Source organism: Suillus bovinus (genome assembly GCF_016758785.1).
Source record: "Suillus bovinus strain UH-Sbo-P2 chromosome Unknown EDB93scaffold_144, whole genome shotgun sequence".
Classification (NCBI taxonomy): Eukaryota; Fungi; Basidiomycota; class Agaricomycetes; order Boletales; family Suillaceae; genus Suillus; species Suillus bovinus.
Genome location: NW_024542200.1, coordinates 1 through 63,745, shown reverse-complemented (window position 1 = coordinate 63,745; position 63,745 = coordinate 1). Strand labels below are relative to the sequence as shown.

Genomic DNA, 63,745 nt, shown 5'->3' with positions numbered 1-63,745 from the left:
TACCATGCCATACTTCGCGAGTATGTACCTTCACAAGCTTTTGCGCAATTCTACTAACCATGCCTGAAACGCCCATTCATGTATAGTTTCCAGTTCATTATTCTTGCGATTCTCACCACGCGTATGCACCGATATCTCTGGCAGACGAAGCAACAGATGTCTCAATCTGATGCTCCCGTGCAATCTCCTATGCCCGACGTGCCAGTGCCACCTGGAGAATGTGCGCGCGTGACATCTACCTGGTCGCTTACTCGGCGTCGTTTTGTCAGCGAGGTGTGTATTGTACGAGATGAGTGTGGTGCGCTTTGTAAAGCTCGCCAGACGCTTAACGCTTAGGACTGCTTTGGAGCGGGAGACGCCTTTACTTAATAGTTCTGTTTCATATCCTGGGCGTTGGGCTTTTGGTATGAGCAGCGTGGACGAATTATTCATGATCGAACGTGCTAGAGTCAGAAGCACGGCCTGATAGCGATGAGTATTATAGTTTATGTAGAATGACGACAAGAGAGACATAGTAATCTGTAATTTTGTATAACCAAGGGCTCACACGAAACGTTCCATTAGCCAGATCGAAATGCCCCGCGGGCCCGGCTGTATATCCAATATCATATTGCCTGCGACCTAGAGCGGTGGTAACAAGGTGGTTATCGAGCTGTCTAATATACGGAGTGAGGAAAGCATCAGTCAAATAACGCTTCACTGACAGAGCTGTGCAGTGTCGTCGTTTTAGAGCCGAGCGAGACGACCTGTACTATGAGCAATGAAATGTTTGTTCGACTGAGATGGGAGGTTGACTTAACTGTTTCGCTGCAGATATCTTGAGGCATTGAAACTTTGAGGATGGAGGCCAAAATCTGGGACATGAGCACCTCCAAGTGGTTTCTGTGTCCGTCAATGTTTCTCACGCTGTGCTCACTATCAAGCGGGTCCCAAACTTGTTGACATTAACACATCACACTAAGGTGTTTGCCGGAGTTTGGGAAACGTTTTTGATCGCATCACTTGAACGTCTCATATGAGGCTGTGAGTCGTCTATAACCAAAGAAAACTCAGGACTCCGTATCTACTGACTTGAGGCAGCACAACGCTTCGGAATTCGCTCATTGCAATTTATGGGTGGTCATTGAACTCGTGTAACTGTCAGATGGGCCAGTGCTTACTGTCTGCGCCGCATCTTATAACTCGAGTCTACTTGACAGCTCAGCGTCAATCGTTGATGGCTGCCGTCACATGAGATATCCGTTCATTCACGAACGTTGAGCAGAATGATTGGCACTCCCTCAAAAAAAGCTAACGAGAACCCAATAAGTACTAGGGCGACCTACGTGGAGAAGTTTAGTCTCACAGATTAGAGCTTTGAAATCCACCAAATCCCTCCAGCTTCAAGTTGAACGTGGACAAGTACAGCAAGCGCGGTGACATGTGAGTTCCCAAATAAACTCTGTGTTACCTAACTGCATAGCATATATGCGTTCTTATAAGAGTTCCGAGTCAGAAGGGGGCGTAAACCCAAGTTAACAATCACCTCTTGAACGACCCGGAATGTCGACAGACTATTCAGCTGATGATATCGCGGCAGCGATGAGTTTGCTGTTCTTCCAGGTGCGTTTCTTTCTTGTCGATAAGAAGACGAATAATTCATGTGCGCATCAGTACATTTACAGTGCGTACTGTCTGAACTCGATCTTTATCGTCTTAACGCAGCTCAGTTTCTCTAACTACTTTCTGGGTGGGTGTGTCCTGATGAGTTCTCTTCGACTGTTAACCTAGCATATCCAGACCTACGATTATGCTTGTTCGCTTCACGAAGAGGTAATGCACCGGTTCCGTGATATGCCCCGGATCTCATGTTGCTTTGATTTGAAGTGGAGATTCCTGCTTTTGTCGCACTGGACCAAGGCGAAAGGCCTTTATATCGTCACGCGATGTCCCCTTTCTCCTTCTCGCAACAAATTTATATTGTACGTTCAGTTCCAGCGTACATCGCCCGCCAAATGAACTAACTAACATGTCGTCATGCAGTGAGTTTTATCCCAAATGAAACCCCAGGTGTATGTGAACATACAATCGAGACTTTATGTGGGATGATTGTTGCTTACTGCTTGACTTTGCCAGAAATGCCGGGTGTTGGACAATATTTGCTCAGGTACGTGCATGGCATATCCATCTATGCGCTGTCTCGTTGAGGGCAGTCCAATTTCTCTCACAGGGTTCAGCATGCTATTAGCTGTTTGCTCCGAATGTATCCCTCCCTCCTCACTACGATATGTATGTTCCTGATCAGATTCATCCAGGCTTTTTCATTCTAAGAACATGCGCGCTCTGGAGCAACAATAGAATCTTGTTCGCAGCCATTCTTGTAACCGCTTTCGTGAGTCCAAATTTCACTAGCAACACCCAAGCTAGCTATTAATGCATCAAACAAGACTTTTGTCGGGGCATCTATCGGCGTTACCTTCGCTACTACTGCTCCCGCAACATGTACGCGTTCTTACTTATCCCCTGGCATTCCACTACCATTCAACAATTATCTCCACTTTTGCAGATGCAATCAGTGCGATCCCCGGTATCGCAGGGTGCTACCAGAGCTCGACTAGTCTCCAGCTCTTCATACCATTTCTTTTATTGTGCGCATTCGAATTGGGTGGGTGATCACGAGTATACATATAGACAAACACACGCTGACAGATACTCCCCAGGACTCATGACTCTCACACTCATACGTGCCATACAGAGCTGGCAGCAGAACAGAAACCGTAGTACACTGTCCTGGTGAACCATAACATATTTTATTATACATGTGGTCTTTGTGAGTTAATACTTGCACGCGCCGTTATTCCATGCTCATTCTCTTTCCTCGAGTGTTCTCTGTGGCGAACATATTCACGTCACTGCTCCTCCATGTGCGTATATCTCCATAATGCCTTTGATGTTTGAGTCGTTCATGTTTTGCACACCCAGTACTCCTACCACGCTATATTGCATGAGTATGTACCTCCACAACCTCTCATGACATTTTATTGACGATGCCTCAAACGCACATTCACGTACAGTTTCCAGTTCATTGTCCTCGCGATCCTCGCCACGCGTATGCACCGCCATCTCTGGCAGATGAAGCATCAAACACGCGGCTCTGATGCACTCATGCAAATTCCTATGTCTGACATGTCACCTGTAGAGTGTACGGCATGACACATTATTACTCGACATCGTTTGTCGAGCGAGGTGTATATTGTACGAGATGATTGGTGGGCTTGGTAGAGCTCGCCAGACGCTTAACTTATAGGACTATTTTTGCGGCAGGAGAAGCTTTTGGTGTTTTTCAACATCCTGGGCGTTGAGTTTTCAGTGTGAGCTACTTAGCAACTACTATCTTTTTCCTTCATACATCGATGGCCTCGTATCGTACTGGTTGCTTAGTTCACTCTGTCATATTTCTTCGATCAATATCATACTGCCTTTGAACATATCATATAGAATTGTACAGAGAAAACATCGACAAGAGACAGCACGACGAAGAAAAGGTACGAAACAGGTCCGTAATGGAACTTCGGGTGCGCTTGATGCACCTGGCATGGTAAGCCTCTACCGCCTCTTATTACAAGAAATGAGTCAAGTAACGCTCTGCTAACAGGTGCTGTGCAAGTGGCTACTAAGTCAAGATATGATGAAGAACATTCTAGAAAGTCGGAACGAATCACACTAAGAAGGGGAGGACATCTCGGCCATGATCTCCTTCATCTTGTACCTTTTTAAGGCAATATGAAATTTGACATACCCTTCAAAAAAACAGACATAGGCGTCATAAGCCTCACTATAAGGTCTGAGACAGTCGAGGATATTGTGATGCGCTTGCACAGTTTTCTCGATTAAGTCATGCAGAGCATCCTGTTTAGTGCAAGCACGAGAGGCTGCCATGAGCGACAAGTAGTTTGCGGTGTCACCGCCGATCTCCTCCTTGTAGTAAGATAGTATATCACTGAATGACAACAGGTTAGGAAGCCTAACAGGAAGTCATTGATGTGCTTACTTTGTGTGATTCACGACAGTCCTTAGATCCGGCATACATTGAATGTATTCCTGAATTGGGAGCGTGGAAGGGAACATGAATAACACATATCCATCTGTCAAGCCTCCTAGGAGCCTAGAATACTCTGGGTACAAGGGAGTCTTGGCAAGATCTAATAATAGGGGTAAAATTATGATATTCAATATTATTTAGATATACACCATACCTGCATGTCTTTAGTCACATCATCAAGGCAGTTGGCGGACATAAAGTTGATTGTGGACGCAGTGATAAGATCCGACACCAGCGGGGAATGAAAGCGAGTGATCTCACGCAAGATCACATCGAGCGCATTTAGGATAGGATCACCCTGTGGTCTGCAGTTCACAAACCGCTCATTGAAATGGTACATATCCGCCATGTCCTCTCCCCTGACCATCACGTCATCGACGCGGGTGGCGACAGCAGTGAAGAGGCACATCCACATTTTGGCCGCGTTGTCAGGAAGGTGCGCGTAAGCGTTAGATGACATGGCCACACCGATCTCCATGTATTCGCGGATGGAATATTTCCCGTCCATCGGAAAGCCACGGTTGATAGCCTCCTGGCAGCATTCAGAGTGGTATGCTTCGTCGACTGCGACGTCTATATACTGCAAACCGCAACGCCGAAGAAAATTGGCAATGTTCTGACGAATGCTTGCTATAACCTATATTTTAGAGAATATTCAGGGCATAACAACGTGACAGAAGGAATATACGGACACCATCATCGAGAGTGGATTTGGAGAGTGCGTCAGTTGACATGTGAGAAGCTCGCAGACACTGGTAGGAGATGATTTAGTGAGAGAATGATTGAAATGTGTCTCGTATACTTGATACTTATACGTCCTGGTATTTATGACGGATTATTTATGACTCGTTTCTGAAACACGTCAGTTCAGAGTGGGCCACAAATCATTCGTCATAGTATGGCAACACATGATCTCTGATACGAGTTAATGCTTTGCTGACCTGCTGACTATGATCACGGATGATCATGTCAGTTATAATGTTTGATTGTTCCCCCAGGTGTCTTCTGACAGCACATGGCCATCAATCTGTCTGGAAACGGATGAAGCCCGCGCGCCGCAATGGTTCCATAATTCCAGATAGAACGTTCGAGACTTCGAGTTGTTGGTAGTGAAGTTGCCTAGTATCATTTTCAATCTTGTAGATTAGCTTAAGTTATAAAAAATATTGGCACTCTAGCGGCCACCGTGGAAACCCATGACCTCGGTTCAACGTTAACCTCGGTTTGCTGATTTGTAACCCAGAATCAACCATGCACACCACATCCGTCAGTGAGTATCAAAATACACGGTTTGCTCGACTCCAGGAGCATATATATCATGCATAGTAGCACTCCCGAGCGTAGTACCACCAATTTAGTTAGGGTAGCTAATTGAGTCGTGCAAAGTAGACAATCTCAGTGAAGTTCAACTTCAAATCAGGGAAACATAATTTGCTACAGAGTGCTTTGTAGCACTTTGTAGCACCCTGTAACACGCTGTAGCGCAATACGTCCCGCTGATAAGTTTGGTGGTTATTTTTGCACTCTCTCAAGTACGACTGTCCCCTATATGTACATAGGCTATGGCACGCTTTTGATAAATAACAAGTCTTTGAAGGTCCGGCTTCGTCCCTATGGCGCTGAGCATGTTTCTCTTGCAAGCGGGTTGTTTTCAAACCTCAGCGAGAGTTCAAAGCGTTTAGATGGGTGTCTAAGCGAGTTTTAAGATGTTTCAAAAGTTATTGAGTACCACTAATATTAAACAGTCTTCAACTCCCTCAAGAGCGTCGTGGTAACTGTCTCGCTAACTGAGTTCGAGACGTTGCCTGACTTCATGAAGTTTTCGGATAGAAGCAGAGCAAACAGCCATGCTGCCCTTGCTACAGTGGAAAATATGGATGTTAAATAGACCAATGACATCGAAATACTCCCGTCATCCCGTAACCGACTCATCCTATAATTTAAGCATGTAATAAATTCTACCAAGCCTACCCCTACCAATCCCAATCATCTTGTATGGGCCAAGCCTCGCTCCACGAACGTCACCGAATAAGCCACAGAATAGTAGACATCACGCTGCGACATTTAAGAATGACGTGTCTGACATTGGAATATACATGAAGGCGCCAGTAGAGCCATGTGAATGTTGGTTCGTCTGCCAGAGATGGAGGTGCATGCGAGTGGCGAGGATTGCAAGAATAATGAACTGAAAACTATACGTGGGTGTACGTTTCAGGTATCGTCAGTAGGAAGACGCAGCAGGATGTGAAGGTACATACTCATACGAAACGCTATGACAGAAGTACTGGGGTGCAGAACGTCAACGGTTCGGTCAAAAAAGGTATTTAATGGATTCACACACCTGAAGGACCAGCGATGTGATGATATTCGCTACCGAGAACACTTCAGAAAAGATGATGATCGAGGATGAGTAGGGAAAAACGGCGCGTACAAGTGTTAACTCACGAAGACCGCATGCATAATAGAATACGTTATGGTTCACCAGGACAGCATACAGACGGTTTTGGTTTGTCCGCCAGTCGTGTATGGCACGTATGAGTGTGAGCATCAGGAGTCCTGGGGAGAACATCTGTCAGTGCGTGTTTGTACATATATGTGTTACACACCCAGTTCGAACACGAAAAGGAGAATAAATGGTATGAAGAGCCGGTAATTGGACGATTTCCGGTAGCATCCTGTGATGCCCGGGACCGCGCTAGTCGCATCTGTGAAACCGAACGGGATTTTTCAGTGACTGTGGAACATAAGAGGTAAGGTGAGAGTATGTACATGCAGCAGCAGCAGCAGCGGTAGAGGTAATGCCGAAGGATGCTACGAGAGAAATCTGGCTGATGCATTTACCACTAGGTTGGGTATGGTAAATGGTTTAGGAACTCACAAACAAGGTGGAAAGCATGGCTGCGAGCAATATTCTATTTTTTTCCCAGAGCACATATGTTCTGAAGATGAAAAAACCTGAATAAATGGGATCAGAAACACATATAGTATGGAAGAACGAGAGATACATTCGGAGCAAATGACTAATACTACGCCAAGATCTGTAAGATGAAAGTAGTAGCTTTCGGTGAGGACGTGCATGCATGAATGTACCATGCACATACCTAATTCAATATTGTCCAGTACCCGACATTTCTGGTGAAGGCATGCAATAAGTCGTTCGTTTTCATTGACTATTCACCGCATCACGTACACCTGTGTTCTCATTCGGCACAAAGCTCCCTGAAAAACAAGTGTTAACTCATCATTGGGCGATATGTGCTGAAGCGGAACGCACGATATAGACCCGTGACGAGAATGATAAAAGGGAGGTATCGCGTAACGATATACAGAACTTTCATCTTGGTCCAGTGCGATCGAAGCAAGAACGTCAACTGTGCACAGCATATTGTGGATATCAAAACTGAGGTGTATCATGGAACAAGTATATTACCTCTTCATGAAGCGAACATACATAATCGTAGGTCTGGATAAGCGATTTCGACAGCGGAATTAGATGAATGAGAATGAGCCTACCCAGAATGTGGTCATGGACGCTGAAGTTTGAACTGTGTCAGGACAAAGGATACAGGGCTGAGACAGTACGCACCGTATATATACTGGTGTCAATGGTACACAACTTGTCAATTGTGATTAGCCCTCATATCAACAAGGATACAGACCATAGTGAACTGCAAGCTCCTCGCTGCTGCAATATCGTCAGTCGAATACTCCATCTAGAGGTCAAGAATGTGTTTCACACACATACACACACATCGTGCGCCTTCTTAGCTCTTAAGATGAATGAGCTGTGCTGCCTGTGCACACGTCAAGGCGGCAGTGCCAGTGCAAACACCGATCATATTATTCGGGTCTGAACTTAGCTTGCTTGGATCGAGGCTGGCGGCAATTATCTACCAGCCGGGAAGCGACTTGATAAAAGATAGAGTTGCACCTCCGATGCCTGAGACGGTAGTTTCAGTAATGATCATGCTCTATTCCTCGGAGTCCGAATCACGTACATCATTCGGTCTTTACTCAAATCACATAATACTTACACAGGTTTGATCAACTGAAGCACAAGGATTGATTCAGAAACTCACTGCACCCCTGATTTATGAAGCTTTTTGAGCTCAAAGTTTGATACCTTATCGTTACTTGAAACGCAAAGTTACCCTGGAGGGACCCGAAAGAACTTTGAGAGCTCCATCTTATTTAATCAGGACCCTCGGGCCTCGGGTACTGGTACTTACTCGGTCGTCGTTAACGCGTTGGTTTTTCAGTGTTCCATTTTGAGGTATTTTCAACACAGTAATAGCATTTTGGTCGACGCCCATGATGGTCATCGGTGCTAGTGTGCTTTGAGACCAAAAAAGGAGCGCCGAACCGTTGCGGTAAACATCTAAATGTCCCAAGAGTGGGGTTTTCGACGAGGGGGAGAGGGACGATGGGACAGGGTGCAGAGTTGTCAAGTCAACTGTGAAAAAAAAAACAAGATGAAGAAACATACAATGAGGGTATCACCAAATACGATGAAGATGGACTCCTCGTGCAAATGAGAGCGCGGAGTTTGCAGCCGGTTCGGTCCGACAATGGTCCGATTTCGGTTCAGCAAGAGTTCGAACCGAGAACTTTAACATAAGGTAAGTCCTGCCAGGCAGCGAGTTGGGAACTTGAACGGCCTCAGGGAACCACTCATTTCAATGTGTTACCTGCTGATTCATTCTGATTTAAATACAAGATGTCTCCTGCTCATCTGATCATTCGCTCCACATCCGCTGTTCTTGAGTTGCTCTGAGCCATCCTTGGCTAGTAGTAGACCATGTTGACAACCACCAGTGTTACTTGGCTGGACTTACTATGCCTTACCGGTGTTGCTACAGTTGGAATTTATTTGGTAAAGCAGACCTTCGTCCTCAAGAAGAATCTTGCACCATATCCACCTGGTCCCCGGGGGTGGCCTCTCATCGGCAATATTTTAGATATGCCTCGCACCAAACCCTGGCTGACATTTACTGAGTGGGGTCAGAAGTATGGTGAGTGCCTCCCTTCTTCCAAAATCATGCATCTTTAAAAGTCTGTTCTGCAGGTGATATTACCCACATCGAGGTTCAGGGTCGGCACATCATCGTGCTGAACTCTGTTAAGACTGCAATGGAAATGATGGACAGCAAAAGCACTTTATACTCTGACCGTCCTGTTATTCCTATGGCCGGAGAACTTGTTGGCTGGAAGGATTCTTTGCCTTTGCTCCCATATGGCGACCGTTTTCGCCTGTATCGCAGGAACTTTCATCAGGTCATTGGTACCCGTGCCGCAGTGGATGTATACAATGTGATCGAGGAGGTTGAGACTCACCGGTTCCTCAAGCGTGTGCTTGCGAATCCGGACCGACTGCAGGAGCATGTCCAACAGTATGTGCTATCTATCCTCACAGTGTTACTATCTTTGAAATTATACAATAGTACTGCTGGTGCTGTCATTTTTCGCATCTCTCATGGTTACGAAGTGGAAGAGGACAATGATCCCCTCGTTGACCGTGCAGACCGCGTCATAACCCATGGTTCCCAGGCCTTGGCTCCTGGTGCCTTTATGGTCGATATTGTACCATTTTGTGAGCTATGTTATTCTGACGTTTGCATTGGCTCCTGATGACCTGAAAATTTTAGTGGCAAAGGTCCCCGCGTGGTTTCCTGGTGCTGGTTTCAAGCGTACAGCACGTGAATGGCGTGAGGCCCTCGAAGAGATAGTTTCTGCATCTCACAAGTTCGTCAAGGACCAGATGGTAACCAATTTTCAGGTTTGTAGTTTTGCGGTCATGTATTGAAGTTTAAATTTACAGGTTGCTGGCATCGCTCCTGTGTCTTTTACCTCAAGTCTCTTGAAAGGCGGTGATGTATCTGCGGAAGAAGACCACGTCGCGAAATGGTCTGCTTTTTCCCTATACACCGGCGGTGCCGATACGGTTTGTCCCTACATATTCATCTTTCTAATCATCATCTTCTGAAAGTACTACACCTATTTTTTCAGACTCTTTCTTCGATATACTCGCTTTTTCTAGCTATGACACTTTTCCCTGATGTGCAGAAGAAAGCTCAGGCCGAGATAGATGCGGTCATCGGTCCTGACCGTCTTCCCTCCTTGGCCGACCGTGAGTCCCTCCCCTATATCGAGGCACTTGTCAAAGAAGTCCTCCGCTGGCATGTTACCGTTCCTACAGGTATTTAGATCTCGTTTGCGATACTGTTATTTGATGACGGGTATTTCAATGACAGGTGTCCCCCACTGTGTGACTGAAGACGATATCCACGATGGGTACTATATTCCAAAAGGCTCCTTAATAATGCCTAACATTTGGTCGGTGCCCTCCTTCCATTGATGAATAGAATGTAATGCTCTTAGTTTCGACAGGTTCATGCTTAACGATCCGCGGACATATGCTAACCCATCGCAATTCAATCCTGAACGCTTCTTGGCTAAGGATGGAAAGGAACCTGAGACGGAGCCTCAAAAAATATGCTTCGGCTTTGGTAGACGGTAAGCATAAAACTGGTTCTGAATTTATCGGAATGCCAACTTTCTGCCCCATAGTATTTGCCCAGGTATATCTGGATCGCATCAATCAACTAACAGGATTCTGATGTTTGCTTGTTTTTGATGTACAGGTCGCCACCTTGCTGATGCTTCCATTTGGATATCCACTGTGATGTCACTGGCCGTGTTTGATATTTCCAAGGTTGTTGAGAATGGTGTTGAGATCACCCCCGAGGTTGAACCCTTGTCAGGAACGGTGAGGTATGTCGTATATTTTGTCATATCTGGGATGGGCCTGGAATGACGCCCTCCAAAGCCACTCCAAGCCCTTTAAGTGTTCTATCAAGCCTCGCTCTCTAACGGCTCTTGGTCTCATTGAACAAGATGCCAACTACTAAGCTCACGACGGTGGGACCGGACAAACACGTGGGGATAACGCATTTGATATGCGTCGTAATTTGTATGTTACACTCAGGAGTCTTGCAACATGAATTTTGGAGTTTGCATGGCCTGAGGGAATCATTTGCTTCCGCTGATCTTTTGTGGATACATTGAACGAACGAGACTATGTTGTATGTACCCATGGAATTTCCATATCTTTGCATATTCATGAAGCCTGAAATACCCTGCTGGTCCTGATGCCAAGCTTTGAAGTTTCAGTTGATGGCATCTAGTAGCTAGCTGATATTAATGTGAAGTACTGATTTAGTACGGCACATGTGCGGACGTAACACAGTTTATTACTTTGTGGTTGCCCACAGCAGTGACAAGCCACTGAGCTAGAAAGCCAACGCCATCTGATGTCGACACACTCACATTTGTCATCGTCACACACGACATTAAACTCGATTACTACGCACGCGTACTTACTAGTAAGCGTCAAAAACTGTAATTAGCGTCCCTTTCCAAACCTGAAGGACGCACTAATAACAATGCTATGAAAACGCGTGCACTATCCTGCTAAATTTTGTCCGGTGAGACTCTCCAGCTTCGTCTGGAGGATCATAAGTTATGTGAATATAGTTTAATTTGTGAAAACCCGCAACCTCGGCTCGTTGATCTGTAACCAAGAATCGACCATATCCATCAGGACGCAGTGCTCAGCTAGCGCCAAGATACACAGTTTACTCGACTCCGGGAGCATTCGCACATGGCAGCACTGCCGAGCGAAGTATCACCAATAGTGAGAATAGCCAGTCGGGGCTGTACATCGGCACCACATGGTTTCGCCAGCGATTGTAGTATCCCGGGCTATGTTCGCTCGTAATGCCACCAGACATGCGCACAGCATCTCGTATGGGGCTGGCACGGCCACACATCGTCTTAGAGGGCGTAAGCACTAGCATCTCTTGCATCACAGTGGTCATGAAACACATGGTTGACGCTCGTGATCTGTGAAGTGGATGAATGCTCCCCGGGATAATTGAATCCGAACAAGTTATCTGACAATGGCGAAAAATTGAGTGAGTCTACACTTATAGGCAAACTTTTTTTTCGATACACGAGACGAGGCCTCACTCACGTAGAAGCCTGCTACGGGTAGTGGGAGTCCAGGCCCGACTCGAAAAAGGGATTTTGCATTATAGACGTAGGATTTTATGTGTCGGTTCCATTTTCCAGATTGCGCATTGAAGTTTCGAAAAGGTGCGGTGGGGATTGGGTGGGGATTTAGTTCGAGTGGCTATATGCATTAAGGTTCAAAAGCTTATATAATGTTACGATTTTGCACATCAAAGTTCGACTCGGAGGTAGTGTTGTTGGCAGAAGTCTGCCATTCTGCCAATGGCAATTGCCGGCAGTAGGTCGAGGGTGTTGGGCAGAAGTCGGCAGAAGTCAATGTGAATCTTATTTGTACTATCATCAAATAGAATATGTTTGACTTCGAATAAGTGTATCTGAGCCTCCGTGCATGCCAATATGTCCTCGAAAAAGTCTACGGGCCGCCCTACTCGAAAAATCATCACCAACCACTTTATCCAGGATCAAAAAGTCCAAAATTCATCCAACCGTTATTTTTACAAATGCAACTACTGTTCGACGTCTATAGAAGGTCGTGAGGACAAACATCTCAAGCATATTCTTGACCAGAATAGGGTGCCACCACTCGCTGGTGCCTCTCGCAACTCAGATGACAAATTTCTTGCAGGTCCCGAGTCAATTACAGATGAGGAGCTGCTCGAAGAATTTGACAGATTTGAAAACGAGATGCTGGAGTCACGAGGCTTGCAAGAAGGTACTGGCGAAGTCCCAGATATTTTCGGGGGAGATATTATTGATTGGGATGAGCTGGAGAAAGTCGATAAAGGAATTACACCTGCAGGGTTTGTCGAAGAGATTGATGTGGTTGGCCGTGGGTCACAAGGCACGGAGGCAGGCTGGAACATCAATGCGCTGTTGACATCAGAGGATGTAGCATCCATGCAATAGCTTAGATAATTTTTTTGCTGTTATCTTACTAGAACACACAGAAACCCTCAAAACAATTCTGCCGACTTTTGCCATTCTGCCAATTGCCGTTCTGCCGTTTTTTTGGCAGAACTCGCCCCAAAATACTTCTGCCCCCTACACTACTCGGAGGCAACCTCGAGGCTTGAGCTCATTGATGGCATCACTCACGAGAAATGCTAGTTAGACCAAGTCACTCACACATACTCTAACTACCAATGTTGAAGAACGGATCAGTGTCAAGACAGAACAGATAATGGAGGCCAGGTAAATTTTCATTCAAGTGATCTCTAAGGGGATTCTTCTAAATCATGTTCGTTTCACAGGTGTGAAGCGCTCGAGTCCTGGGACTCGCGCTATGCGCATCTTCCTGTGTGCAAGCATCTACCGTGACGGTCGTAACAACCATCCTTAATTCATTCTCCATTCACACCTTGCTTCCCTATCCATGTCCAGACTCGCTGTCTTCGACTCTTAATGTGTGTGCGGGCGGTGCAGCATATCCATATCCGAGTCGTCACCACACGTTGCACCTGGGGCAGCTGATCTAAAGAATTTTCCTAGACTTAGGGTCAACTTAGGGTCCCTACAAAGTGGCTGTGTGTTTCCAGGACCGATGGTATTTCAGTATTCAATCTTCAAGCTTTGGTCTTCACAGGATCAAAATTAACACGAGTCCCTGAACTTTGTGTAATTGATCAAGTGCGTTTTGTGTTTGAACTTATCGTGGAAAATATACAAAATATGTACCTCGCATTAGAGTATGGCGGCGGGACGATTATCAAGCTAACCTGTCAATCCTCAATTGTAGGACATCTTTGCGGAAACCCGAGCCGTCAAGTAAACTGTGAGCTTTTCTTGCAGTCGGACCTACTACATTATTGCACTCTTCAGACGAACTTTCGCTATTCTCGCATTTCAACAGTGCTATGTCGGACAGCTGTTTCTGTAAGCTTGGTAATTGGGCTATTGCCAACAACGTTGACGCTGCACTGTAAGAGCCTAGAGGTGGTATAGTAGCAAGAATCGTCTACCGAACAACATCTGGCGACACATCTTTCACTGCCCATCAAATACATCGAAAGGCAACTTCCAACCCGCGCTCGGGTTGACCACTCTCTGCGGAGTGTGCGAAGTTGCTGCTTTCTCCAACCTCTCAAAGTCTTCCTGTGGGAGTTCGAATACTGGAGGGCATATGTGAGTGAGTACTATGCACTGTCTAACAAAAATTTAAACCTTCTCACCTTCAAGGTTCTCTGCGATGCGAGAAGGTGTTACGCTCTTCGGTAGGACGATCGTCTATCGAGGTTTGGAAAGGTGAGTCACGACACAATGTTACAGAGATATGGACATACACCGCGCTGGACGCTCCACGAGATAATCACCTGAGCCGGGGTGATTCCAAGTTGGGATGCGATGCTCTTTACCTGTAAGTATATTTAGATGACGAAGTCCAGACCCCATGACGTGAAACGATACCTCAGGGACAGAAAGAGACTTTCCGACTTGCTTGTCGCTACCAAGTGGAGAGTACGCCTCGAGAAGAAGCCCGTTCTCCTTTGACCACTATGGATTGCTCATGAACTCGAGCACAAGTGTCTACTTGCCTGAGCTGGAAACATACCTTCAATAGTTCGGGTTGAGGGTTCCAAAAGTTGAGCTCGACTTGATTGACAGCTGGCTGGTACTTCAGATTGTTTGCGGTCAAATTCTGGATCCTGAATTGGATTTGAGCAAGATTGACTTGGAGCAGAGATCATTCGAACCTTCTGATATTGAAGCTATTGGTGAGATGTCAGCACCCGTTTGACTCAACATGAATGAAACTCACTTGCTGATACCGATGTTCCTTATTTTACCCTTGTCAACAAGTTCTTCGAGCTTCTGCCAAGTAGGATATGGATCGGCAGTAAGATCCTCATCCAAAATGGTAGTGCCCGTCTTAAATGCAACAGGCCTTGTTCGGAATAAGCAAGACGCACAAGTGGGTGAATAACTGCCGTACCAATGAATCAAGTACAAGTCGAGATAGTCGGTACCGAGCATGGAAAGCGATTGGTCTAGCGCAGTCTCAATGTCCTCAGGTGCGTGAAAAGTGTTCCAAAGCTGCTACCGGTCAATGTGAGGTCCAGCTGATTGAATTGAAGGTACTACCTTTGACGTGAGCCAAAGTTCTTCACGAGGTACAGAACTTGCTTTAAGAGCTTGACCAACTTCTTCCTCGTTCTGCAACTATCGTCAAAGAGGTTCGTCACGATAAAGGGGTCAAACGCACACGATAAATCCAGGCTCCATCGATGTGTCTATACCCTGCTGTCAAAGCGGTCTAGAAGCATGTGAGCGTAAGTACTCGGGGTAGTGCGGAGTATGTACTTTCACAGCGTTTCCGACTTCCCCCTTGCCAGCCTGCCATACACCTGTACGATTAATGATGAGTTCAACACCGACTTGCTGAGGCATTTACCAGTGCCGTACCCAATGCAACTGAGGGAATATTATCACCCGATGGTAAGGTGTAGTGAGAAGGCAGCTTTGCCAATGTAGAAGAGTTACGCTGCGAGCCATGACAAGCACCCCAGAGCCCCCTGGACCTGATCATATGTACAAAAGGGAGTGAAGTAAACATGATTATGATGACAACGATGACGAGGAGAGATCTCCTTTTGCGAGGGTCCCTGCGTTGCAGAGATTCCTGCTCTCCAGCGTCCTTATCGACTGTTGGGAGTGGATGGTATTTCTGTGAGAATGACATGGTTTGGCGTGGTCTCAGGAGTTCACGCCTGACATATATAAGGACGGAACGGTTGGTCCCGGCGGCCGTACGTCATACAAGTCCCATTTTTGATCATTTGCTACAACGTTTCTTCGGAGCTCCTTTGTAACCGCTTTGGGGGTGCTAATCGACAGTCGTCTCTTCAACCTTTCTATGATGGTCGGTCAACATGGGCCAGAGTGGATATTGCAACCACGTCGACAGAGGGCGTTCTCAAAGGATTTCGTGCGTTACATTGTGTTTTCTGAATCATCCACCAGATAGCTTATCGAGTTCGGGTCAGGCCGCCGCTATGCCAGATTATAAGTGAAGTCTAACCTTTGCAAGCCTGTCGGAACGTATCCTTTCTACTACATCGTAAAAGTCTTCTCCATTTGATATAAGATCTCGCTAAACCGACAAAGGCATGAACTGAAATTTCGGCGACTGCTGAATATTGTTCTATATGTTTTTATATTCGTCACTGTTTATCGCATCTCCCACCCACCCAACCTCGATTTCTCAACTTTCCGCACAGCATTGTGTTTGTGCGGCTCGTAAATCCAGGAAAGTGTATCAATATCCCATGCCACTGGGCACAAGTCCCAGGATAATCAGCACTATATATACACACCTGCGTTTCATGATTTAGCGCTGCTCTCCAACGTTGCCCACAATGTACACCACATCTTCTCTCTTCCTCCACACCCTAGCACAGGTCGGCATCACCCATGCATTCGTCAACTGGGGCTCCGATCACCCTGCACTCCTCGAAGACCTCGAGCGCCAACGTGTCGCTCATGGCGATACTACTGTCGAAATAATAACTTGCCCCAATGAAATGGCTGCATTGAGCGCAGCACAGGCATTCGTACAGGTTACGAACACGCCCGCTGCAGTCATTGTACACGTCGACGTCGGAACTCAGGTCAGTGTCATATACTTGGCTTTCTAGGATATCGCCATCAAACACTACGTCATAGGCCCTGGCTGGTGCTGTCCATAATGCGAGCAGAGGAAAGGTTCCCATCCTTGTGTTTGCTGGTGCATCCCCGTCTACTATGGAAGGAGAGTTGAAGGGGTCAAGGAACGAGTGGATTCATTGGATGCAAGGTAAGATACCCACTCGATTGGTTGAAGAATAAACCTCAGAATCTTCATGTAGATGTACCCGACCAACCTGCCATTGTCAGGCAATACATGCGTTTCACTGCACAGATAAACGGACCCGAAAATGTCCCTCATCTTGTCAGACGTGCCCTCCAAATGTATGCTCATTGGGTTCATTCAAAGTCAAAATTAGCTGAAATGCACAACCCAGTGCTACAAGCGAACCAAAAGGTCCAGTATATCTCTGGGCACGCAGAGAAGTATTAGAGAAAGAGATCGATGAATCACTCTTCAACTCCTCGGCATCTTTATACAGATGGCCTTCGATTGAGCCAAGCGCGCTATCTCCCTCAGGTACATCGTCATGATCACCATGGATTTTACTCATCGTGCTTGTAGCCGTGAATATCATTGGTGACGCCCTAGCTCAAGCAAACAGCCCGCTTATAATCACGTCTTACATTGGGCGAAATCCTGCAGCTGTCGCCGCCTTAGAGATGGTCACCCGTCTGATGGCTATCCCTATATTCGTGACCTGCCCCAGCGCTACCAACGTATCTCTCACGCATCCATTCTTCGTGGGCGTTTCCTTCCTCGCACCTGGCACACACACCCCGTTGCTCAGCACAGCAGACGTAATCCTCGTAATCGACGCAGAGGTACCATGGATCCCAATAAACAAAGACAATCAAGGCAACTTCGAGCGCCCCAGCGATGAGGCTCGCATCTTCGTAATCGATTCTAGCGACCCTCTTAAAGATACCATCGGCATGGATCACGTCGCCGGCGTCGCAGACCTTGTTTGCCGTGCCAGCGCTGAAGTCGCGCTCTACCAAATCCTGAACTCCGGGCGTACCGGCGCGGTGAACGGATTCTACACGCGTTCTAGAAGCATACAGGCAATTCACGATGACTTCATCGCAGACATGCGTAGTGCGGAGACACTCACGTCCGAACCGAATGTGCCGTATATGCCCCAGCGCATCTTTGGGGCGTTGCGTACGGCGGTGGAGAATAAGGTCCCGCACCCCGCGAGCACTCTTTACCTTAATGAGACCATCAGTAACTACCCGCTTTCATGGTCACACCTGCATCCTGACACACCTGCGGGCATGTTGAGCTCCGGCGGCTCGTCACTCGGCTGGGCATTAGGTGCGGGCATCGGTGCGGTTCTAGGGGGGGTACATTCGGGCAAGGGTGCAGGGAAGATGGGGTACGAGCTGGTGGTGAGCGTGGTAGGTGATGGCACGTTCTTGTTTGGGGCGCCTAGCAGTGCGTTCTGGATGGCGAGGCGGTATGAAACTGTGAGTATCACTTGACGATATCTTGAGTGATGGTTCTGAGGCCGCGGTGAACGCTAGCCCTTCCTGACCATCGTTTTGAACAACGGAGGCTGGAAATCACCAAAGCTCTCAATGATGGGCGTGCACCCCGAGGGACACGGCTCCAAGGTTTCTGGCAATCAGCTCACGGTGGGCTTCGGGCCTGCCATGCCTGACTATGTCGGTATCGCAGTAGCTGCGACTGGGGGGTGGGCGTGGGGAAAACGCGTCGCTGCGGGAGATCCCCTTTGGGAGACGATGACAGAAGCTGTGCGCATCGTGGTCGAAGAGCGGCGGTGTGCGATCGTGGAATGTGTATTGGAAAGTATCTGAGTGGTAAGGATGCAGAAGGTGCGCTAGTCGGCATTGGGTCTACGCTGTAAAATTGGCTGGGTTTGCGTTTATACCCCTAGAATTTAATGAATTGTCATGGATACGTTGGGCATATCGATAGATGATGTGCGACCTCCATAGATTGACCGTCAATATGTATATGTATTTACTACATTAAAGCTGTTCGAAACCGCAATAAATGATGGGCGTTGTTAGAACAGCCAACGCTTGTCTCTATCCATTGACGCGTCCCTAAACGTGATTCAGAATGAAAGGAAAGGTTCGCGACGCGACAAAACCAATCATATCGTTCAGTTCGGAGGTGGCAGAGGGAAATTTTGTTGAAGAAGGCTGTAATATATCGGACAGAGCCGCTTCGAAGAATCTATCGTCGATCGTCAGACCAACTCTAGTACTCCGCGATGCTATGTACTCACTACTGAGAGGCTGCGAAGCCGCTACACCATGAGGATCCTCTGCAAATACCAAAGCCATCCCGCTGTGATCATATAAATCAGAAAAACTCCGTTTAGGCTTCGTAAAAGAAACAAATAACTCACGCATACAGATGCCAATCAATATGACTACAACAAGCCCCCAAACCCCAAATGATCAACCATCATCGACGACGAGCTATTAAGAACGATGCTCACCAGTGCAACAACCACGGCCCAGGATTATCAGTGACAAAGCGGATGGTCACGTAGTCATCAAGAAAGCCGGTGTTCACTGTATCGCGCAACACGGGGTTGACGTAGTTGTATTCCCTACTGCCAGCACTTTTGATGACAGCGAATCTGTGCTAAGAGTCATTCAAGTTGATTAGTACAGGATGTGCATAGATGACATGTAGAGATGTACTCCGTGCAAATGAAATGGGTGCTGTTCACGTTTCAGTCGAGGGCGTGCACATACGTGATAATTTGGGACTTACAGGACCGGCTGGGGCTAAATTAGGAAGCCATGAGATCTCGATCACCTTGTTCCTTGGTAGGAAGTATATGGAACCGCTGGGTGCCATTTCAGAAGTCGACACATCACCGTTCAGCAACTGTAGCAGGACAGGGATACTAGGAGAAGTATACTGCACGCCGTTGACGAGAAAGTTGAAACTAGTCTCGTTTTGTCCAAGAACGATGTTGAGCTTGATGTCTGCGTCTTCCCGAAGCAGCGTGGGCGGAGGTGGATATAAGGGGTGTAAGTCAGTCTCCCGTAAAGGGACCAGATTTGGAGTCATCCTGAACTTAGGGTCTGCATTGGGAGAGCCTGCATATCGTAAGATAGCCATGGAGTTGATACCTATGTCAGGGACCGCATGCACCCAATAGTTGTCGATAGGTCGGTTTGCTTCAAGAATGAAGGAGTACCTCTGTCCGGCGTAAATCTGGAGAGACTCAACCACGAGCGGCTCGACGTATTGACCATCAGCTTCGATTATGGTTAGCGTATGGCCATCGATCGAGAACATATAATTGGGCTTGCACGCCATGTTCAGTAAGCGAAATCGATATCGCTTGAATGGCCGAACGTTAACGACGGCGTAAGGTGTATCTGGCCCTCCTAGATAACTCCCGAGACCATTGATAAGCACCGAGTCTGGGATCACCTGTCTCTGTACTTGAGGGGATGGTAAGTGGTACCTGCAAATGGAGCTGAATGCCCGTGAAAGAACTGTTGGCTTTGGCTTACCAGTCCATTAGCGTGATGACGGTAGACTCTTCGGTTAGGTGTCAGAATCGAGAATCCACCTTGTCTGGCTCACTGACCATCATCAATATCATACAAGAAGCGGTATGGGTCTTTTGGGTTGTAGATAATTAGTGCACCTCGTAAACCGTCACAGTATTGGGCCTATATTTCACTCAGTGATCGGTTTCAAGTGAATAAATCGGAACACGAACTCCATAATGAGAGTGGTACCAGTAGGTTCCTACTTGGTCGCCAGCGTTGAACTCGTACAGAAAGGAATGACCAGGAGAGATCGGGCATTGCGTCACAAATGCTGTGCCGTCCATTTGGTTACTGTGGCGTTGGAATAGTCCATGCCAGTGCTGTGCGAGGTAGAATATCATTGGACGCTCCTATGTTTCAATCAATGGGTACTTACGATGCTGGTACTTGTGAGCATTGTTTCGTCGCTTAAATGATTGGTGACGTTGATTTTGAATGTTTCCCCCTTGAAACCACGTAAGATCACCGAGAGTTTGTATACGAAAAGTAATCTCACTTTATGACCGGTTATAATAGGACCTGGGAGAGTGCCCCCTGGCAAGAACTGCTCTGCTATGACCTCAGTAATAAAGCAGCATGAAAATTACACCGGAACTGACGACTTGATGAATCCGTCAGGAGATACTTGGGCATTTGAAATGACCAGGTCAGCAACTGGACCAATAGTAATGGCGTAACTCTGAAGACTCATCAGAGCGCACAGGAATATATAGCGTTGAATCATGACCCAGAGGATGAGCAAAAATGCAGTAGATCCTTTGGCTTAAGTAGTGCACCTTGTAATCGCCTTTTGGATTCGAACCTCGACCTGCTTCTCTTCCGAGCCGTGGATCGAAGTTGTCAAGTCGGCCATCTCCAGCGTAGCGATATCGTCCCAGTAGCTCCTCACCTGTGATTCAGCACTGATCAGCATCAACATATGGTGGAACGAAACAGCGACAATAATTTCCAAGTCATTGACTTCAGACTATGATACTTACCTCGACATAGTAGTACAAGCTCTTAGACCTTACGAGTTTATCGACGCTATTGAAGTGGCGCGTGGATTCCCTGAAGCGTCATAATAAGGTTCCAGCCTCTTCGGAATATGAAAGCACCAATTACATGCTTCTGGAAGTATTTCAAATGTGGAACAAAGACGATAAGTTGTGTGGTAGTTGCTTAATGACTGCTTATGGGCAGCAGAATGTAATCGCCATGTCACCTATCACGAGGATGTCGAATCGTCGATGTACATCCAATGCACATTGCACAAGCAAACTGATAGGTAGGCTAAGTGTTATCATATCCCGGTAGTCTAGGGAACCATACCAAAAGGATTTGACTCGTTGGATGACACCCCTTGTGGCCATCAAGCGCCTATGGCATGAAAGTCGTCCGACCTCCTTACGATCAAAGGTGTGAATGTGATGGTCACCGAAGTCAGGTGAGAGCATCTGCAACTTTTCAAAGACGCGCTATCATTCCGGGTAATCTGCGAAGGGAAGATGCGGACTATGATAGGTCATATCTCTACACAGCTAGGGACTGTGTAAGGACGATCGATGTATACCCCTGAGGATCAATGAAGGAAGATGCAACTGACCACGAGTATCCCCGCGGTGCAGGTACCAGTAAGACTAACGCTATCGCATTTGGTACAAAGGAATGTAAAATTAGCCCAGGACCGGTCTTCGAAAACTGCTGTGATGGTCAGCTAGTCACCAGCAACGCCAGTGGTCACAGTATCGCGCATGCCGGGTTGGCATAACTATAACTGCAACTTCCGGCACTTCTAATGACAGCGAGACTGCTGTAAACTATCTGTTAGTCGACAAGATGTACATACATAAATAAAATATCAAGACGTACCCCATGGTGGTAGAATGGATGCTGTTTGAAGTGCACTGATCACCATTGATGAACGTTGATGACAGCACAAGACACATTTTACCTGTTTTTGGACTTGCAAGAGGTGATGACGCGTGATACCCGCAAAGTCGGAGCTGCGCATCGTATCGTGCACGAACTTTCTGATAGAAGAGTTGGATGAGTAGTTTGATCATTGATCGCTTGCGGGAAACGCCTACTGGGATGATGTCGTTTATGACGGGTAGGAATGCCCCAAAGCCAACGGAGCTCATAAGGCTAGTGAGTTTCTCTAAATTATCGATCAGACGATGCAGTGAAGGGTGTAGTGATACGCACTAAGCATGCGAACGACACCATCGCCACCTTCGAGGAATGCGACATCCATTTTAGGGAGGCGTTTGGGCAAATGTAGTTGACAAATGGATCTGAGACCACAGATGATCTGCATGTCCATGTCAGATTTAGCAGAGTTTGAAAATTGTTGAACCAAACCTTGAAGTCCCGCAGAGCGGATATAATCATTGCATGCAGAATCTTTGGTAGAGACACAATGCACCATTGAATCTATTGATGAACATCAAGATAATGATGACGTCAACAGTGCATCCAGTCGAAGAGCAAGGCGCCATAGTGAATGAATTACTGGGCGGCTCAGGGTTCAAAGCAACTTTGGACGCCCTGGCCATGGTCTGTATGATGCACTGGTTGACTCAGGGTTCAAAGCAACTTTGGACGCCCTGGCACCTCCATGCACAAACCGAATCCAAATACACCTTGCCTCCAAAAGAATGCTCACGATTCAAATGTACAACCGCAAGCGCGAGGAACATGGTTCAAATAAGCGGCGCCTAATAAGGCAAAAAGACTTGACAACTCCGAACCACACGAACTTTAATTCACCAGACCTCCACCAAGTAATTACGAGTAAGTACTGTAACCTTCCAATTGCCCTCTAGTTGGACCTATCAGTCACTCATTGGCATGTTCCGTCCTCAGAATCATTTCAATTGACATTTCGATTGCAGCCAAACGCCTACCATAAGGTTGCTGTGCCGGTTCTCGGCCCTCGGGCGTTCAAAGTTTATGTTGTATCACAGGTGTCTGCAAAGATGTTCCCGGAGGCAAGCATGTGGTCAAAAGCCTTGCCATCTACCTCACTGGCGTGGCACTTTGGCTCATCGACTCGGAGGAACGTGTGCATCAGATGATCTGATTGTCAATGCTGTGGTTGAAATTCTATGCACGAAACCCTGGAAAGTGCAAGCGCTTGCTAGGTATGTCACACATTCCTCTTTCAATATTATACTGGCCGGGAGATATGCTTATTATTTATATGACATTTGTGACCGCTCCTGTACCGCCGTTGTATTTTTCATTTGACTTTTCATTTCGACGTATCACTTGGACCCCGACTTGTTGTTCTATCCTATATCTTTCCCTTCCTTGAGACAATGATACAATGCTGTGATTGCCTCTTAGATGATTTATCTGTACCACGGTCTCTGTATGCGACTTACTCCTGCAGACGGCGTGCTGTCCCGACATAAGTCGTCATACCCGTCCGCCCCAGCATTGATGCACACCAAGCCAGTTCCTGAGTTCTCATTATCGAAGATAAGAATGAATAGCGATTATTTGACGAGCGCAAGCCTGAGTCTAAATAGTACAAAGCAGAACGAGATATGATGAGATGCGACAACTAGGCGTCAAAACTCGATACAGTCTGAATCTGCAGCGTTCAGCAGTTGAAGCTGAAGTGTCGATTATAGTACATAACACGGGGAAGAGCACTGGAAATAAGGAAACATCGCAGTCCACACCGCTCAATAGTTGAAGCTGGCGTGCTTGGTATCGTACACAACGGGAGCGCATAGTATGGGTACACCGCACAAAGAAGTGGTAAACCTGGCTCGAGAATCATCTACTTCTGTGCTGCCAAGTTCTTTGCTGCGGGTAGTCGTTAAATTTTGAATTCTCAATTCACAATGAAGCGAGGGACGTACACATGCGATTTTCAAGGATGAAGTCAAGAATCTTTCTCTCTAGTTCCTCTTTCTCGAAGCCTGAGCGAGAAATATCTTTTGCTCCTTTCTCCACAGCGGCGGCCGTCGGAGATGTCAGGTAATAATCCACGGCAGACTTGACGTCCTCCAGCTTGTCGTAGGCATTGTTCGGCAGAAAGGCAGAGTACTCAAGGACGATTATAGTAGCTGCTTCCTGTTATAAGAAATACAACTGATCATGCGCTGGGAAACTAACCAATGCCGGTATGGATGATTCTGTTTGTAGCAGCAGTAAACAATGATCTGTTCGCAACCTGTTGCACAGTCTTACAGCGCTGAGGATCAATGCAAAGCAAAATTAACCTACCAAAGGCTGAAGAACGTGGATAATGTCACTTGTCTTGGCCTTGGCCTGGCAACAAGTTGAAGGTGTGGGTATCAGAATCAACACCATAAAGAAAAGTACTTGCATGCTGCGGAAAGGGAAGGTCAGAATCATGACATGACAATTGGCATTTGGTTAATAGCAGAGACGCACATTCTATTTGGTGAACCGCGACAGTTGTAAACAATCAACCACCAGATTGTGGACAATGACAGGCGTGCATGGGTAACTTACAAACTGTCGAGAGTTGGAAATAGATGAGCACCACTACGTGACAGTGAAGATGTATCATCCATGGACGTACAAGCTGATTCAATAAGATTGTTTGTCAGTGGAGTGATATAGGATCTAGACAGGACATGGTTTACACACATTCTGCGAACACATCATAAATGCAAGAATTTATATAGCTAGAATCCTTCAGCGATTAAAATAAACTCACATTCTACAGGTGAAAGAATCATTCAATTCATCAACACATTTAACACTTCACGGTATGAGGGTGAAACGACTCACATTCTGCGTGGGGCAAGACAATATGTAAGATATGTGAATATGGAGAATAAGCCATCAGGGAGGGGTACTCAACGAACTATGCATTATATGAGCAATCATGATTCCACTCATCTGATAGAATAAAACATGCTCACATCAGGCTATGAACGTGAGTTAAACTATTCGGTATTATTTCAATAGAAGATATGATCAAGACACATACCACCTGCCGAAAAAAACAGCAGGAAGATGTAAGACTTTTGCACATAGATTACAAGAAGAAAGAAAAGCAAGGCACTTACTCTCTGTCAACAGGCGAGCAGCAGCAAGGAATGGAGATCATGAGCATCGGTAGAGGACTGGAAACTATCAAGGCACGTACTTCCTGTCAACAGACGAGCAGCAGCAAGGGATGGGGATCATGAGCATCGGTCGAAGACTCGAAACAATCAAGCCACTTACTCCCTGTCAACAGGCGAGCAGCAGCAAGGGATGGGGATCATGAGCATCGGCCGAAGACTCGAAACCATCAAGCCACTTACTTCCTATCAACAGGCGAGCAACAGGAAGGGATGGGGATCATAAGCATCGGTCGAGGACTCGAAACAATCAAGCCACTTACTCTCTGTCAACAGGCGAGCAGCAGCAAGGGATGGGGATCATGAGCATCGGTCGAGGACTCGAAACCATCAAGCCACTTACTCTCTGTAAACAAGCGAGCAGCAGCAAGGGATGGGGATCATGAGCATCTGTCGAGGACTCGAAACCATCAAGCCACTTACTTCCTGTCCACAGGCGAGCAGCAGCAAGGGATGGGGATCATGAGCATCTGTCGAGGACTCGAAACCATCAAGCCACTTACTTCCTGTCAACAGGCGAGCAGCAGTAAGGGATGGGGATCATGAGCATCAGCCGAAGACTCGAAATCATCAAGCCACTTACGTACTGTCAACAGGCGAGCAGCAGCAATGGATGGGGATCATGAGCATCAGTCGAGGACTGGAAACAATCAAGCCACTTACTATCTGTTCACAGGCGAGCAGCAGCAAGGGATGGGGATCATGAGCATCGGTCGAGGACTCAAAACCATCAAGCCACTTACCCACTGTCAACAGGCGAGCAGCAGCAAGGGATGGGGATCATGAGCATCGGTAGAAGACTCGAAACCATCAAGCCACTTACATACTGTCAACAGGCGAGCAGCAGCAAGGGATGGGGATCATGAGCATCGGTCGAGGATTCGAAACCATCAAGCGACTTACATACTGTCAACAGGCGAATAGGAGCATCAGTGTTGTTCATACTGTTTGACCTTGGTAAACCACCAGCTCACCAGCTGTTAATGATGGTCAACTACAATCAAGGAATAAATATTAGACTGTTTATAGTTTCAGCACTTTGGTATTTACCATTCATGAGTGTTACCAGGGCATCGTCGGACTGAATCAATCTTCATCTTACTTTTAGATGTGGAAACCACTGAGCGATGTGATACGGATAGAATTCAAAATCTATTTGCCCAGAATTATGATGCGCACGGTTGACGAGTGCTCTAGATGATGCTGGAAGTAAGATAGTTGACTTGCGACTGTGCGACTCACCTAACGGCACATTTGATGCAAAGCTCCAGGTTCGACTGCTGTGTCGATATCAAGCACAATTGCAATTCTTCGTTGTCCAATGCTAGAGTGGTGTGTTCCAGTAGAATGTTGCAGTTCGTATTCGGTTTCTGCATATCTAGGATGGTGAAATTAGTCGACTTTGATGTGGCATGTGTCAGTCTGAATCACTTACTTTCCAAGCGCACATCGTACTTAGGACGAGCACGGTTTTTAGAATCATACAAGCGATCCAAGACACCTGTCTTCATGAATAATTCCTCGACCCGTTGAGGAATTCCTTTTAAGCATTCTCCTACTGGTGCCCCTTTCAGTTCCTTCTTGAGTTCTCCTAATGCGATTGGACGTAAAGCGTCGAATTTGGTGAATATCACAATCACGGGAACTGAAGACGAATCATTTAGTCCCAGCAAAGCATAGGAAAATATACTGAAAACTCGCTGTGCCCGGTGTCGCACTCCGAGAAGAATTTTTCCTCCGCCCGTTGGAACGTTCGACAATGGTCGTCCATTGGAATGCAGAACCTGATGGGAGTCAACAAGCGCTGAATGTCAGGAGGGAGCCACTCACCAAATAGCATGAAGTCGGTCCTCCAATTTTGTCGCCTTTGCCCGTTCTGAGATGAAATTCTTCATGTCCTCGAATTCTTCTTCAGAACCCGCTTCGAACCCGCATGAGTCGTGGAAAACGAAAGCGGGATTGCTTTTGAATACCAGCTCGTTTCTGATGTCGTGATTTCCACGCTGATCGTCTGTCAGCGTATGTATGCCTGCAGGGGAAATGGTGCGGGCACCTTGATCGATGATTCCACGACGGCCGCATTGATCTATCCACGATTGATCAGCAATAAACCCATGCATCGCATAGATGATCGATCGTACCTTGTGTCCTTTGGTATCGTAAATTTCTGGTTTATCCGTGGTATTGCAGACCTTGTGAAGGATAGACGTTTTGCCTGCGTTTGCTCTTCCCATGATTAGAACTCGAAATCGTTTAATCATTCTCATGAGGACCTGAGCGTCGATGGTTGCCATGGGGAGATCTTAGTGTGCGTCCTGAAGTAGAGGTGATCTGGTTTATGATGAAAGCTGTACTGTGGTACAGAACGAGATCGCGGTGAGAAATAACGGCGAACAAATACGAAGCGAGGGCTCATATGGCTTATGACACAACAGTTACACACGGTGTCTATTTCCCTGCATTAGGCAATCAATTCCACCTCGACCTGTTCACTCGTCCGTTCAATAAAGCACAAGAATTACACAACAAACTGATGTTGAATAAGAGCGTTGGTAAAGACATGAACTACAATGAACAATCAGAATACGACAAAAACGACAGAATTTCCCTCTTCCCTACCTATATAATTGAGATTAAAAGCAGTGATATCGAAAACCTCTGTAGTAGATTGAGGTGAGCTCGATCTTTCGAGGTCTTCCATCCGAATGATCCTTCAGGTGTTTGAGAACAGGAGAATGTAGGGATGCAAGACATCCTCTGGGATGGGTTACATGCCGTAGTGCTTGACGGGGTTTGCACGTTTAGAGTTTTCCCCAGAAGTTTCCTGTACGACTGACTCGGGGTGACGGAGCAGTAGGTGCCGGTGCGTGTGTTGGCTGAAATCGAACGTCAACCATGCTTGTCGGACTGAGGGAAAGACACCAATGCAACGTACCGTGAAAGCTTTGTGTGGTCATAGATAGCTTGGGACAGGTTTGGTACATGTCTGCGGACGAGTCTAACTGCCCATCATCAAACTTTATAAATTGGCGCATATCTTGTCGGGTATCAAATAAGACGTACCGACCAACATACGCTTAGATTCGAAGTCTGGCGTGCGCCTTATTGGTCCATGACGAAATCCGTCCCAAGAACCCTTGGATTCCGACTCACGAGCAGAATGGACAAAGCTTGTTGTAGCCTCAATTCCATTTGACTGGACCCTCCTTCGACACTTCCCGCCCGGATGCCTACTGCGACGAGTGATGTCTTCAGGCTGACCTCATCTGTTCATAGCGAGCTCCCTCGTATTTTCTAATGGTATTGAGATTGTATAGCGTTCATGGTCGTGAAGTACATGATTTTGCCTTGAACGTACAAAATATTATGTTTTAGTAAGAATGCAGTGAGTATGGGGACTCGCGGTGCGAGCTAAGACTCACTAATAAATGGTGATTTTATGCCTTGGATCCAGTTTCGAAAAATGTTGATGGAATTGTGGGACATAGCGTTGAATGCTGGGTGCATGTCCTCGGAGTGGCCTATGCCATCTTCGTAGATATACAACGATATGGTCCATAAACCGAGGAAAGCGAGTGCTGTATCCGTAGGATGTAAAAGCCTTCTTGGAGCAGTAGTAGACAAGCAACTTCGCCGCAGCGTTTGGATAGAAAGAAGCCCCGCAACGGTTTAAGAATGCCTGGATGCTCATTAAGATGGTCATTTGCTGAGTCGCTCGGATGTCGATCCTGGAGAGGAATACGAACTTTGTGTGACGACGTGTGACGTATTTCTTTTGCTCGAGCTAGCTAGTTTGCAGTTGCGAAATCATCGTGAATGTGTGAAATTCAATTCGAAATTCTTTGTTGACTATCTTTACACTGAATATAATATGCATGTAGCACTCAGCTGAATCACCACTCGGATGTTCTTACGCAGCTAAACGCTTACTACGAAAACACGCTGTGCTGGTTCTCGAGCGTTCGAATTTGTTTCGTGACGTGTCAAAAGATTTCTCAGAAAACAGATCATACATGTGGTCCGACAGCCACCCTACCGTCCTCACTGTCTTGGCTCATCAACCCAGACAAGACGGTTTATCATCAGATGATCTATCAATATCAGTGAAAATGTGAAGGAGCGCTTACCGATCGATGACCGGAAGTCCTTTAGCAGATGCTGATATGTGCAGTGGATCTGAAGCAACATCCGCAGACCTGAACGAGCAACATGTTGGTAGTACTGACTTTGAGCTGGGTAGGCAAACGCATGGGTGCACTAGATGGCGTCTACGGCGCGTCAACAAAAGTGCCAGTGAGGTATTTTGCTAGGGAACTAACAGTCATGCGGCAACAAACAAAAGTAGTTAGCGAACAAAACAGTAAGTTGAGCAGAGACCTTGAATGGCGATTGGCCTGCGATAACGGTCATCGAAAGTCAGATCTAGATCCATTTCAATCTTGTGTAGGGGAGACATTTGAGTAAGTGCGGATTCGGACATGGGGCGGGGCTGGTTTTTTTTTTTTTTTTTTTTTGATCCAATTTTTTGTCCATTGAGAGATATACTCTATGTAGGACAGTACTGTCTAGTCAGGGAGCCCCATGCTCCGTCCCTTCGTTACATCCCCAAATGCCCTGGTGTAAGGCGTACCCCACCAGTCCGCCGTTCCCGCCGGCCGTTTTAGATGGGCGATGTGGTACACTATGGGATGACTATAAGTAAGATTGCTTGTGTAGAGGCTATCGGTAAACGTATAACGCATGCTCGGTCGCTTTCGCGAGCCAAACAGAGATCAGTTGGAGTGTGCAGTAAGAGTAAGGTGAATATAAGAATCGAGGAGACATAGAAGCTGGGGTGCACTTCCTAGATGGACTGAGAGACAGGTGGTCCAAGGTGTTGGGGAGTCCTATATCCGCGTCTTGCTGGCTGAATCCCCAAGGTGAGACCGAAGATCTCGTGTAGGCGAGCTTTAGGGTTGAGATTAGGGGAGGATATGATATTATGGAGGGAGTCAAGTGACAGTAGAGTAGTAGCTGGATATTAGGGTGCATCAGAAAGGTCAGGTTTTAGGTAGCGAGATTTCACCTAGCGTGGATTTTAATCGACGAGTTTGGTTAACATATCGGACAAGGATGACAATGGCTTCTGGGTCGGTTAGGATGTGCGATAACGAGGTGGATTTCCGTCCCAGGGCCTGGGACATGACTTGATGAGCTGCGAGATAATGCGGGCATTCAAATAGATAGTGAGAGACAGTTTCATCAATATATGGGCAATGAGGACAATCGGGAGAGTCGGTTTTCGTGAGTCGGAACAGGTGTTGGTTGAGTGGTAGGTGACGGGTGCGTAGGCCAATGATGAGACCGGTGAGACGTTTAGAGAATGACGAGGTGAGCTTGAGAAATGAGCGTTTGATGGCAGAGGGGTCTATATGTTGGATATGTTGGAAGTGGGGGGAGGTGGACCATAGGTCGGCCCACTTGGCGTGCGTGCGTTCTCGATAGGCTTGCTTGATAGCTGAGAGGCTGAGCGGCAGTGTATTGTTACGAAGGTATTTGGGGAGAAGCTCACGAGGGCTATTGCGGTTCCTTCCCTCAGCCGCTACTTTCGCTGCTTTGTCTGCCTCCTCATTCCCGTGTACCCCCTCATGTCCTGGGACCCAGCGGAGCGTTAGTTTGAGACCTGGGTTTGCGTGTTTGATCTTTCGTAGGAGATTCTGAAATTTCATTGCTAGATATGAACCTGGATTAGAGTAAAAGCTCTCACCGGATAAGATGGCTGCCTGGTTGTCGACGGAGATGGAGATAGGGAACGTGAGATCTCGTTCAGTGGCGATCAGTTTGGCGGCTAGGGTCAGGCCGACCATTTCGGCTTCAAATAAGTGTGATCTTCGTTCTTGCCTAGGTAATAGCGCAGAGTGCGTGGGGTTTTGCCTGCACGGAATAGAATGGCTGCGGCGCCTATATGGCCATCATGTCCGGAGCCGTCGCTGAAAACTTGAATGTCGTCTGGTAGGGTCGTGATGTTCGTTGATAGTGTCTTCGCGGGAGGCAGCAATGTGCGTATCATAGAGATTGGAGGAGGTGGGTGCACGACGAGCTGGGATGAGGGTTTCAATGTCGGAGGGGTTGATTTGGTAAAATCGGGTGAGACGATGGAGGGAGGAGCGATGGGACGAAACATAACGACTAGCGGCGGTTCTGACTGCAGTGTAGAGAGGATGAGTATCAGGGTGTGCGGACATTCGGATGATAGCCCGATGGCACGTGTTCTGGAGCAATAGGGCCATCGGCAGGAGATTAGCATGTACTTCGAGCACGTCAGTAGCAGTGCTGCGCATAGCCCCGGTCATGGCAATGGCAGCGATGCGCTGGATAGAGGTGAGTTTTTTGGCCACTCCTAGGGATCCTCGCTGCAGGGTGCTAGTGCCTTCACGATATGCTGGTGTAAACCAAAGGTCAGCCGCGTATAGCATCTTGGGGACGGCGGTGGCTTGGTAAAGCTGCCTCATGAGACGAAGTGGGATGCCTTTAGACATGGTGGAAAGTCGTCGAAGCTGTAGAACATAAGCTAATCCCTTGGCCAGCGCGTTGTCAACCTGAGCTTTCCATCTTAACTCCTGATCGAGAATGACACCTAAGAAACGATGAGTGGGAGAAGGACGAATAACGGCGCCTCGGAGATGCAACACAGGGCGCTCTCTTTGTCTGTTCATGGAGAAATCAATCAGTGCGAATTTGTTAGTCTCGAATTTTGAGTTGTGGTCTCGTGACCAGTCGAAGGCCCCATTCCGTCGTTCGAGCATGTCCTTGAGGACGCAGTGAGTCTCGTGGAAATCCTTACCTATGGCCACTAGGGCCGTGTCGTCTACAAAAGCAAGGGTTAGTTCGGTAAGGGACGCGCGTCCATGTCGGGGTTTCGCGATGTCTACAAGATCAGCACTATATATAATATATAAAATCATTGAAAGGGGATCGCCCTGTCCTATACCATTATTGATGTCGATCCAGTCTGAAGTGTACCCGTCGAAGTGTAGCTGCGTCTTGCGGTCCGTGAGGACCTGCTCCGTGAAGTCGACCAATGCTGAGGGCAAGCGTCGATTCCGCATGTTGTGTAACAGCCGTTTGGTGACCGCGTTCGGGAAGGCCCCCTCGATGTCTAAGAATAGCACCGAGGCAACTTTATGAGAACGCCACGCATTTTTGATGGTGTGTTCCAGAAGGTGAAGAGAGTCGGTAGTGGATCTTCCTGGTCGGCCACCGAAATGGGTGTTCGGCAGAAGGTGATGGTGTTCTAATAAGTACGTCAGCTGTTCGGCAACCACGGCGGTAAGGAGCTTGCATGTGGTGTTAAGGAGGGCGATGGGACGATAGGCTTTAGGGACCGTGTAATTCGGTTTGCCGGGTTTCCGAAGTACAACCGTTGTGAATGTCTTCCAAGGGGGCATAATATGTGTTGTAAGTGAAGACGGCCATTAAAAAGATGAACTAGGTATGGGAGTTCAGTATGTCAGAACAGTTCTTGAATACAATATTGCGGATGCCATCAGGCCCCGGGGCCTTATACCCGCTGAGTTTCGAGATGGCGCGAGTTATCTGGTCGTGTGAGATGGGAGAGTGGGGGGCTACGGGGTCAGGGTAAATGAAGTCAGTAGGGATTGAATCAGTAAGAGGAGGAGGAGGGAAGAAGGCTTCGGCGATGACAGCACTCTTTTCGGCGTTAGTGGTAGCTCGAAATTGGTGCCGTCTGGTCTCTTGGCGATAAGGGAGGGTATGCGCGATTTCCCCCCATCGCTCGGGGTAGCGGAAACGTAGCGGTTAGCGGTCCAAAGATCGTTACCCTCGATATCCTCTAACCACTCCTCCCAGTGCTGTTTCTTGGTGGCGGCAATTTCATCAGCGTAACGGTTTTTGAGGGCCTTGTATTCCCGGTGGCATGGATGGTCTTGAAGGCCACGCATCTGGTGGGACTTGCGACTGAGTTTCGCGACTTGCTTGCGCAAGTCGGAGAGGGTACGGGTCCACCACCGCTTGGAGTGTGGGCAGGGTTTGGCCAATGGGACGCAGGCTTCAGCGGTGGACGTGATGGCTCGTGTGACGATTCTGGCCATTTGCTGGAATTCCGCCTCCGAGGCGAGCGGTAGTGGAGGGGTGGATGCGAGCGTGGCGCTGAGGGCTTCTCTAAATGCTTCCCAATCGACCTCGCCCAATTGGGACGAGGGACGTCATCCTGACGAGCGACTGCAAGTTCGAGTGTTAATAAAATAGGGAGGTGATCCGTTTTAGGGCCCCGTTTTGCTGGCTCGGTATTGCAGGTGATGACGGCATCGAGAGTGCCTTCAGTGCCGAGGACGTTGTCAGGGCGAGTCCAATTGCCAGTGGCATTGGCTTGGAGGGTGGGGATGCCGCACGGAAGTAACTGTAGCATACCATAATCAGCGATCAGGTCAATAAGGGGTTGAGAGAAACGATAATTAAATAGATGGCGATTACGAATATCTTCCCACATGGGGTGGTGGCGATTGAAATCGCCAAGCCAGAGCATTTGGTTCCGCCTTTGGTCGGAGTAGGGCAATATTCTGGCCAAGAAAGGCCTCCAGGGCGATTAGGGTGTTTTGGTGGGTACAGTCGTTGTAATGTTCAAAATAGTCCACAGACCGTGACGACACAAGCTCTGTTGAGCGTCGCCAACAGATACCATCCAAGTCGTACAACACCGCCATGTGTTCGTGTCGAGCGATGTGTTGACAAGGTGATTGCACGTGATTTTTCCTGCGGGTGTGTGAGATGTGTTAGTGGGGGTATAGTACATGCCAGCGGTGGCTGGCGCGGGTGTTGCGAAGATAATTGATATATGGTTCCTGAATAATTAAAAGGTCGTAGTTAGTGATATCCTGGCTGTTCATTAGTGATTCCTGAGCCGCTAGTGACGCGTTCAGGTTCTGCTGCCATATATTAAGACAATTCGGGGTGGGGATAGGTTGTTCAGACATCAAGGAGGGGAGAGTTGGGGCTGGCGGTAGGAGTCGCATAGGTAGACGTCGAAGAGGGAGAGGGGGATGTCAACGATGCCGATGATGGGGTGGATGGTGATGTGGAGGCGATGGCGGAAGGAGGCGAAGACGTTGAGGGGGTTGATGGTGTCAGAGTGGTGATGGGAGTTGGAGTAACCGGAGAGGTCGAGATAATTGAGGAGGACGAGGCGGGCTCAGGCGTTTGTGGAGGGTTGACGTGTTTGAAGGGGAGAGTGGTTTGCAGGTTGGGCAAGGGCTGGATTGTATCATCTGCGGGTGGTGGGGAGCTGGATTTCGCATTGCGGGGGGATACAGAGCGAGAGGGTGGTGTGTTTGATGGCCTAGGAGGGGTAGTGGACGGGAGCCAGGAGGAGCTGGTAGGGAAGAAGGGGAGTTTGTTCTCTGGATATTGTTCATCCAGAGTTTTGCAGCGACGGATGAACTCCGGACATTTGCGACTCCAACTGGTGTGACTTTGGCTCTTGCAACTCATGCAGCATTCAGTTCGGAACGCGTTGCATTGTGCGGTCCTATGACGGCCGCTGCAGGTGCCGCAGATATCGTGGGGGGAGGAGCAGTTGCGAGCCATGTGTCCGAACTTTTGGCATTTGGCGCAACGGAGGGGTTCCTTATGGTCCTTGTTGACGGCATAACGATGGGCATCAATACAGATGCCCTCCTTGAGGATGTTGTTAGCAGTTTCGACATCCTTGACCTGAAGGAGTGCGAAGGCAGTGCATTGCTCTCTTGTGCGATGCTGGGGAGGCTTAATCCATCGGATGGATGCTATCGAGTTGGGAGGGAGATGGTTCTCAGCTTCAATGTGACGAGGGAAGTCGTCACGTTCGATCTCGTAAGTGATCAGCAGAAATTGTATCACGATGGAGAAGGTCCTGTCCCAAATGCATGCTGTCGAGTCTAAGTGGGATTCGAGCAGTATACGGCCTGTAGGGCCCTTAAGCCAGCCCGCCAAGTTCTCATTGTCGAGTTCCACTATCAGGCCTCCATTGCGGAGACGCTGAACTGCACGGACTGTTCCTGTGGGAGTTCCCTCGCTGCGAATGTCAAGGAGGATGTCGGAAAGTCGTTTGGCGATAAAGGCATTGGTGGTGTCTGCGGGGAAGAGGGAGTGTCCTGATGTTGGGTCGAGCAGGATTTGTTTGGTGCGAATGGACGCTCTAGCTACCGCTTGGTCGATGGAGGGGGGAATATTGGCAGCCGCTACTGAACTGTAGGTGGGGAGGGCTGGGATGGGTGCTGTTGGCTGCGTGATAGTGGGAAGGGGCTGGGATAGTTGAGTCGCAAGGTTGTTGAGACGGTCCTGGGTGAATTCGAGGGATGGTGTGAGAAGCTTGTAGGAGTTGTTACAGTCCTCAATGGACTCATAGAGAGTGTCCACTGCGTCCTCGATGCGTTCAGCTGCTGTTTTGAGATCATTCCTTTCTTCCTCTTTCTCCCATTCCATGGTGTCGTGAAGTTGCTTCGAGTGGTCAAATGTTGTCTTTAGGGCCTCTGCGGTGGTGTGTATGGACGCTACTTGGGGGGCAATTGCTGCTATGACGTTATTGATGATGTTGGCCGAAAGAGAATCCGCGAGTTGTTCAGCTGCGATTTTTGCGACCACTTCTGCAATTTCTGAGGCAGCGTGCTGTTTGAGAATGAAAGCCACAGCCCGGATGGCATTGGTGACGGCGAGCGGGATAGGTTTGGCCATTTGGGTGACTTGAAAAGGACTCCCGCCAGATGAAGTGGGGAGAGGGGTTCGTCAGCCTGGCGAAGGAGGACACTAGTTAGATACTTCTCTGCCGATTCCAGACCTGTCACAGCTCCTGGTAATGCCTCGATATCCTCTTGCGACATCTGATTCCTTGGGGTAGTGGTGTTGCGAATGGTTGTATTAGTTAAGGTAGCCGGTTGGCCCTTTTTCTCTGGCGCTTTACTGGGCGCCATATGCTAAAAAGTTAGTATCCAGAAGTTGTTTTTTGGGTTTTTTGAGGGGTTTTGAGGAGAAATAGGTTCGATTGGTGACGCCGTTGGGCGACGTAGGCACCGTTGGGCACGATGTCCTGGTGTGGTGTCTGGGGTCCTGATTCGGGGTGCCACTTAGTGTGGGACTAAGAGGCGCTTCGAGGTATTGTTTATGGTTGCTCGAGCGATGTTGAGTGTGCCCAGCCAAGCCGACCACCTCGCCGAAGAACCGCGGATGTTGTCCAAGATAGCTGTTCTTGCGGCATACAACTCAAAGCTCTCTGAATATATAGGAGTGTTTGCTGGCGAGAAGTGCTTATTCAACTCAGAGACTTGGCCGAGAGCATCGCATCACTGCACAATGACATCCCGCTGAGAGAGCACACGACTTACTCATGTCGACTATGAAACTTGATTGATTGCCCGATCGACGCTCAATATTCAATATCAATATCCAATTAGGACTGCTCAATCCTTGCCAATTGGGCTCAGTTCGCTGGCTCACCTGAAGGTTCACAACGCTGCCGAGAAGCATGCCGACGCCGCCATAACTTGGTGCAACCAACACAGGAACCTTCTGGTACAATTCATGAGCATGGCATTGATGACTAGTTTGAATCGACTAACCACTGTGTAGCCTGGGGAAGCGCTGTGAAACCTGCGGGTATCGAGGCTGCATTGAACTTGTTCCGTTGTTTACTACTAGGATGAACTGCTGGGTGACCGCAGCTTTTTATCATTTGCCTTGGTTTGTCCCCTCTATTTCGGCGATACCAGGTGTGTTGACTTGATTCATTCACTTTTGCTACATCGGAGACAAGGCGTGCAGCAGTTGAATTTCAATCGGGTCTGACCTTCAATTATGTTCTTATGTCTCTTGAAATCTACTTTGGAACAACAGATAAACTTCGTCAAAAGTAGGAATAAATATAAGTAAATTCCCCTGCTCCTTTCAAGCACTAGACAACCGTTAACTTCGCCGAACATCACACACTACTGCCGGTCAATATATGCGCACGCTCTTGGAAAGCGATTGAGGTCATGTCAGTTACAGCATCGGAGTCGGCCACGAGCTTAGCGTGATATTCTCGGATACTGATGATCAGACGTGGTCCCAGCACAAACATCTGCACAACTGAGAAAATCTGAAGAAACCCAACATAAAGCTGGGCATCCACAGAATATTCCTATAGAAATGATAAATTGTGGTAGCATGCACAGATAAGCGAAAGGTTGACATACCCTCGAGGGTATCGAAGAGAAATTAATAATGAGCTGTAAGCAAGAAACAGCAATAAAACTAGCAGGTCAACCTTAAGCTTCATCAAAAGAAGAAACACATTCACAATACGAGCTCACCTCGCGAAGTAAAGCACGTGAGTTTTCATCAACACAGTGAAACAGTCCTCGATAATCCCTTCTGCCGAATGTTGTCGCAATTCACGAAAGCGTTTTATCGCAATCCAACCTGCAAGACACAGTGCGAGGACCTCCCACACAGTGGTGAGCATCCAAGCAATAGAATCCAGAAGTGAATCTTTCGCGTAGCGAAGTGAGCATTGATAAGTGCCAGAGAGAATGAGTGCCTCTGTTGTTCGTCAATGAGTTCCGTGTAGTTTATTTTTATCCACAATCAAGCGTACCCGCTGAAGCATGCAGGGTTATCATTAAGGTGACCACCCCGGTGAAAATGTTCACAGCCAGGAAAGTGACAACGAGATATATCAGGATCTTCCTGGATCGTTGATACATGGCATATAATCGAGTGATCATGATAACTTGCAACATATTTCAGTCCAGTCGATGTCACTGAGATCTTGCAAGTGCTAAGCTCACCCCATAGCATTGCAAATACCAAAACACTCATCCAATCTCGTACGGCGTACATAATAAAGCCTGACGAATCCAATCAGTGACGGCGCGACCAGCTTCGGATGGCACACACTCGAAACAGACTTACATCTGTGGCCATGCAAGGCGGCAGTCATTAGTAAACAAAGAAGTTAATAAAGAACCACACTCACTCCTACAGGGCATCGTGGTTAATTATGAAGGAATAGCAAACATATATGCAGAAGACTCACTGTATCTGTCAGCGGGATCACCTGAATACCGCCTGTATGCTGCTGATCAGGAGAAGCAAAGACAACGAAGGTACTAAGGAGACATACCCAACATGATCACCCTGATTATGAGAGATAGACGATTAGCACAACGCTGACTGTATAACATTCCGAACATACGCAGCAAAGACGATTCCAAGGTAGCGCACCTAGGATATTCTCAAGTCAACATGGCAATCGCGACAAACAACTTAGAGCTACATACACTGAGATACAGAACTGTCATTAGAGACCAGCGTTGCCTCTGTGATCAAGTGTTCATGTGTGTTCCTTTGATATACAACTCTACTCACCCAGACCAATTCGACCTATAAAACCATTCTTAGCGGGATGGCTGCTCCGGTCATAGCATTAACATACCTCTTGCCCGAATGTAAGTACTGAAAATGAATGTAAAATATCAGTAGTCCTTTAACATCATCATACTCACCCCAGTCATACGTCACTCCAACAAGAGCAGCAGCTGTAGGAAACAGCAGTTAGATTGAAACATCAGTTTCAACATCTGATTGCTTTCCACGAACATACAAAATAGCTAGAAAAATTATACGCCCTGATGGTCGGCCACCAAGTGGGATCATTTGAGAGTATGGTCATATTGGTAGAAGATGGGGGGGGGGGGGGGGGGGGGGGGGGTGAGAGGTAAACTTGGTAGACGTATGGTGATGGCGCATATTGTGACATCCAGTACTTGAATACCGTGAATATCGTAATTGATAAAATATAGAAGGTAAGTTGTGTTACCATGCCAAGGCTAGACTAACAACAGACTGAAGAAAATAAGGGAGACACGAAGCAAACAGATAACTCACGTTCACCTCTGTGCAAGCACATATCTCAATGTCTACTAACATCCCTGCTCCTCGTCCTCAGGCCATCTGTCGCTTCCTGAGCACCTTCTCGCTCGATGAGCACATAATCTTCTATCTGCATCGTGCTCGGAATTGGTGACATATTGATGGGGCCCGGATCAGTTTGCACAGCCAGATGGCCTAGTTTAAAATGAAATGCAGTGAAGATACAATAACATCCCCAGATCCAAATAGCGCTGAGAGAGGACACGGAGAAAAGAAGACTCAAGCGCACTGCAGTGACTGCTTGAAGCCTGACTTGTCGCTCTTCAATGAATTGTATAGGCTTATTTCGTAAAAGTTCATCGCCGAGAGCCTGAGCGTGAGCTCTTATGTAAGTCGCAGTCTCTAGCCCGACTCGGACAAGTTGTGATCTTTCTATAGCTCTCTACCCCGATGTCCGAGGCGAAAAGCGAGGAGGTGCGCAATGCGCACGAGTCGGAAAGTCTGCTGTTACATTCCCAGACTCGAGTCCCAAGTCTGAATGTTTATTTGGAAAGAAGCGGCCATTGTCTATAAAATGAGCGTAATAACAAAAGCTGTGCTTCATACGGTCCCAGCTGAGCGTCTAGGTTTTTTTTCTGCCTTTATCTCAGGGCGGGGCTCTAATATCAATCACGGATTAGGGTACATCCGACTGCGAAGGTAGATCACGATACAACTTACTGAGTGCATTGCACTGTTCATCAGAATCTACTATGCTTTCGTCTTCTGGCATCTTCATGATCTACCGGTACGCTGGTCGAGACAAACAGTGAGAAGGTACGCACGAGGCAACAGATATTTTGGATTATCAGCTACTTTTTATGTTTGTAGATAGTCATGACAGCACAATCTAATTTTCACAATTGCCGCAGCCAATGCATGATTGGGTGAGCAAGTTAGCATTTCCGAGCAAACCATATGTACACCTTCAAGGAAGTTGACCGCCGCTTCTAGCTAGACTCGAAACTCTTCGATTAAAAGCATTGTTACAATTTCCGCTGAGACTAAGGATCTTCGACGACTCTTCCAAATTGTATAGTGTTAGAACCCGAATCTATCATCGGTCGCGAGATCGTCTCGTCTTCTGCGAGCATGCGCAAGAAGAATGTAACAACCACGCTTAAGTTCGCGACGATCAGGGATACAGACGCCTAACACGGGTATCAACGAGTCTGTCTGAACACTGAGCGCTGATACCCGCACCTCGAACATAGCAGACACTCCCTCCTTTAGCCCTCCCACAGTAAAGACGTAATATGCATGAGTGAGACTGACAGCTGTGGTGATTGCTGAGGTGGAAAAGAGGCAAATCACCCGGACTCTTTGCGCGGTCGTCAATGTAGCTTTGTAAATGATAAGAAATGGAGCCAAGATAAGGACGGTGTCTCCTAAAACATCGGCTGAAATAAGGTCAGAAAATGAATGGTTCGTACTAAAACCTGTTAACCTACTAACGATCTGTGTTATCGCGACATCTCTGCCGAGAGGGCACTGCGGACGTGGTTGTAGTTTCCAACTGGGGTTCGATTCACAGGTCCACCACACTTGTGCAAACAGTAAACCCCATATAACGCCAAACATGATTGCAGTGCACATGAGCAGCCTCCTCTGGGTTCCCCAATATGCCAATCGTATAACTGTAAACAAAATGGATAGCCGGGAACACCTATGCGCGTACTTTGTCATTTGTACCGTCAACATGCTCATCACTCACCAGACAACTGCATAAAAGCATTGGGCTATCCTATATATATGCAGTTGTAGTGACAATTAAGAACCACGATACAATAGAGAACGTACGTGTAATAGAGCGCTACCTTTGCCCATCGAGGGTGAAACACTGAGTGTCTTCAGGATGGTGTGACATCAAAGGCAATAAACTCAGACGCACCGTAGCCTCTCAGATATAAAGCACTGGTAACCATCAGGGTAATATTAAATATCATAGCGCAGAATGCCCATGCGTCGTCTATCCACAGAAGACTTCGCCGCGCGCGACAGTACAAGCGGAAGGACGTGACGACGGACGCCACAATGGGCAGGACATAGTTAACGACTTCAAAAATGCATCAGTTATAATGAAGCCATCGAAGTTGACGAGCTTCTCACCTTGCGTCTGAGAGAGTGTTGGGCCTGTCGACATGGAGGAATCTTTACCTGTCTCATTCTCTCATCTTCTGGATACTAGTATGCAGAGATTCAATGCCCCTGTCTCGATTGTATTGTCTCCTGTGTCGTGACAGGTGTGGAGCACATGATTCGCGGAATGTTTGTTAAAAAAATTGTTCAACCATAATTGTAAAAAAAACCGAGTTTTGGGAATGCCGCTGGTTGGCCGTCCATAGGGGTCGTGTTTTTTTGAAAATCATTTTTATTCGGGAGGATGTACTGTACATTAACTCTTGTTTCTGTAGCGATAAGTTCTGAGGCGAGACTCGTTACCGGATGCTTACTTTTGAGTGCAGCGGCATTCCGAGTTTGAACGTTGCTTTATCTGCAAATCTTTAAGTTGGCTGTAAAAATTATTATAAGCACCTTCTAAACAAGAGCTTCGAGCAGCACAGCCTAGGCTACGCCGGTACTTGACAAAATTTTTGTCATGATCGAAAATGTATCATTTTGAACTCGAAGTTGATCTGGAAACTGGTTTGACAGTGAACAACTGCATCGGATGAGACTAGCTAGAGTCATACTGCTGGCGAGGCGGTGAACTCAGGTAGAGTTGTGATTTGTCAATTGTGCGTTGACAGGCCTTATGGACGACATAGATGAATGAAGGGTGACATGTGTCATGACTGAACTACGTAGCGGAGCACTCATCTCTGCTTTATCTTAATTTTGACTTATTGATGTGAATCAATCAAGGTGTCTCACATCACTGTAACGCATTGTGATGCCTACAGCCTGGACATACATACTGCTACGGCAAGACACAAAGACTTGAATGGAGATCGCAGCTGAATCATAATCAGTTCTGTAAGTTTTACTGGAAAGAGCAAGCGCACCATCAACTCTTATGATGCACATCGACCTCGCGATGTAGATGAAAACACTCCAGGGTACAATTAAGGACGAATTGGATTTGACTTCTTGGTAATACAGCATGCACTACACATATATATGGTAACATGTAGGTCTCCCTTTGAGCGACCGCAGGCCTCTCCTGCTGTTCTCTGCCAATCATGAGCCTCAGCCGAGGCGATGCCTCCAGGACAAAATAACAGCAGTTGAACAAGGCTACAGTTACAGCAAAGGGAAGATCAAACACAGCGAGTGCTGTTCATTTGTCTAGAGGACGGGAACGCGGACGAGAAGGCGGAAGAGCTGATATCAGGCCCGAACTTTTGAGTCCTCAAAAATTGTTCGAGGAAATCAATCAAGCGAAGAGAAGAATTTATATATGAGAGATAAATAGATTATATAATCTTTTGCCACGGGGTGCGCTCACGTGCTTACACTCTGCACGCACGAGACGTCTTCTCATCGCTCGCAGCTGAAGTCTATTGAGATAGACGATCCCATCGACCAGACAAGATGTCGCGAGCTTCAAAACTGCATACCCTTGCCAGACTTAACGATGTTACGCTTGGTTCTTTCTCAAATGTTCCATCATCTGAGACATTAAATCATTTCGTGCGGTACCTGAGCACCTGGAGCGGTAGCGAGTACGTTTTAACACTTTTTTGAGTTCAGTCATCTAATAGTCACTTCTTCCTCACTTCTCACTGCGTGTTCTAGCAAGTTTTTTACGGTACATGTTAACTTTGGCACTATCGAAGTGTTGGCTGACCATGTATTCAACAGCTCATACAATACACACTTAAACTGATAGTGCCGTTCCTGCATTGGCGCGCACGACTTCAGCACCGTGCCGGTATCAGGAAAGATGCGAGCAGCCACACTGCCCCTTTACTAGCAAGTTTTGCCAGCATTGTTGGCGATGCTAGAATGTTGGGTAGATTTTGGGGTGAGCATATGAATACCTTCTGTTTTATGTGATGTTCTTTACGCGATTTCAGGTCTTCTGCCGATATTTCAGTGGATGATCTCCATGGAGCGCAACCCCCCGCCAACTCGTACGTTGCACACTATTGAGCGACTTCAGGGATGGTCCATGCTTGGGTTTTACCCCCTTGAACATCTTTATTACTTGCGAGCACATAATCTGATTCCCACCTCGATTCCCTCGCTTTCCGCTATACTCGGTCGCGGCTCCAAGCGCATCTCATTGAATGAGAATAAATTAGTTCTCTGGTCTTGCCGATTCTGGCTGCTCTACATCGTGCTTCAATTCGCCCACTTAAGAGAGGATAGAAAACTTCTATTGACGAGACAGAAGAATTTAAGAAAGGGGAAAGGCCTTTCTGTCGAGGATAAAGAGGACCTCCGAAAACGATGGGACTCCCTTGGGAATGAATTGGTAGCCAACGCTGCAAATTTACCCTTGGCCCTTCATTGGTTCGTCCTCCTTGTATGTACTGCATGCATACTGATCGTTTGTCAGGTCTCTGGAGAGTGGTATCTTCAAAAACGACGTGCGTTAATTTCGAGTGTGTACTTTTGTTACTGACGCATTTTGCAGATCTGGGTCACCATTTTGAGCCTCATCAATGGGCTCGCTACGTTCAGAGGCGGCTGGAGAGCAACGGCCCTGCCCTCTATCAAAGCCGCTGCATCCCCCGATTCCTCGAATACTGATACGGTGGAGGAAATCAAGTATTAGGACTGGGTCAGATTACTCACTCGCTGTGACTCACGTCACAACTGAGGCTTGATAGAATAATTGGTATTATATTCATCATTCTTTAAGAGATCTGTTCTGCAGTGCAATAACATATTGCCGTCGATAGACATTCTAGTAATGAGGTGACAGTTTAATGACCTGGTGATAGGGAAAAAAACCTTCACATCAGCAGGCCCCGGGAACAGAGGGTTTGCATGATCACAGGGACAGATTTAGACACTGTTGTGGTAACCACTTGACTATGACCGGTTAATTTTTAATCATGGAGTGAATTCAAAGTGTCTCGAATAGGAGCAGCTATCTATATTTCATCTATTCTTCGAGGATTGCCATGTGCAGGCAGTATTCTTTGAAATGCCAAGAATGCAACGTGTTTTCATTACGCAGGGTCACCGGGCGACTTCGGGTGCTTCTGCATTGTATTCGTGTTCCACGGAATTCAAAAAATCGACCATCTTCGCAATCAGTGAATGTGAGATTCAAATATCAAAACGTGCCACGCATCTATATCACCTACAAATTGGTGTCGCTTTGCGCCCATCTGTTTCCCTGGCTCTGTCTTTAGCCTTTCCTGGATGTGTAGGAGTTTGTCATAGAAGTGCTGTACCGCAGTGTCGAGACGACCTGGAGGTGCATGGAGTGGGCTGGATAAATCTATCTCATCATTGTCTGTTAACCCACGGCTTTAAGGCACATACCGATTTACGGCAGCGCTATACGCAGCACACCGCATGATTCCTGACGCAGACTTGAGACCAACGCGTCTGGATCACTTTTCTGCGAACTTACCAAACGCTCCTATCGCATCAAGTCTGTCTGCATCTTGTACACAATGAAGTTCGATACACGTGCGATGCCACTCCTCGATCTTTCCTGTCGACCTTAGTTTCTTCTCAGTTGTCCACGAGACATTCTCTATGACCTTTACGATCTGACGCGCCCGGCCATCGCTAATCAGGTCTACCCCATGCTCCGAAGATAAAGATTGGAAGAAAGGAAGAAAATATCCATATGGGTCTGCTGCTTCGGATTCTGATACATATTTCTTGTCCAAAACGTCGTGAAGTAGAGCTGCTAATTCCACGACTAGTAAATCAGGTTGCTGGGCGGAAAGAGCTCGGGCTATTGAGATGGCTGTTTTGCGCACGCGCTGTACTTTTATATACAGTATAATGATGCATGATCTGGACCGTTGAACACATGCAAATATCGAATCACTGACCATGAAAGGCGTCGTGAGATGGATCATAACGCGCCATAATTTCATTCATGAGGTTTTCAGCAGTTTTCAGAGCACCCTGCTCTTGGGCGTTAGGGTACATCGAGAGTGAGGATTCCGTGGACCGTGGTTGAAACGTTGACGTGTCTTCAAAGAACAGTAACACGTCGCTTCGGCTTTCGGAATTATCCGTTGCCCTGAAAGACTGCCACTCAATCAACAATCATATTGTTACATCGTCTTTCATAGCCATGGCCGCTCGTTTTGCGTCTCGTGCGTTAGTAATCGCTCTTTTGTTGTGTTCGGTGTGCAGTGTTGTTGTTGCTCTAGAGAATTCACAGGATTCCCTAGTTGTTCGGGTGAGCATCTTGCGTGTAACTCTCCTACGCGAACAAACGTGTCTTGTGGTGTAACAACCGCCCAGGAATCAGAAATACACGAATGTCCTTCCGTTGAGAAGCTCACTGCTCTCAAAATTGCTGTGGAGGATGAGGAATCTCCAATAATGAGACAAGTATTTGCGTGGTTGTTCCCGTTTGGTCCGGGTTGGAATTCAGGCAAGGGGTTCTCAGCATAGTGGAGTCTTCCCCTGATGCAACTTTTGCCTTACCAGTGCTTGGGACATTTTACATCAGCTCGTGCGTGTGTCTATTCGTTCCTTCATACGTTCAGGTCCCGAATCCGCTCACCTTTTACACAACGTTTCAGGGTGCCAAATTTTATTCTTGCATTTATTCCCGCGGAGATCCATCCAGACACCCTCAATACGATGACTGCTTTCGCTGTTAGTATTTGTAGTTGGCTAGACGCTGTGGGGTGAAGGCCATGCTCTTGCTCACCAGCTCCACAGACTGGAGGCCTTCTTTCTGACGTTTTTCTCCACCTTGTCCCCCATGCGTTCATGGGAGAACATCAAGATCCGGGCGCTCACTTCGTAATGGTCGAAGAGAAGAGGAATATCCTCATCGGGTACGTTTGTATGCGAAACGTACCTGCATACGCTCATTATAAACACAAGGCTAGGTATTTTTGTTGGATTTGCTACCTTTTTCGTCATGGAGAAATCATTAAGAGTGCTTGGGGGCGAGGAAGGACACAGCCATTCGCATGACCATTCTCACACCCATTCTAAAGATGCTGTCATATCTGCAGATTCTGCGCAAGCATCTGGAGCATCAACCTCCTTTTCACCTGATGGTCTTCGATTACGAGGTTCGGGGAAACAAAATGAAGTAGATCGTCAAGAACACAACGAACAAGCCCATGCGGCAACGGCACCTTCGAAGCTCTCAGCCTATCTCAACCTATTTGGTGATTTTGTCCACAACATGTGAACTCCTTTCTGATTCTTGCGTGCCTTTTTCTGATGCATCGTTTTCATCTAGCACAGATGGATTAGCGTGAGTGGCAGAATGTGCACGCGTGTTATGATTTGATAGTGGCTTACCTGCTGGCACCAGCATGGCCGCATCCTTCTATTCTTCCCCCCTCATCGGAGCGACTACTACGCTTGCATGCTTTGCCCACGAAATTCCTCATGAAATTGCGGACTATTCTATTTTGGTGCGTAGTGGATTCACCAAAAGGCAAGCTATGCAATCGCAGTTCATAACTGCCATTGGTGCATTTGTGAGTACCTACCAGTATTACCCCCCTCAGACCGAGGTCATGTGCCATTCTGATACTTCATAATAGGTTGGGTCAGTATTATTGTTAGATCCATAGCTCATTGTCGATCGCTGACCAAGCAAAACAAGTACATTCATGGGAATCGCCATCCATAATTTATCGGCGTCCGGCACCATTGCAGAGTCATTAGACCTTGCCGCAGGGGTGCGGCAAGACGCTTCCGGGATCTTGGGTACTACTGTTCAACCAGCGGATCTGGTGATTGCAATCAGTTTCTAATCAATTTCTTTTATTCACGGGATATGGCCCAGGTTATCCCTTTTGTGGCCGGTGGATTTATGTATATTGGTGCCGTCGCAGTGTTGCCTACGTGAGTGACATACTGTGATACTGCCACCTATGATTTATCGCACCATTGTTAGTCTGCTGGCGGAAAGCAAAAGCGGCGCACAAGCTCTGCGGGAGGTATGAACCTTTTTCCGAATTTTCGGATAGTTTCTGACTACGCGGCAGTTCGGTGCGATGGCCTTTGGAGTGCTTTGCATGTTCTTTGTAGCGTAAGTCCGCTGATGCAGATGTAGTGTGATTCTGAATGACTTGATTCTTAGATGGAACGAATGATTGTGCTCGCACGTTTATTAATATGGAGATTCGGAGGCTGAATCCCGGCCACAGAACTCATGTAGATATTAAATATCACGAAGGTACTACGGCGCACAGATCGTTTCAAGCTGTGACGATCAAGCGGAGATGGTGTAGACAGTCATACCATGAATATTTTTTTTATATACCATTCTTCTGATACACGATGGCAACAAGAATCTCGGAAGGTTCATTTTGAGTGAACGAAGGTGAGTAAAGGGGATCCAGGGGCGTAAGCTACGGCAATAGTGCAGCATGCCGTGTGATGCCGGCGAACGTGCGTGAATTGGTGGTACTTCCACTTTGGTACATTTTTGGAAAGTCGAGCTTCGTAATTTCATCCAGTCTCGACTCAGTTCCACTCAAAAACTTGAACTCCCTCCTTTTTTTTCTTTTCTTTAAACAGCTCTACTAGACTGCCTTTCATCCTTAGATTTTTCAACGAGCCACTCATCTGTTTAAATTTGCATCTGCTTTTCACGAGCTCTTAAGGTTCTAGGACCTCCTAGCACATTCCAGGTACAGTTGTGCTTGCTAATTCTTGACACTCGCTGTTGATAATAACTCTCATAGTTGACCGTCTCGTGACATCGCGTCAGACCATTATTCCGGCCAGAACCTTCCCATTTATACGTGGACGTGGACTGGAACTGTGTTGACAGTCAAGGTTCACACACCTCTTTGCCCCGCAACGTGATTTCCTGTTGAAAGCTGTCCGCCCGTGGAGCCAAACGAGTCAAAACATTTAGATATCACCATCCGGTGCTTTAAAGCAGACCGACAAGTTATTACTACTCTACTCTACTCCCCTCTCTTCTCTACCTACGTCATGGGCACCAAAGGTCGTGCAGTCCCTCGTGTCGTGTGCTGTGCCATTCCACTGGCTAGTACATCCGGAAAGGTCCTTGTTATAACTAGTCGCAAACGACAAGATCTATGGGTTTGTAAGTCATGTCATTTTCATGGGTTCTTATTTTTTCTTCTCTAGTAACGTGTCCCGTGATGCACTGACGCGTCTTTACTATTGTGCCCTTTTCTTATTGGTTAGAATGTTCTGCTTACATGATGTGTTTCTGCCCCCTAGTGCCTAAAGGAGGTTGGGAGTTGTCGGATGTTACTTTAGAGAGGGCAGCCTCGCGGGAAGCCTTAGAAGAAGGTCTCAACCTTTGTCCCTCTTCTGTCTGTTCATCTCCTGATGATCATCACATGCTATTTTTTTCCAAAAAAATTACCGCTTCAAAAATTCAGCGGGCGTTCGAGGCAGCATAACTCGATTTGTCACAACCATCAACTCGCCATCAACAACATATCACTTCTACGAACTTGAAGTCACGAGTCTCGACAAGGACTGGTTAGAAAGCCGGGAGCGGAAAAGAGAGTGGGTGGATTATGCCGAGGCGTTGAAACGGATCTCATGGAAGACCGAACTTGCGCAAGGACTAATGCTTTCTACGTTGGCGCCACGGCGGTAGTCGATGTTGTCCTGCTGTGCAAGCCAGCGCCACTTCAAACAGGTAACTACCGCCAATGCGGTTCATCAAGCTCAACCACGGCAATGGGTCTGACTGTCGCACAGACCGCTAATGGTTGCAAATTACCATGCTTAGAACGTCGCCGTCATCTATACTTTACTCATCCACTTTAAAGATACCACCTATCCCAGCAGTGCTCTTGTTTTCACACTTTTCGCATCACACGCACTCCACTTCATCTCGTCATTCTACGTGCATATCTTGCTATCACATGTACCCCTTATCCAACCTCGTTGGCAACGTCATCCTCGGCATACGCATCATTCGTCGTGGTAGACTTCATGTTCGCGGACTTTCGCCTAGTATTTTATCCATGCTATAGATGTAGTTACATGTTTTAGCTTTCATCAAATATCGGCGTTCAATTGTGCGTATGTGCGTTTCGTCCTGGGTGCAAACAAAATATTTCTCGGGCGGTACGTTGCCTTTTTGCTGTGCGGGACGGATCTCCGTATAATTAAATCGCCACTTACATGCTTCCACTGGCAGGTCACTGTCTTAGGGTGTCTTGGATATATGCTTTCTCTTTTCTTGGCTGTGTTGAGGAGCTTCGAATCTTCGTATATTGTCCTTCGCGGTGGGACTCTCAAGGCACATCATGCAGGATGAGAAGACCTCCCTCGATATTCGATGCTGAGCCCTGGGACACATGGTTCACATGAAACACTGCACAGCCATATGGCAATATCGTAACCTCAGGTGCACGGGACATCCATCATCTTGGCTTCAAATCTCTGTTGTCAGCTCTTTGTTCATTCACATATTCACTGAATGGGTTCGTCGAGATGATCGGGGGATCACATTGTCGACCACTGCCGTGGGTGATACCTCTCAAGGGTTCTAATATTAATGCTAATGCGAGTCTTCTTTTCAAACAGGGATACGACAGGATCAATTTTTGCAGAGGAGAAAGGTCATGGACCACGTTCTATTTCAGGGTCGCCTGCGCCAATCCCAGACCACTGCTCAGGGACCGATGAAGATGGCGTTTTAGTAAGGTCCATCTACATATGAGTTGCCACACAAAGGTCATCGATTACATCCGCCACTGTGTCATATTTTGGCCACCTCGTGGTATGGCAGTTGGCCACGCAAATATGAATTTATATTCACGCTAGTATAACCCCCCTTTTATCGGTCTCCACAAAAACTCACGCAACTGTCAGTAGTCTTTCAAATGGGGCAATATACCCGTCCATCACGAATCCCGCAGCGCGCCTCTTGCCACGAGTTCCGCGGACAAGTAGTTGGCAGCCATCATGGCTTGGTACTTATGGTGCTCATGGCACGTCGGTAGTGCGGATGTGTGGGTACATTCACGTTGGTCATCTCATTGCCATTTCGGTCGACAAATACACCATCAATCTTTTATTATTAATTGATGGTTCATCATGAAATGGCCGTACCAGGTAGGAATCAAAGTTCTCGAGCACGACGTCCTCTTAGTCGGTCCGACTCGGTCGTGTTCCATGGGCGGCCATCCTTCGTCAGTGATGGATTCTTCTATGACTATCAAGACAGCTATCGACTACGGCGTGCATGGTGGGCGTCGCTGACATAGAGGCTTCATGTCAATGAGTGATTGGTTTCTGAGTACTGATCAATTCCTTGCCTCAAGGTATCACAATAAATAATTTTTTCTTCCCTTTGCAAATGGTCCAGATTATTCGGATAATGGACGGCAAATGGCGGAACAGTTCCATATACGTTTGTATCATGTGTGCACGTTTCCTTCGCAATCGCAGCCGCCAGCGGCGCGGTCGCTGCACTTAGTCAGCCAAAGCAGGAGTATGAGATTAGTAGCGTGTTTTTTAATCATGAATTTTAAGATTCGTTTATAAGGTACAACAAGAGAGGGCTGGCTAAAACACCATGATGTAGCTGGCCAGGCTGCTGCTATTGTTTTGAGGCAATCATGATGGCCTTACGTGCAGAAGGCTTTTGTAAAAGGCCAGATTGTTTTCCGGTACCGGTGCATTCGGATATGAATCGTCGATATCTACAGTCATGTCCGTTTGGGCGCTACGTAGGCCCCCGGAAGTTCCTTGGTACTCCCGCGAAATAGTACATTTTGACATGGCCGACCGGCTATTGCGCCCTTCAGGGCAGGTCTAATATAGGTCACTTGTCAAGTGGTGAACCTTATTCCCCGACTCGAGTACACGCTCTCTCTTGACCAAACGCCTCTCCCAGCCAGACCGTCACCAGAAAAATGTACATACATTCCAATGTGCACTCCCTGGGCCCTGTGTCATGACTCATTTGTTATTATTCGTGAATGTATCGTTGTTTCTGACAACGACTAGGTGCAGCTAGTGACGATGACCGCTCAAATTTCTCGGATCGCACCACTCTTCCCTATTCGTTCTCGGTATTCTCAAGACATTCGATCACGAGATTATATTGTGGAACAGCCACTTTTGCGGGCTACACCGCCCACCCAAACCATTCAAAGCGTCTGCAGGACGCGTTGTTGAATCTAGCGTGGTGCGTTAAATTTGCGTTAGTTCTTATCAGTCGCCATAGGACCTAGGCCAGCACTAGCCTCTAGGTGCCTCAGTGCGCTCTCAGGCTCAAGTCCCCAGATAAAGGCAGAGACGCTGTTGATGCCCGTTTCGGAACAATGTGAGCATCAGTATGCCATCAACTAGTACATAACGAGCATCGGGCTTCCTGTGGTGTGTCCGACTTTGTTTTCTCTAAATGCTCTATTTATTTTCTTGGTACACCTGATGTCTATCATTTACACCGCCGAACTGCATCACCTATCTCTGCGCAACCTGTGTATTCTGAGATCCGCTCGCCGTGCATTCTCTGTGCCCTCAGATCTTGATCGTCGGTCGGAGTTCTGAGGTGTCGGCGCAGTCTGGGACGTCGTTGTAATAGCTGTTTCATGCAAAATATAGACGACGTTCCACTCCAATTCTCACCCAGACTACCCTACGAAAGCGTGAGTTAATGGAAGGACATCAACTGCATAACGTATTCAGTGTAGCACGTTTTAGATCGGTTTCCATTGCAGACAAGTCTGAATTAGCAACTGTATGACACGGTGGTTATTCCCTCAACTTCTTCACATCTCTTACTTTCTGATGGTGTATCAACAGAATGTTGCCGCGTTCAGCCATTGTGCGTCTGTGCATTGTTCTCTCTCTGTCCTATCCAAACGCTCTTTTTATCTAGGGGTGATGTTGTATTTTCATCTTACATCAATCGCTGAATCTCAACAAGGATGCCTCTGATGAAACCCGGTGCATCACTGCCGCACAAACTCCACGATGCAAATCAACTATCATGCGCTCACCACTTTGGCATCCTAATGATACCATAGCCCAAATTCCGAGAGAAAGCTGAGAGGGTGTGCATGAAGCGACAGATGGCCAATGAGACATTGAGGTACGTGATCGCAGGGAGGTATCAGTAGCCAGTGTAGGATGTGATGCTTTGTGCGAATCTGCCCTACTTCTTGACGGTTAACTTTTCTGGTTCGGCTTCATGCCGACGCAATGTACATCTATGGAGTGACCCTAGATGAGGTATTATGCTCCCCAGGGCTGTGCTGGCGAGCAAAAGGGAGTCGAGATGACAATCTTTTCGATGGTCGCAAGATGATCAGTATACATCAAAGTGATGAAGTAGTTCTCGGTTGCATTGATATACTGATGCGCCCGTAGCAAACACATCTCGATAACGACATTGGACATCAAGTGACAAGAACACGGACAGTTCTTGATATTGGCAATCTTTTGCGGTATCCGAGTGATTGTTTCGTGGAAATGTATAATGATCAACATTTACTACGAGCCACTGGATTGATTTACCTTGTTCTCATGCCAGGATATCTACTTCGGTCAATTAAAACAAGAACGGTCATCATCCCTCGGTATTGTGTTAGTGATCTAAGCACTGGGTGGTGGTATAACTAGCACGAATCCATCGTATATGTCAACCAAATTTGCCTCTCACTCACCCATTCTCTCCCAATATGACCATAGTCTCAAATGATCCCTCTTGGTGGCCGGTCATTGAAGAAAATCGTTTTTCTAGCTATTTTATAGGTTCGTGGAGAGCAGTCAAAAATTAAAGCTGACACAATCTAACCTTGGCTACGTTTTCGCAGTCGCCGCCTTTGTTGCAGTGGTGTATGACTGGGGTAAGCGTGATAATGTTAGAGGATTGCTGATATCTTACAAGTATTTTCAGCCCTTACGTTTGGACAAGAGGTATGTCGATGCTATGACTGAAGCAGCCATCTCGCTAACAATGGTCTTATAGGTTGAATTGGTCTGGGTGAGTACAGTCTCGTGTCAAGAGAACACACATGAAAGTATACTCAATTACAGAGGCAACGTTGGTCTCTGATGACATTTTTGTATCTCGCGGTATGTATCTTGTTTGTCGTGATTGTCATGCTGTACTGACTTGAAAGTATCCTAGGCGCGCTACCTCGGAATCTTATCTGCTGCGTATGTTCGGAAGGCTAAACAGTCGATGTCGTGCTGATCGTCTATCTCTTATACTCAGCCTGACCGTGCTTAGTATGTCTTCTCATTATTCACTGTCCTTTCTTCTTCTGACCAACAGCATACAGGCACTCTTCCGACCATCTCGCTGACAGATACAGTGAGTCTTCTGTACACATGCTACTATTCTACTCTGATTAACCGCGGTGCCCTGTAGCAGTGGGTGTATTTGTTTACTAACTTGCTGGTTCACTAATGATCGCCACGCTATACTGCCACAGATGTGAGTTTGTTTGGAGTGTGTGCTACTCGAGGGTCACTGACTGCATTCATCAGGCGGGATACTGTACTTCGTACAGGATTGGATAGGTGTTTTTGTATTTGCGATGCTGTGGGGTGAGCTCGGCATTTGCGAGACCTCAGTGACACTGACTTGACTGAAACATGCTGCAAGTCATCATCATCACTCGGTTGCATGCCATGTATCAAGGATCCAGAAAGATCCTGATATTTCTCATTGCCACCTTCCTGGCTGTCAACATTTTTGATGGAGTGGTCGTCATAATGTCAACGATGCATGTGTCAGGGGGTAAGCTTGATTGTGGATGAAAACAAACGTGCATGGGGCTCATCGATGATTACCAGAGCAATATATTCTCTCCGGCACTTATATGTGCCAGTTCAACTTTCCAGAAGATGCCTTACGTCTGGGTTCCATTACTTGGATACTCGCAACTGTGTGGGAGGTCCTCGCACTATGTCTCGCAGTTTGGATTGCTGTAAAACACTTCCGTGAGCTGCGACGTCATTCGGCAGGAGGCATTATCGGGGACTGTTTCTCGGTGTTGATCAAAACTCACATGGCCTACTTTGCGAGGTATGCTCGTATTGTGATCATGATTCCCTTTTTCGCTGAAGGATCGGACGTGGTAGCTTTGTTGCTGTTTCTTGCTTCACCCTCGTTATTCAGTTATCTCCAACAATGTTAGCGGTATGTCAATCTTTCCCTTACCTCAGCATGCGACCATCATTCATCATTTCTATAGGACGAATATTCCCTAGAAACTCAGACTCTTAATGGCTTTGGTCAGATTTCGACAGTCGTGCAGGCATTTGTGCTGGGACCACGGCTGATCCTTGGCGTTCGAGAATACCACGCTAAGCTCGTGGCCAACTCCGACGCAGCATCTCCTATGACTTCTATCGCTTTCCAGGAGCGCGTGCATGTATCGACTAACAGTAGTGTGTGACACACGGGAGGTCAATAGTCGTCTGCTCTGTAGGAAGCAGGGAAATTTGTGTCACGGCTTTCTCTCCATTCCAAGCCTCGTAAGAGTATTTATGTATCATGGTTAAAGTATTTGGTGTAGATTTCGATGAGACATGTGTAGTGGGTCTAGGCAATATTTTTGTCGTAGTATTTATTCGAATCATCTGCTGTATACTATGTCCTAACATTTACAATGCTTCAACCAATATGCTGGATATGCCTACTGTTCTAGCTCAGGAAAGCAGTGTGCTGAATGGAAAGGTCGAGGAACGGGATATGCTCTTAGGACCCGTTAATAGGCAAACCGATCTGCATCTATTACCAATGAATTACACTAGTCTGGTGTTCTGCGCTCATTCTGGTCTATTGGCAAGGTCCCAAGCTGCAGACAAAGTGCTCCACCTGCTCCAGTCAACTACGTCGTCTTCACAAGACTCGCTCGTCCAAGCAGACTCCTTCCCCCATGCATTGCCGTCTTTTCTTCAGGTCCCACGATTTCAAAAAATCAACGCCATAGTCTGAAGAATACGGATCACTTCCCCAGTCGAGTCCCGGGTCGTCATCAGAACGATATCCTTCCGATTGCAGGACCTCCTCAAACAAATCATCCGCCGGTTCTTCTTGAGCCCATTCAAAAATCCTCTTCTTCCTTGCAAGCCCGCCTCCACCTAGCAGCGCCCGCCAATCTCCCCTTCTCTGGCCCTTGCTTCTTTGAAGATCAAACTTCGCACTTGCCTCAATAGCCTGGATCAGAACTTCGAACCACCCGCCACACATCGCTCCGATCTCCTCTATAAACCAGGATTTCCTCTAATCGCAGCTCAGGCCTCGTCCCATTCTTCGAACTTGTTCGATACGGCCTTGGCGATCTCCTCGACCGACCCTCGTTTTCTTGTGCGAACATGCGCGTCGTAGTGGTGTTTTCAATAGACGATTTTTGACCTTTCTTTCACCTGGGTGCTCTTTTCTTCGCGCGTCATAGTCAAAGCTTCGATTTCAAGACGTTTAAACACAGCAACCTGGCTCGTACCCCCGAGTTCTTCATTTCGGCCCCACCTATCTTTCTGCTGCGCACGGCCAATAGTCGTCGTATCCCCATTCCTGCGCGATGCCTGCACCACTCCTGGAACTCCTCGACTGTCCATTCGAATTTGTGGTCGTGGTGCCTAAACACCCTGTCTGTGCGTTTCGTAGGATCGGGGAAGCCAGTGGCGGTGTTCGTCAAGCCAGGAGGGCTAAAATGCGCGTTGAAGCCGTACGAAGGGGTTGTCACGAGGAGCGAGGGTGGTAAACGCCCAAGATCGTGGGGGCGAAGTGAGTGGGAATTGCTTCGGGGAGGTGTTCGACGCTTGAGATGAAGGTCCTAGAAGTAAAAAAACGGTGATAGCACAGAATAGAATAGACACACCTCCGTTACAACAATACAAATACGTCCTGCATTAATAATAGCTAGGTTGAAGATCTCGAGCCCGCCGTTTACTTCCAGTGGTTCCCATCGAGCGTATGATGCGTTTGCAGCAGCGGGGAAGGTGTCTTCGATCGCGTACGCAAGCGTATCAGATGAGATATCGAGGATGGTGATGTGCATTCAGTGAAGGTCGGGATCATCCGAATCAAGCGCGGTCGAACTTCGTCGCGTCGCTAGTAGATGTCAATATGCCAGGGTTGGAAAGGGCAATGCAAAGTGCAAGTTGGCAGAGAACTGGAGCTGAACCTGTCCGCGCACGATGTCTACGATCTGGGTAGGAGATGATACTGATTGCTGAAAATGATTTGAGGCTGACGAATGACTCACCTAGTTCGGCGACCTGCTCAGTGAGGATGTTTAGGACTCATATTCTTCTAATATGGAGATAGTGTGAGTGGCAAAGCTCTCGCTCATCGGTGATGAGTGCTTTTGTAGTCTTTGAAAACATGATTCGCATGCAAGAAGTCCTAGTCATTACATATGTTGAAACGACGATTTCCTATGTGTGTTGACTCAACAGGAAACAGTTCAGCGCAGAGTCCAGACCTAGTCTCTGCCAAGTCTCTTGCCATACATAGGCCACCGGAAGCTCGCGCTGCGATTATATTCTTCAGGGTAGGTCTATAGTAAATGTAAGTGGACAATAGGCTCGTGCACTAGACTGGTCACGAGTCTAAGTGGACAAGTCGATGTCGTGCTTGTGTAACAGATCTGAGTCCAAACATTGTTTCTCACAGCGACTATCGATGACAACCACTTAAGTTTCTTGAATCGCACCAACTCTCAAGACATTCAATCATGATGTTATCATATTGCAGGCAAGCACTTTCGTGGGCTACTACAACGCTCACTCAACCCATTCAAAGCGTCTGTGGGATACGTTGTTGAATATAGCGCGGTGCGTCAATTTTCATCAGTCACCCTACATAGGCCAACACTACGCCTCTACTAGACTCAAGTCCTTGGAGGAAGGAAGCAAGGCAGCGAGGATGCTGATGTTCGTTTCGGAACAATGCGAGCATCAACTACAAAATGACCTTCGGGCTTCCTGTGGTGTGTCCGACTTTGTTTTCTCTCCTGTTTTCGTTAATTTCTTATCCTGGTGCGCCTACCGAAAAGGGATGTTCATTATGTGTTGATTATCAGTAGGAGTTCTGGTTTACGCTAAATATAGACAGCATTCCTACCCTCAACAAGGATGTCTCTGATGAGACCTGGTGCCCACGATGCAAATCAACTCCCATGTGCTCACCATTTTGGCATCCTAATGATACGATAGCAGCTGAGAAGGTGTCCATGAAGAGACAGGCCGACGCAATGTACATCTATGGAGTGACCCTAGATGAGGTGTTATGCTCCCCGGGGCTGTGCTGGCGAGCCAAAGGGAGTCAAGATGTCAATCTTTTTGATGGTCGCAAGATGATCAGTACGCAATGAAGTTGCATTGATGGACTAATGCGTGTGTAGCAAAAATATCTCGATATCTAAGCGCTGGATGGTGGTATAACTAGCACGAATGCCATTGTCATATGTCAACCAAATTTGCCTCTTACTCACCCATTCCCTCCCAATATGACCATAGTCTCAAATGATCCCTCTTGGTGGCCGGTCATCGATGCAATTCGGTTTTCTAGCTATTTTGGAGGTTCATGCAGAGCAGTCAAATATTAAGCTGACACAATCTAACCTTGGCTACGTTTTCGCAGTTGCCGCCTTTGTTGGAGTGACGTATGACTGGGGTGAGCGTGATAATATTATGGGACTGCTGATATCTTACAAGAATCTTCAGCCCTTACATTTGGACAAGAGGTAAGTCGATGCTATGACTGAAGCGGCCATCTCGCTAACAATGTTCTTATAGGTTGAATTGGTCTGGGTGAGTAGAATCTGATGTCAAGGGAACACATGAAAATACACTCGATTACAGAGGCAACGTTGGTCTCTGATGTCATTTTTGTATCTTGGTGTATGTGTCTTATTTGCCGTAATTGTCATGCTGTACTGACTCGAAAGTATCCCAGGCACGCTACCTTGGAATCTTTTATGCTGCGTATGTTCGGAAGGCTAAACAGTCGATGTCGTGCTGATCGTCTATCTCTCATACTCAGCCTGAACATGCTTAGTATGTCTTCTCATTATTCACTGTCCTTTTTTCTTCTGACCAACAGGATACAGGCACTCTTCCGACCATCTCGCTGACAGATACAGTGAGTCTTCTGTACACATGCTACTATTCTACTCCAATTAACCGCGGTGCCCTGTAGCAGTGGGTGTATTGGTTTTCTAAATTGCTGGTTCACTAATGATCGCCACGCTATACTGCCACAGATGTGAGTTTGTTTGCTCGGAGTGTGTGTGTGCTACCCGAGGGTCACTGACTGCATTCATCAGGCGGGATACTGTACTTCGTACAGGATTGGATAGGTGTTTTTGTATTTGCGATGCTGTGGGGTGAGCTCGGCACTTGCGAGACCTCATTGATACTGACTTGACTGAAACATGCTGCAAGTCATCATGATCACTCGGTTGTATGCTATGTATCAAGGATCTAGAAGGATCCTGATATTTCTTATTGTCACCTTCCTGGCTATCAACGCTTTTGACGGAGTGGCCGCTATGATATTTGTGACACATATTTCAGGAAGTATGCTTGATTGTCGATGGAAACAAACGTGCATGGGGCTCATTGATGAATACCAGAGGAATATATTCTCTCCGACACTTACATGTGCCAGACTAGCTTTGCGCAAGAAGTCTTACTTCTGGATTCCATTGCTTGGATACTTGCAACTGTGTGGGAGGTCCTCGCACTATGTCTCGCAGTTTGGATTGCTGTAAAACACTTCCGTGAGCTGCGACGTCATTCAACAGGAGGGATTATCGGGGACTTTTTTTCGGTGTTGATCAAAACTCACATGGCATACTTCGCGAGGTGAGCTCATGTCGTGATTGTGGTTGCCATTTTCGCTGAAGAATCGGACGTGGTAGCTTTGTCGCTGTTTCTTGCTTCACCTTCGTTGTTGATTTATCTCCAGCGATCTCAACGGTATGTACATCTTTCCCTTACCTCAGCATACGACCATGATTCATCATTTCTGTAGAACGCAGATTCCCTCGAATCTCAGACTTTTTATGGCTTGCTTCAGATTTCGACAGTCGTGCAGGCGTTTGTGCTTGGACCACGCTTGATCCTTGGCATTCGAGAATACCACGCTAAGCTCGTGGCCAACGCCGACGCAGCATCTGGTATGACCTCAATCGCTTTCCAGGAGCGCGTGCATATATCGACTAGCAGTAGTGTGTGACGCACGAGAGGTTAATAGTTGTCTGGTGCTCTATGGGAAGTAGGGAAATTTGTGTCGCGGTTTTGTCTCCATTCCAAACCTCGTTGCAGTATTTATGGTCAAAGTCTTTGATGTAGATTTCGGTGAGACATGTGTAGTGGGTCTAGGCAATATTTTTGTTGTAGTATTTATTCGAATCATCTGCTGTATATTAGGTCCTGGCATTTTCAATATTTCAACCATATCTTGGATATTTTTACCGTGTTAGCTCAGGAAAGCGGTGTGCTGAATGGAAAGGTCGAGGAACGAGAAATGCCCTAAGGCGCCGTTAGTAGGCAAACCGATCTGCATCTATTACTGACGAATATCAAGGACCCAGACAAAGAGTTCCACCGCTTCAGTCAACTACGTCGTCTTCACAAGACTCGCACGTCCAAGCAGACTCCTTCCCTGTCGTCTTTCCTCATGTCCCACAAAAGATCAACGCCAGAGTCTGAAGAGTACAGACCACTTCCACAGTGGAATCCCAGGTCATCATCAGAACGATATTCTTTTGATTGCACGACTTCCCCAAACAAATCATTAGCCGGTTCTTCTGGAGCCCCACTCTGATGTCCTCTTCTTCAGCCTCGTCCCATTCTTCGAACTTGTCCGATACAGCGTTGGCGATCTCCTCGACCGACCCTCGGTTTCTTGTGCGAACATGCACGTCGTCGTGGTGTGTTTTCAATAGACGATGCTTTTTGACCTTTCTTTCATCTGGGTGCTCTTTTCTTCGCGCGTCGTAGCCCAAGCTTCGCCTTCAAGATGCTTAAACACAGCAACCTGGTTCGGACCCACAAGTTCTTCATTCCGGCCCCACCTATCTTTCCCATGTGCACGGCCAGTAGTCGTCGTATCCACGTCGTATCCCCATTCCTGCGCGATGCCTGCGCACCACTCCTGGAACTCCTCGACTGTCCATTCAAATTGGTGGTCGTGCCTAAACACCCTATCTGTGCGTTTCGTAGGATCTGGGAAGCCAGTGGTGGTGTTCGTCAAGCCAGGAGGGCTAAACACGCGTCGAAGCCGTAAGAAGGGGTCGTCACGAGGAGCAAGCTAGGGTGGTAAACGCCCAAGATCGTGGGGGCGAAGTGGGTGATAATTACTTTTGGGAGGTGTTCAACGCATGAAATGAAGGTCTTAGAAGAAAAAAAACGATGATAGCACAGAATAGAATAGATATGCACCTCTGTTGCGACGATACGTTCTGCATTGACAGAAGCTGGGTTGAGGATGTCGAGCCTGCCGTTTACTTCGAGGGGTTCCCATCGAACGTATGATGCGTTTGCAACAGCGAGGAAGGCGTTCTCGGTCACGGATGCAAGTGCGTGAAATGAGATATCGAGGCTGGTGATGTGCATTCAGTGGTGATCATCCGAATCGAGTGCGGTCAAAGTCGCATCGCTACTAGTAGATGTCAATATGCCAGGGTTGGAAAAAGCAAGGCAAAGTGGAAGTTGGGAGAGACTTGTAGGCTCGTGACCAGCCTGGCGTAAGACGCACGTAGGCAGAATGGTTACGAGTCTAAGAGACTTGGAGCTGGACCTTCCCTACAATCTGGGTAGGAGATGATGCTGATTCAAGTTACTCAAAATGATTTGAGGCTGACGAATGACTGACCTCCGAGTTGGCGACCTGCTCAGTGAGGGACTTCCAGGACTCGTAGTATTCTTCTAATATGGAGATAGTGTGAGGGGAAAACGTCGCTCTCACTCATGGGTGATGAGCATTGTTTGAGTCTTTGAAAACACGATTCGCATGTTCCGAGTTAATTATCCATAATGTATCATTGTTTCTCACAGCGACTCGCTAGTAGCGATGACAACCACTTGGATCGCACCAACCTTTTCCATCGTTCTCCCGTACTCTCAAGACATCTGATCATGAGATTATATTGCGGGCTACAATGCTCAAATATTCAACCCATTCAAAGCGTCTGCGGGATACGTTGCGTCAGTCGCCCTACATAGGCCAACACTACGCCTCTACTGCGCTCCTAGACAAAAGTCCCCAGAGGAAGGAAGCAATGGAACAATGCGAGCATCATCAACTACAAAACGATCATCGGGCTTCTTGCATCGCGGTGCATCATGTGTTGATTATCAGTAGGAGTTCCGTGGCTGGTTTACGCTAAATATAGACAGCATTCCTACCCTCAACAAGGATGTCTCTGATGAGACCTGGTGCCCACGATGCAAATCAACTCCCATGTGCTCACCATTTTGGCATCCTAATGATACGATAGCAGCTGAGAAGGTGTCCATGAAGAGACAGGCCGACGCAATGTACATCTATGGAGTGACCCTAGATGAGGTGTTATGCTCCCCGGGGCTGTGCTGGCGAGCCAAAGGGAGTCAAGATGACAATCTTTTCGATGGTAACAAGATGATCAGTGTCCATCAAACTAATGAAGAAGTCCTTGATGCACCTGTAGCAAAAACATCTCGATAACAACATTGGAAATTAGGTGACAAGACCACGGGCAGTTCTTGATGTTGCTCAATCTTTTGCAGTATTCGATCGTTTCTTTCGTGCAAATGTACAACGATCAACATCTCTGGATTGTTTTCATGCCAGGATATCTACTTCGGTCAATTAAAACAAGAACGGTCATCATCCCTCGGTATTGTGTTGGTGATCTAAGCGCTGGGTGGTGGTATAACTAGCACGAATGCCATCGTCATATGTCAACCAAATTTGCCTCTCACTCACCCATTCCCTCCCAATATGACCATAGTCTCAAATGATCCCTCTTGGTGGCTGGCCATCGATGCAATTCGGTTTTCTAGCTATTTTGGAGGTTCATGCAGAGCAGTCAAATATTAAGCTGACACAATCTAACCTTGGCTACATTTTCGCAGTTGCTGCCTTTGTTGGCGTGGTGTATGACTGGGGTGAGCGTGATAAAATTAAGGGACTGCTGATATCTTACAAGTATTTTCAGCCCTTACATTTGGACAAGAGGTATGTCGATGCTATGACTGAAGCAGCCATCTCGCTAACAATGGTCTTATAGGTCGAATTGGTCTGGGTGAGTACAGTCTCATGTCAAGGGAACACACATGAAAGTACACTCAATTACAGATGCAACGTTGGTCTCTGATGACGTTCCTGTATCTCGGCGTATGTATCTTGTTTGTCGTGATTGCCATGCTGTACTGACTTGAAAGTATCCTAGGTGCGCTACCTCGGAATCTTATTTGCTGCGTATGTTCGGAAGGCTAAACAGTCGATGTCGTGCTGATCGTCTATCTCTCATACTCAGCCTGAGCATGTTTTGTATGTCTTCTCGTTATTCACTGTCCTTTCTTCTTCTGACCAACAGCATACAGTCAGTCTTCCGACCATCTTGGTGACAGATACAGTGAGTCTTCTGTACACATGCTACTATTCTCCTCCGATTAATCGCGGTGCCCTGTAGCAGTGGGTGTATTGGTTTACTAACTTGCTGGTTCGCTAATGATCGCCACGCTATACTGCCACAGATGTGAGTCTGTCTGCATTGTGTGCTACCCGAGGCTGGCCATTGACTGCATTCATCAGGTCGGATTACGTACCTCGTACAGGATTGGATCAATGTTTTGGTAATGGCGATGCTGTGGGGTGAGCTCGGCATTTGCGAGACCTCATTGATACTGACTTGGCTGAAACATGCTGCAAGTCATCATCATCACTCGGTTGCATGCCATGTATCAAGGATCCAGAAAGATCCTGATATTTCTCATTGCCACCTTCCTGGCTGACAACATTTTCGACGTAGTGGTCGTCATAATGGAAACGATGCATGTGTCAGGGGGTACGCTTCATTGTGGATGAAAACAAACGTGCATGGGGCTCATTGATGAACACCAGAGGAATATATTCTCTCCGGCACTTATATGTGCCAGATCAACTTTCCAGAAGATGCCTTACGTCTGAGTTCCATTACTTGGATACTCGCAACTGTGTGGGAGGTCCTCGCACTATGTCTCGCAGTTTGGATTGCTGTAAAACACTTCCGTGAGCTGCGACGTCATTCGGCAGGAGGCATTATCGGGGACTGTTTCTCGGTGTTGATCAAAACTCACATGGCCTACTTTGCGAGGTATGCTCGTATTGTGATCATGATTCCCTTTTTCGCTGAAGGATCGGACGTGGTAGCTTTGTTGCTGTTTC

The 63,745-nt window shown here is 47.2% G+C and overlaps 23 protein-coding genes across 23 annotated transcripts; 10 read left to right on the top strand and 13 right to left on the bottom strand.

The window, feature by feature from the left end:
* Positions 1-1,542: 1,542 nt before the first annotated feature.
* EDB93DRAFT_1109201 (uncharacterized protein) lies at positions 1,543-2,760 on the top strand (the record flags this gene model as incomplete). The annotated part of the gene is made up of 9 exons (XM_041447928.1): positions 1,543-1,602; positions 1,705-1,733; positions 1,972-2,021; positions 2,116-2,146; positions 2,210-2,268; positions 2,295-2,371; positions 2,427-2,481; positions 2,546-2,644; positions 2,735-2,760. The coding sequence occupies 9 exons, from the start codon at positions 1,543-1,545 to the stop codon at positions 2,758-2,760; spliced, it is 486 nt and encodes a 161-aa protein (XP_041301133.1).
* A 677-nt stretch (positions 2,761-3,437) lies between these two features.
* On the bottom strand, positions 3,438-4,952 carry EDB93DRAFT_1186489 (isoprenoid synthase domain-containing protein). The gene is made up of 4 exons (XM_041450817.1): positions 4,774-4,952; positions 4,229-4,718; positions 4,031-4,181; positions 3,438-3,979 (listed from the first exon to the last, which is right to left on the bottom strand). Exons 1-4 carry the CDS (start codon positions 4,813-4,815, stop codon positions 3,703-3,705), a joined length of 960 nt encoding a protein of 319 aa, XP_041301132.1. The 5' UTR covers positions 4,816-4,952; the 3' UTR covers positions 3,438-3,702.
* An 875-nt stretch (positions 4,953-5,827) lies between these two features.
* Positions 5,828-7,964, bottom strand: EDB93DRAFT_201277 (uncharacterized protein). Its single transcript, XM_041455674.1, has 15 exons — positions 7,741-7,964; positions 7,668-7,677; positions 7,595-7,614; positions 7,512-7,544; positions 7,356-7,452; positions 7,272-7,300; positions 7,183-7,213; positions 7,087-7,119; positions 6,960-7,036; positions 6,851-6,905; positions 6,688-6,786; positions 6,527-6,637; positions 6,423-6,463; positions 6,340-6,365; positions 5,828-6,273 (listed from the first exon to the last, which is right to left on the bottom strand). Exons 1-15 carry the CDS (start codon positions 7,792-7,794, stop codon positions 6,132-6,134), a joined length of 858 nt encoding a protein of 285 aa, XP_041301131.1. The 5' UTR covers positions 7,795-7,964; the 3' UTR covers positions 5,828-6,131.
* A 229-nt stretch (positions 7,965-8,193) lies between these two features.
* EDB93DRAFT_201320 (uncharacterized protein) lies at positions 8,194-8,607 on the bottom strand. The gene is made up of 2 exons (XM_041455675.1): positions 8,311-8,607; positions 8,194-8,252 (listed from the first exon to the last, which is right to left on the bottom strand). Exons 1-2 carry the CDS (start codon positions 8,563-8,565, stop codon positions 8,229-8,231), a joined length of 279 nt encoding a protein of 92 aa, XP_041301130.1. The 5' UTR covers positions 8,566-8,607; the 3' UTR covers positions 8,194-8,228.
* Positions 8,608-8,879: 272 nt separating this feature from the next.
* Positions 8,880-10,989, top strand: EDB93DRAFT_1096388 (cytochrome P450; the record flags this gene model as incomplete). Its single annotated transcript, XM_041446777.1, has 11 exons — positions 8,880-9,093; positions 9,147-9,471; positions 9,523-9,671; positions 9,727-9,842; positions 9,900-10,022; positions 10,088-10,277; positions 10,333-10,414; positions 10,469-10,594; positions 10,649-10,659; positions 10,723-10,852; positions 10,908-10,989. The coding sequence occupies 11 exons, from the start codon at positions 8,880-8,882 to the stop codon at positions 10,987-10,989; spliced, it is 1,548 nt and encodes a 515-aa protein (XP_041301129.1).
* Positions 10,990-14,095: 3,106 nt separating this feature from the next.
* On the bottom strand, positions 14,096-15,788 carry EDB93DRAFT_1256926 (NADP-dependent oxidoreductase domain-containing protein; the record flags this gene model as incomplete). Its single annotated transcript, XM_041454022.1, has 12 exons — positions 14,096-14,220; positions 14,281-14,335; positions 14,392-14,463; positions 14,516-14,602; positions 14,661-14,754; positions 14,803-14,817; positions 14,868-14,993; positions 15,042-15,142; positions 15,191-15,262; positions 15,312-15,362; positions 15,410-15,453; positions 15,512-15,788. 12 exons carry the CDS (start codon positions 15,786-15,788, stop codon positions 14,096-14,098), a joined length of 1,119 nt encoding a protein of 372 aa, XP_041301128.1.
* Positions 15,789-16,313: 525 nt separating this feature from the next.
* Positions 16,314-18,679, top strand: EDB93DRAFT_200910 (thiamine pyrophosphate enzyme, N-terminal TPP binding domain-containing protein). Its single transcript, XM_041455673.1, has 6 exons — positions 16,314-16,716; positions 16,772-16,901; positions 16,954-17,056; positions 17,110-17,252; positions 17,298-18,202; positions 18,260-18,679. The coding sequence occupies exons 1-6, from the start codon at positions 16,465-16,467 to the stop codon at positions 18,551-18,553; spliced, it is 1,827 nt and encodes a 608-aa protein (XP_041301127.1). The 5' UTR covers positions 16,314-16,464; the 3' UTR covers positions 18,554-18,679.
* A 185-nt stretch (positions 18,680-18,864) lies between these two features.
* Positions 18,865-21,008, bottom strand: EDB93DRAFT_1096395 (laccase; the record flags this gene model as incomplete). The annotated part of the gene is made up of 12 exons (XM_041446778.1): positions 18,865-18,938; positions 18,991-19,052; positions 19,114-19,137; positions 19,207-19,355; positions 19,415-19,435; positions 19,488-20,193; positions 20,243-20,270; positions 20,320-20,404; positions 20,455-20,604; positions 20,661-20,729; positions 20,781-20,828; positions 20,880-21,008. 12 exons carry the CDS (start codon positions 21,006-21,008, stop codon positions 18,865-18,867), a joined length of 1,545 nt encoding a protein of 514 aa, XP_041301126.1.
* Positions 21,009-27,037: 6,029 nt separating this feature from the next.
* On the bottom strand, positions 27,038-27,677 carry EDB93DRAFT_1096408 (uncharacterized protein; the record flags this gene model as incomplete). The annotated part of the gene is made up of 4 exons (XM_041446779.1): positions 27,038-27,161; positions 27,208-27,380; positions 27,431-27,463; positions 27,519-27,677. Coding segments are annotated over 4 exons (489 nt in total), but the record flags the coding sequence as incomplete, so codon positions are not given.
* An 890-nt stretch (positions 27,678-28,567) lies between these two features.
* EDB93DRAFT_200623 (uncharacterized protein) lies at positions 28,568-29,200 on the bottom strand. Its single transcript, XM_041455672.1, has 2 exons — positions 28,800-29,200; positions 28,568-28,724 (listed from the first exon to the last, which is right to left on the bottom strand). Coding segments are annotated over exons 1-2 (282 nt in total). The 5' UTR covers positions 29,081-29,200; the 3' UTR covers positions 28,568-28,723.
* A 49-nt stretch (positions 29,201-29,249) lies between these two features.
* EDB93DRAFT_1186372 (uncharacterized protein) lies at positions 29,250-29,904 on the top strand (the record flags this gene model as incomplete). The annotated part of the gene is made up of 1 exon (XM_041450816.1): positions 29,250-29,904. A coding segment is annotated over exon 1 (251 nt), but the record flags the coding sequence as incomplete, so codon positions are not given.
* Positions 29,905-37,192: 7,288 nt separating this feature from the next.
* On the bottom strand, positions 37,193-39,679 carry EDB93DRAFT_1332637 (uncharacterized protein). The gene is made up of 14 exons (XM_041455255.1): positions 39,274-39,679; positions 38,986-39,220; positions 38,892-38,924; positions 38,822-38,841; positions 38,755-38,769; positions 38,667-38,705; positions 38,582-38,610; positions 38,510-38,523; positions 38,419-38,454; positions 38,175-38,234; positions 37,982-38,116; positions 37,698-37,926; positions 37,581-37,638; positions 37,193-37,525 (listed from the first exon to the last, which is right to left on the bottom strand). Exons 1-14 carry the CDS (start codon positions 39,313-39,315, stop codon positions 37,325-37,327), a joined length of 1,146 nt encoding a protein of 381 aa, XP_041301122.1. The 5' UTR covers positions 39,316-39,679; the 3' UTR covers positions 37,193-37,324.
* A 622-nt stretch (positions 39,680-40,301) lies between these two features.
* Positions 40,302-41,327, bottom strand: EDB93DRAFT_1096380 (uncharacterized protein; the record flags this gene model as incomplete). Its single annotated transcript, XM_041446776.1, has 6 exons — positions 40,302-40,448; positions 40,501-40,697; positions 40,749-40,963; positions 41,012-41,041; positions 41,098-41,137; positions 41,189-41,327. Coding segments are annotated over 6 exons (768 nt in total), but the record flags the coding sequence as incomplete, so codon positions are not given.
* Positions 41,328-42,770: 1,443 nt separating this feature from the next.
* On the top strand, positions 42,771-44,371 carry EDB93DRAFT_1186357 (uncharacterized protein). The gene is made up of 6 exons (XM_041450815.1): positions 42,771-42,962; positions 43,036-43,048; positions 43,102-43,264; positions 43,317-43,755; positions 43,802-43,832; positions 43,880-44,371. Exons 1-6 carry the CDS (start codon positions 42,832-42,834, stop codon positions 44,018-44,020), a joined length of 918 nt encoding a protein of 305 aa, XP_041301120.1. The 5' UTR covers positions 42,771-42,831; the 3' UTR covers positions 44,021-44,371.
* EDB93DRAFT_1186351 (uncharacterized protein) lies at positions 44,291-45,425 on the bottom strand. The gene is made up of 5 exons (XM_041450814.1): positions 45,264-45,425; positions 44,831-45,196; positions 44,740-44,779; positions 44,559-44,685; positions 44,291-44,496 (listed from the first exon to the last, which is right to left on the bottom strand). The coding sequence occupies exons 1-5, from the start codon at positions 45,361-45,363 to the stop codon at positions 44,431-44,433; spliced, it is 699 nt and encodes a 232-aa protein (XP_041301119.1). The 5' UTR covers positions 45,364-45,425; the 3' UTR covers positions 44,291-44,430.
* EDB93DRAFT_1186343 (ZIP-like iron-zinc transporter) lies at positions 45,426-47,724 on the top strand. The gene is made up of 10 exons (XM_041450813.1): positions 45,426-45,619; positions 45,685-45,824; positions 45,969-46,044; positions 46,111-46,229; positions 46,279-46,590; positions 46,700-46,903; positions 47,018-47,160; positions 47,344-47,354; positions 47,403-47,446; positions 47,498-47,724. Exons 1-10 carry the CDS (start codon positions 45,512-45,514, stop codon positions 47,508-47,510), a joined length of 1,170 nt encoding a protein of 389 aa, XP_041301118.1. The 5' UTR covers positions 45,426-45,511; the 3' UTR covers positions 47,511-47,724.
* A 724-nt stretch (positions 47,725-48,448) lies between these two features.
* On the top strand, positions 48,449-49,481 carry EDB93DRAFT_1186337 (uncharacterized protein). The gene is made up of 4 exons (XM_041450812.1): positions 48,449-48,471; positions 48,520-48,687; positions 48,780-49,045; positions 49,108-49,481. The coding sequence occupies exons 2-3, from the start codon at positions 48,594-48,596 to the stop codon at positions 49,001-49,003; spliced, it is 318 nt and encodes a 105-aa protein (XP_041301117.1). The 5' UTR covers positions 48,449-48,471; positions 48,520-48,593; the 3' UTR covers positions 49,004-49,045; positions 49,108-49,481.
* A 3,567-nt stretch (positions 49,482-53,048) lies between these two features.
* Positions 53,049-54,776, top strand: EDB93DRAFT_1256912 (uncharacterized protein; the record flags this gene model as incomplete). Its single annotated transcript, XM_041454021.1, has 13 exons — positions 53,049-53,121; positions 53,184-53,216; positions 53,267-53,286; positions 53,339-53,353; positions 53,407-53,445; positions 53,501-53,529; positions 53,588-53,601; positions 53,655-53,686; positions 53,886-53,922; positions 53,981-54,115; positions 54,172-54,403; positions 54,460-54,517; positions 54,573-54,776. 13 exons carry the CDS (start codon positions 53,049-53,051, stop codon positions 54,774-54,776), a joined length of 921 nt encoding a protein of 306 aa, XP_041301116.1.
* A 357-nt stretch (positions 54,777-55,133) lies between these two features.
* EDB93DRAFT_1340943 (uncharacterized protein) lies at positions 55,134-56,384 on the bottom strand (the record flags this gene model as incomplete). Its single annotated transcript, XM_041455465.1, has 3 exons — positions 55,134-55,606; positions 55,827-56,159; positions 56,205-56,384. 3 exons carry the CDS (start codon positions 56,382-56,384, stop codon positions 55,223-55,225), a joined length of 897 nt encoding a protein of 298 aa, XP_041301115.1. The 3' UTR covers positions 55,134-55,222.
* A 1,468-nt stretch (positions 56,385-57,852) lies between these two features.
* EDB93DRAFT_1256910 (uncharacterized protein) lies at positions 57,853-59,569 on the top strand (the record flags this gene model as incomplete). Its single annotated transcript, XM_041454020.1, has 12 exons — positions 57,853-58,003; positions 58,045-58,073; positions 58,126-58,140; positions 58,192-58,230; positions 58,286-58,314; positions 58,373-58,386; positions 58,433-58,471; positions 58,656-58,715; positions 58,774-58,908; positions 58,965-59,196; positions 59,253-59,310; positions 59,366-59,569. 12 exons carry the CDS (start codon positions 57,853-57,855, stop codon positions 59,567-59,569), a joined length of 1,005 nt encoding a protein of 334 aa, XP_041301114.1.
* A 180-nt stretch (positions 59,570-59,749) lies between these two features.
* Positions 59,750-60,951, bottom strand: EDB93DRAFT_1332630 (uncharacterized protein; the record flags this gene model as incomplete). The annotated part of the gene is made up of 4 exons (XM_041455254.1): positions 59,750-59,865; positions 59,911-60,240; positions 60,297-60,646; positions 60,697-60,951. The coding sequence occupies 3 exons, from the start codon at positions 60,949-60,951 to the stop codon at positions 60,012-60,014; spliced, it is 834 nt and encodes a 277-aa protein (XP_041301113.1). The 3' UTR covers positions 59,750-59,865; positions 59,911-60,011.
* Positions 60,952-61,568: 617 nt separating this feature from the next.
* On the bottom strand, positions 61,569-61,898 carry EDB93DRAFT_1186252 (uncharacterized protein). Its single transcript, XM_041450811.1, has 2 exons — positions 61,731-61,898; positions 61,569-61,673 (listed from the first exon to the last, which is right to left on the bottom strand). Exons 1-2 carry the CDS (start codon positions 61,879-61,881, stop codon positions 61,576-61,578), a joined length of 249 nt encoding a protein of 82 aa, XP_041301112.1. The 5' UTR covers positions 61,882-61,898; the 3' UTR covers positions 61,569-61,575.
* A 435-nt stretch (positions 61,899-62,333) lies between these two features.
* EDB93DRAFT_1256908 (uncharacterized protein) lies at positions 62,334-63,011 on the top strand (the record flags this gene model as incomplete). The annotated part of the gene is made up of 7 exons (XM_041454019.1): positions 62,334-62,484; positions 62,535-62,554; positions 62,607-62,621; positions 62,675-62,713; positions 62,769-62,797; positions 62,856-62,869; positions 62,923-63,011. 7 exons carry the CDS (start codon positions 62,334-62,336, stop codon positions 63,009-63,011), a joined length of 357 nt encoding a protein of 118 aa, XP_041301111.1.
* Between the last annotated feature and the right edge of the window lie 734 nt (positions 63,012-63,745).

Bases quoted from the DNA above. Each gene is read 5' to 3' on its own strand.
- EDB93DRAFT_1186351 (XM_041450814.1), bottom strand. From the start codon at position 45,363: ATGTACCCTAACGCCCAAGAGCAGGGTGCTCTGAAAACTGCTGAAAAC. The intron at 45,197-45,263 runs GTCAGTGATTCG...TGTATATAAAAG, and splicing joins ATCTCACGACGCCTTTCATG to TACAGCGCGTGCGCAAAACA. The intron at 44,497-44,558 runs GTAGGTGATATA...CTGATTGCGAAG, and splicing joins GCGCAAAGCGACACCAATTT to ATGGTCGATTTTTTGAATTC.
- EDB93DRAFT_1186252 (XM_041450811.1), bottom strand. From the start codon at position 61,881: ATGTACATTGCGTCGGCCTGTCTCTTCATGGACACCTTCTCAGCTGCT. The intron at 61,674-61,730 runs CTATATTTAGCG...CACATGATGCAC, and splicing joins GTTGAGGGTAGGAATGCTGT to CGCGATGCAAGAAGCCCGAT.
- EDB93DRAFT_200623 (XM_041455672.1), bottom strand. From the start codon at position 29,080: ATGACCATCTTAATGAGCATCCAGGCATTCTTAAACCGTTGCGGGGCT.
- EDB93DRAFT_1186343 (XM_041450813.1), top strand. From the start codon at position 45,512: ATGGCCGCTCGTTTTGCGTCTCGTGCGTTAGTAATCGCTCTTTTGTTG. The intron at 45,620-45,684 runs GTGAGCATCTTG...ACAACCGCCCAG, and splicing joins AGGATTCCCTAGTTGTTCGG to GAATCAGAAATACACGAATG. The intron at 46,230-46,278 runs GTACGTTTGTAT...TATAAACACAAG, and splicing joins AAGAGGAATATCCTCATCGG to GCTAGGTATTTTTGTTGGAT.
- EDB93DRAFT_1186337 (XM_041450812.1), top strand. From the start codon at position 48,594: ATGATGTGTTTCTGCCCCCTAGTGCCTAAAGGAGGTTGGGAGTTGTCG. The intron at 48,688-48,779 runs GTCTCAACCTTT...TCAAAAATTCAG, and splicing joins GCGGGAAGCCTTAGAAGAAG to CGGGCGTTCGAGGCAGCATA.
- EDB93DRAFT_1186357 (XM_041450815.1), top strand. From the start codon at position 42,832: ATGTCGCGAGCTTCAAAACTGCATACCCTTGCCAGACTTAACGATGTT. The intron at 43,265-43,316 runs GTGAGCATATGA...ACGCGATTTCAG, and splicing joins AATGTTGGGTAGATTTTGGG to GTCTTCTGCCGATATTTCAG. The intron at 43,756-43,801 runs GTTCGTCCTCCT...ATCGTTTGTCAG, and splicing joins TTACCCTTGGCCCTTCATTG to GTCTCTGGAGAGTGGTATCT.
- EDB93DRAFT_1332637 (XM_041455255.1), bottom strand. From the start codon at position 39,315: ATGTTAGTAGACATTGAGATATGTGCTTGCACAGAGGTGAAC. The intron at 39,221-39,273 runs GTGAGTTATCTG...GTCTGTTGTTAG, and splicing joins GTGCTTGCACAGAGGTGAAC to TCTAGCCTTGGCATGGTAAC. The intron at 38,611-38,666 runs GTATGTAGCTCT...AGAATATCCTAG, and splicing joins TGACAGTTCTGTATCTCAGT to GTGCGCTACCTTGGAATCGT.
- EDB93DRAFT_201320 (XM_041455675.1), bottom strand. From the start codon at position 8,565: ATGTTTCTTCATCTTGTTTTTTTTTTCACAGTTGACTTGACAACTCTG. The intron at 8,253-8,310 runs GTAAGTACCAGT...GAGCTCTCAAAG, and splicing joins AACGCGTTAACGACGACCGA to TTCTTTCGGGTCCCTCCAGG.
- EDB93DRAFT_1186489 (XM_041450817.1), bottom strand. From the start codon at position 4,815: ATGTCAACTGACGCACTCTCCAAATCCACTCTCGATGATGGT. The intron at 4,182-4,228 runs GTATATCTAAAT...CCCTATTATTAG, and splicing joins TAAAGACATGCAGGTATGGT to ATCTTGCCAAGACTCCCTTG. The intron at 3,980-4,030 runs GTAAGCACATCA...GTTGTCATTCAG, and splicing joins ACTGTCGTGAATCACACAAA to TGATATACTATCTTACTACA.
- EDB93DRAFT_201277 (XM_041455674.1), bottom strand. From the start codon at position 7,794: ATGGAGTATTCGACTGACGATATTGCAGCAGCGAGGAGCTTGCAGTTC. The intron at 7,214-7,271 runs GTACGTGATGCG...TGCCTTCACCAG, and splicing joins TGCCGAATGAGAACACAGGT to AAATGTCGGGTACTGGACAA. The intron at 6,274-6,339 runs GTATGTACCTTC...ACCCACGTATAG, and splicing joins TGTCATAGCGTTTCGTATGA to TTTTCAGTTCATTATTCTTG.
- EDB93DRAFT_200910 (XM_041455673.1), top strand. From the start codon at position 16,465: ATGTACACCACATCTTCTCTCTTCCTCCACACCCTAGCACAGGTCGGC. The intron at 16,902-16,953 runs GTAAGATACCCA...ATCTTCATGTAG, and splicing joins GTGGATTCATTGGATGCAAG to ATGTACCCGACCAACCTGCC. The intron at 17,253-17,297 runs GTACATCGTCAT...TCGTGCTTGTAG, and splicing joins AAGCGCGCTATCTCCCTCAG to CCGTGAATATCATTGGTGAC.